A 66,850-nucleotide genomic window follows, 5' to 3' on the forward strand; every position below is an offset into this window, starting at 1 on the left:
CGTTTTTCTCGTCAACCACAGCACCAAATTTGACGAGGTTTGTTAGAGTTAAAAGAAATACTTAAAATCCAGTGACTGTCGGTTTCGGATATTTTATTGAGGTCGTGAATTGTTTAACAAACATTTGACAATACACTGCGACAATATTTCTGGATGTAAAATGTTTGTATAGGTTTTAACACTCTCTGGCAGAAACATATATTAGCGATTGGTTACTTACGTTTTAAGTCTGGGTAAGCGAGTAGTGGAATGGTGCAAGAAAGAATAAACAGCGCAACGAGAGCAGGCCTGTACATAACTGTGGCTGGCAGCAGGAGAACTGTGTCCGTTCAACGGCTCGGTTAGGATGCCTTAAATATCCTAGCGTAAATCACGGAGTCCCGGAAGGCTAAAGCCGATTAGTTTCATTTTTCATTTGGCCAAGAAGATGGCATTCGGAACAAGTTCATGTTCTGGGACGGCATTTTACAAGAACTTCCTGCTGTTAAAACGAAGTTTTAGCTATGATGATAATGACGTCAAAGGCTAGAAAAGTTTGTATGGACACATTTTTTTCTTCAGAATACGGCCTTTCAGTAACAAACTTCACTCTGAAAATGTCGATTCCCAGTGACAGTAGCGTAAACCGCAAACAGAGCAAAGTGCACTACGGAAGGTTTATAGCGTTAAAACACTAATATATGATTCGGTATTGAATACGATATTTGAATCGTTATAGTAGTTTTGGTGACAAGTGCCTCCCAAAATTTTTCGGTGTGGAGAATTGGAGGGTCTAAAAGGACAAAGTGCTTCGACGCTGCTTGGCACTGAAGTTCAGCAGGTTCAAACTTAGATTTATTTGTATAATTTCAAATATATTGTAACCAACAATTACGCCAGCCGTTTCTAAGAAAAATTGGTTTATTCTGGGCGAACCTGTCCCCGTCAATTCAAGAGACTCAACACACAGCAAAACATGAAGAAGGACCTCTAGCTTCAATTCTTCGAACATCGCCCTCTTCTTCTTCACCTCCTGTCGTGCGTCATCCATCCGATTCTCGAGCTCGAGCCGGTGGTATGTCAGCACGTGGTGCGGGCACATGTGGCGCTGCGTTGGCTGGCGGTGCCTTGCTTGACACTTGTGGTGTGGCAGTAACTTGGGACACAGCTAGGATGCGGTAGGCGTGTTCGCGTTCTCCTATGCTGCCGGCATTATTCCCTCTCCGAAAAAAGATCGTGCCGATGCGTATAAGAGGCCTAGAAATACCAAAATCTTTAAAAAGACATTGCTGTGCGTACGGCCGGTGCTATTCTTGGGAACACGTACCAATTCTTTTTTTCAATTCCTTTTGTCGCAAGGTTTCATTCGTACTACGTGTACGAGCACACTTGACCTTGAGGAATAACCTCGTAGTTTAAGGGGCTTAGGCAGCGCAGTACTATATACTGGCCACAATAACGGTGCAGTAGCTTTTCCGAAAGGCCAGGCGTACGTATAGGCATTCATACCCGCACTTTGTCTCCAGGATTGTACTTCACCTCTCTTGGCTTCTCTTCACCGGCTTGCGTCGGCGTATTACTGTTGTACCACTAAAAATTAAATTATGGGGTCCTACGTGCCAAAACCACTTTCTGACTATTAGGCACGCCGTAGTGGTGGACTCCGGAAATTTTGACCCCCTGGGGTTCTTTAATGTGCACCTAAATCTAAGCACACAGGTGTTTTCGCATTTCGCCCCTATCGGAATGCGGCCGCCGTGGCCGGGATTCGATCCCGCGACCTCGTGCTCAGCAGCCCAACACCATAGCCACTGAACAACCATGGTGGGTACTGCTTTACCATCCGGTGTCTTGCGAACTGTCATGCTTCTTCTGCCCTTTCTATGTACTCAATAACGTCTGGGTTCTCTTATCTGCTGCTGTTCACAGGTAACATCGCGTCCAGTGTCGATGTTACGGTCCGACCGTCAACAAGTTCAAATGACGTGAAATGTGTCATCTCTTGCACTGCAATATTACAGGCAAAGGAAGCCTATGGTAGACTACTGTCCCACGTTCGGTGCGTTATGTTTACGTACATCGAGATTACGTCGGCGAGCGTTCTACTGAGCCATTCAGGCAGACCGCTTGTATGCGGATGGTATACAGTGGTTTTTATGCAGTTAGTACGTCGTAGTTTCATAACAGACTGCATCAAATGCGACATAAAAACTGTTTCTTTGTCTGTTATGACAACCTTAGGTGCACAATGTCATAATACTACGAGTGTTACGAAGAACTATACCACTTAAATGGTGGTTGCTTTTGTGATACAAGTGGCTTCGGTACAGCGGGTCGAATAATCCGTTGCTAGCTCAATCCGGGAAAACGAAACGGGAAATGGCCCAAGTAAACCACTCCTCTCTATTCAAATGGTATTGTTGGTGGCTGTATTGGTTGTAGAAGGCCTCCTGGTTTCATTTGCGCCTTTGACAATCTCGGCATGATTTGACATAGTGCTGCACTAAATTCATCAACTTCGACCAGTAATAGTTTGTCAGATTCCCCCAGAGTCCTACTTACGCCTAAGTGTGCAGCTAAAGGCTCATAATGGTAAGCCTCTAAGACCTCAGCTCGCATCGATGATGGTACTAGAAATAGAAACGTCTCACCACTGGGCTCGAAGTTTCGTTTGTAGAGGACATTGTTCTTAACAACGTAAAAACACAATCCACGGGCGAAAACTCGAGGAACTTTCACTTGTCGACCCTCTAGCTGCTGGATGAACAGGAGTAATTCCTGGTCACTACGCTGATGACGAGCCATTTCCGATGTGTTCACAGCCCCAAGGAACGGGAAATCTTGTTCGTATTCAGGAGACGTAGATTCGAACGGCGCGCCTGACAAGCAATCAACAACGTTGTGCTGGAGACCGGACTTGTAGACGACCATGATGTCCTGCTTATGTAGACGCAATCTCCGTCTCTTGAATCTTCCAGAAGGGTCCTAGAGGTTCTGCGCCAGCCAACCTTCCAGCGGATGATGTACACTGTTCTCTCCGGACTCAAATGGCAGTAGTACCTTGTCTACCTTCTTGATGTGGTGGTCTTCTCCACTGCATTGGAACAGCACATGCAGAGACTGAGAGCAGTTCCAATCGCGAGGCGGGATTGACCATAAAACCCAAAAAATGTCACTTTGGTTATCGCGAGCTCCACTTTCTCGGACACATTTTCATAAGATTACGTCTCTCGAAAAGTTTCCTAAGCCAAGACACAAAAAATCTATCATACGTTTCCAGACTAATGTCGCCAGCATAACCAGAACGAAAAGACGCCTGCCGCATACTATCTGTGTCCCAAGTTACCGCCATACCCCAAGTCTGAAGAAAGGCACCGCAGGGCAATGCTGGGCCACATGTGCTCGCATCACGTGCTGAGGGACTGCCGGCTCATGCTCTAGTATCTAGATGCGTCTCAGACTGAGCAAGGTTTGGAGAAGCGCAGCGATTCAATGGATGAGAGCTAAAGTGTTGAACACATGTTCCGGTAACAATGGTATCCAAATGTGTATAGCACACACGTTGTGCTGTCAATCGTGCATATAAAACGTACGTGTAAGCTAGCGGGTACTTCTCGAAATATTTTGAAATCAAGAGATAATGGCAATGTTTAAACGAAGCTAGAAAACCAGCGTCGTAGTTCAGCTACCACTGTCACTCAATGGCAGATGAAGAGATTTGTTTGCCACGCTTGCCACTCGCTGCAGAATTCGTAACTGCCAGCAACACCTAGCAACCCTCTCAAACCAAGAGCGACGGACAGAATCATTAATTTGGGCCCATGCTTAGTGGCACATTATCAGTGTATCAAGTTGTTCTCACCTAGGCAAAAGGACACCTGAAAAGCTGGAGCACAGGGAACGAAAGCTTCACTTTATAAATGCTTCTAAACACAGATAATTTCTTGTTGAACAGTGCATCCCACTCTTATAAAATGTTTCAAAACATGTTAGAACATTTCGGCTGCACAACAGTCAGCCAAGGCGGCGGGAAAACACGACATGGTGCGAACACCATCCGCAGCATCTAAACATTTGAATGCTACAAATTCTCGCATGGGAGCACCTGTGTCCTCAGAGCCAGTGGACATTGGCACAAGAGATGTGTGCGTGCGATCGGGCAATTGTTCTGGCGGACCACATTTCCGTCCCACCATCAGACAAGCATCATTTTCTGTAGGTCAGCTATTCAGCTTGACAGCAGCCATAGTCAGGAAAGCCTAGTGATGCTCTGACATAAGGTTCTTCGCTTTAAAACATTCCAGTGAACCGTCGGTCAGCACTGCCGAATATATGGTTAGTTCCTTTGAATTCCACTTCTATATGGTGGAGTTGCGGCTCCTGCGCACAACTTTTGTTGACCCCCCCCCCCCCCTCTTCACTCCCGGTTCACCAAATTTCTTATTTAGATCCCTCACAGCCCCGTTTCCACCTCGATAATTCCTCTGCATGGCATCGGCGTTGTCTTTCGACACAGTCACTAGAATTTTCCCACTTCGGTTGTGCTGAACCCGACCGAGGAGGCACCCCTTATCCCCTAAAGGAAGGAAATGAAAGCTGTACTTTAATAGACTACTTATGGGATTGAAGGCGTCTGCGTATGTAGTGAGGATCTTTAGGAAAAATCTTTTCACGCGTAGTTAGATCGAGTACACACTCGTTTAGCGGCACATATATAGGGGCACGACAAATGGCCACATTTAATTATGCGCTCTGGCCCGCTACTCAAGAAAGCACAACCCTCTTCTCAACACTTCAGCTCATCGCTTCATTATTTCACCCCACCATCAGCAGACTTTTTTTCGGACTATTCTGGACCAATGCTGCATTTATTTAAGGGTTGGCTTTCATAAAAAAAGGTAATGTTTAATAACGACACAGTTCCTGCAACTCGAGCTCAAGCATTCCATCCAGCTTATACTAACAAAAGCAGGGATGGTTGCAATCGTTCGTCGAGTTGCGTGAAAAGCAAGAAATTATTTAGTGAACAGATTCGTTAGAATTGGTTGTATTGTTTAAAATGGCCGAATCAGCAGAATAATTGCAACATTTATTTCCGTGCATTCTTTAGGGAATTCAGCAGAAGGAGCCTTAGATTATGCCTGCCGTAGTTTCAGAAAAAGACGAAGCGAAGCGTTAGAAAAAGACCAGTGCATTACAATGGTAGCAAGACTGTCAACACCAGACAAGGGAAAGCACAGCACATCTTCGCTCTCAAGTCCACGTTTTATGCTCCCAAGGTTAGCCCCAACATATCCAACAAGATAGCCCTAACCTGCATGTCCGTTTAAGAAAAACACTACTATTACGCAGAAGTTCAAGCAAATCGCCTAATCAAGGACAAAACATGCCGAATACTGCGTGTTACGCATTCTAAAACACGTCAGACGTACGAAGCTTCATCTGAGCATCCTTCCTACAAGACGAGGTGGCCTGCGGGTGTTTAAGTTTTAACGGGGAAAAAACTCCTTTCTTAGCGCAAGCCAGCTTTTCTGGTTAATGTGTACAAACCTTTATCTGATTATACGGTATACCATAGAAGACAACTTCCAATTACTTGACCACCGGTAGTTTGGTAAAGGGCACCCTATGCGCTGTACATGAGTGTGTTTACATTACATTTTATTGCACCGTATTGCCACTGTAGAGACGCGTAATGAATGAGGCATGTGTGCAGCCAGACTGCTTTTTCGCACTGCCTCCCGGGCACGCTGTGTCATGCAGTGGTGCCGCTGCCTAGTCCTGGCGTGCCCGCTTGGGTGATTATACATAAAGACAAGTTTGATTATATATGAGGAGGGTTCTTGTCCCAGCCTGGATCGATTTTAAATTATTTCTTTAGAATTCAAGAGCAGCACATGCTGTGCGCCATATATTACCAAAGTTGGTGTTAAAGGGGTTCGTTGAAGAGCGCCATGTACCCAGCGGCCCAAAACTGGTCGTGGTGGTGTGAGGCAGAGGTAGAACACAAGAAAACGATCATAAGTTCAAATTCTCGTCTAGTTCACCACATTTGTCAGGCTTGTAGTGGTGCCAGACACCGGCAAATATGCAGTCACTGGAGCTATGCTAGTCAAGGTGCAACCAAACTAGGAAGGCCAACAAAAATATCAATTGTGGGTTTTATGAGCCAAAACCGGGAAAGCATCATCATCATCATCGTCGTCGTCGTCATCGTCGTCTTTTATTGTCCTTTAAAGGCCCCTTTCAGGGTATAACATACGGGTAAATGCATCCATAGACACTATTGTCATTATATGAGGCACTACGGCGTGCCTCATATAATTATTCTGAGGCACGCCATAGTGCGGTAAATTTTGAATAATTTGCCCCACCTGGGGTTCTTAAATGAGCACCCAAACCTAAGTAGACGGGTGCTTTAGCATTTACACTGGAGTTGGCCTCCCTGGTGCAGTATTCGGCCACTACCTTCCTCATTACTTTTGCTACTGGAGACAGCGGAGCACCTGACCAAAGCGGCGATCAGAAAATCGCGTTCCGAGCATTTTCATCCTTAAGGCTTCCGTCGCGGCTAGTTGGATTATCATGCTTATACCTATAAAACGGAGCTGCTAAGCTGCAACATACATGGTAACAAAACACTACGCCTAGTCTGTGCTGTTCTTGTCACAGTGCAATGTTTCAGCTTTGCAACGCTGCTTTACAACAATAAGCATTTTAGTGCGTGTAGCATGGTGGGATTGATTTACAGTCAGTCGGCATAAAAGCCCAAAGTTCTAGCAGATAAGGAGCAAACAGACACATAGTTTTCTCATGCCATAGCCAACTGGAAAATTCAGAGGTGAGTGTGCTTGCCACGCCAATATACTCATATGTCTGTAGCGACAATTTTGTCACACATTTCGGGAGTGCCTACCGGTGAGATTGGTTGTGGACTTCAAAGATGTTTTACAGCGCAGCTATTAGGCACCCGTTCTTGTGGTGAACGTTGGCGTCGTACCTCGTAACCGAGCGAACGGGCAGGCGAAGGATGAATGCGAAGGCGGAGCGCAGTGGGCCGATGAGCAATAGCGAGAGCGAAACTGGCGCGAGGAGAGAACCGGAGGAGGAGGGGGCGACGAAACGATGAGGTGGAAAGCGGCGAAGGAAGGTAGGAGGAAAGCGTGAGAAGAAAAGCTTGGTGCCGCGCAAGACAAACTATGGCTACGATGGCTTCGAGGTGGCGCCAGAGTAGCGATCGTTGTGCACTCGCTCACCTCCGCTCCGTTTTCGGAGCAACGCACGTCTGTTCACCAAAGTGCTGCATGAGCGGAGGTCTGTCTGCGGCGGCGGCTGTGAATGTCGCCCACGACTCAGCCACCCGCTGCCTATCACGCTGTCGCTATTAGCAAGGCCACTTCACTCCGTTTGGGAACGCGCCGCACGAGAGAGATTTTCCGTGCCAGCTAACTATCAGGAAATGAAAACACGTATATAGAGCTGCAGTCAAATTTTGCATTCGGGAGTATTGCAATCGTCAGTGAATTTTTCCTGATCTCAAACAAAAATTATTGAAATAAATATTTCTAAATCCCTTGTTGTAAGGTATGTGCATGAAATGAACTATCACGCGTATTTTCATCTGGATGGCCTTAAGGCCTAATTTATCTCTGAATATCATAAGAACGTGACTTCGTGGCAAGTTGAGACGTGTTTTCCTAGACAAGTACTTCATTTCAAGCTCGAACATTATTTTTAGCACAAAGTAAAGCAAGGCGAAAAATAGTACTGTATGGTGTGGCTGAAATGTCAACAATGTTTATAAGAAAAAAAGATAAAAAACGTAGATTTCTTTGCTTTTTTAAGAAAATAAACGCGGACAATTCGTAATTATATGTTGGCCTACGACATCATGAAAAATAAGAGCGTCGGTGCATTATTCTATAATAAGATTTCTGATTCTACCTAATTTCACACTTGAATAACTATATTCACCTCCAGCTAGCTTTTGACTCCTTGCGCGAACTTAACGAAAGCTTACGTCACGAAAACTTCTTTCAGAAAAAATAATTTGTTGAAACACTATTCACACCATCATCAATTAGCGCAATTTCTTGCAAGAGAATCGGCGATGGCCCCTTTTGCGATATCGGACATTAACAAATTAACATTATCGGACATTGCGATATCGGACAAATAACAAATGAGTTATTTAGGTATTTCGTGATCCTTCTTACGTAGCCGAGCGTGTCTATTCCGGCACAGTCCCGGTTCAACTTTCAACACGCGAGACATTCCTCGGAGTTTTAGTGAAGCCTTAACAACAACTCAGCGCCCAGTTTTACTTGCAGATAGCCTGGACACCTCTCGATATAAAAGAATGACTAATAGTCTCCCTCAATAAACAGAATGGTTACCCTTAATTTATACGAAAAATAAATAAATAAAAATTTCGCCTCGTACTTACTTCTGTGAAATTGCGTTCCAGCAATGAATTATTATTTTTAACTTTATCATAACTGTTTGTTATGACCGGAATGGACGTCAATTTAGAAAGAGTCAATCACCACTGTATAATTCTCATTTTTCAATCTCAATTTTATTTCCATATGGAGAAAAGTGTTTAGACGTAATACAGCAGTTTTCGTATTCGCAAACCATGCAATTTCCTAGAAGCAAGGCCACTCACTTTCAGGATAAATACATCTTTCGTGCATTCGGCCATTACATTCAGCAAGCAATAAAGAAACAACATTGTGCACAATAACAGGTTTCGCGCATAAACTTCTTTCCCGAATGTTATATTGAGTGTCTATGCTTATGCTTGTATTTTTGTTAAGAATGAGAAAAATACGCTGCAATGGAAGGTCCTGCTATCAGTTTTCTTTTTTTCATGATTCGCTTCCAAAGCAGTCATTGCTTCTCTATGACTTCAGCGACTAACGTTTCTTTCTGTGCTCAGTTTGAACGTTATGTACGATCGACTCAGAAACCTGCTCTATTCTTAACAGGAAGGAAGCTGGATATGCTTGTAGATTCAGTCACAGCAGACAAAAACGAATACAAAACTGCTTAAGAGACTACGAATGATCGGTGTTTCTTGCACACATAATCCTTGCAGTCAGTTTTTTAGCCTCCACTGCACCACTTCGTTAGTAGCCGACCTTAAATTTGAAACTGGAACTATGTTTGACCATTCACAGAAGATTAATTTCTGACTAGTTCACATTTCGCAAAGGACGAGAGTTTTTGCTATAGATATCGTCAGGAGCCACAGTTGTGAGCTCTACTAAGAGCTAAAGTTTTCCGGAGCAGGCATTCACAGCAAGTTCTGCTGCTTTTGATGACGCATAAGTCACCATTTTGTTGCAACTACTTCGTTTGGCGTGTCTCATAAGGAAATTCGCGCCTCTGAGTATGTGCCACTGGGGACCGGTGTAAAAGACGGTACAGGCTCCACCAGTGAGCTAAGCCTTGTTTCTCGTGTACTTCATCTCGGGGCGAAAGCAGGCTTTGCCTGCTTTCGCCCCTTCTGGAACGCTGAACCACACATTGGTCTACTTTTGAGCGCTGCCCTGCGTAGCAGTACAAAGCATGTGTTTTGTATTTGACTGCGGGCGTTTCTGGTTGCAATTATGTGGTTGTTTCAGCAAACCACACAGTCATATGGTGTAATTTTTAAAATTTGTACCTCAATATAACAGGTCATGCTAAGCAACGAGCTTGTCTTTGTTGTTATTTTGAATAGCACAAAAAGATCTCTTAATACGCAAATTGTAACATATTTAGACTTTTTTTGTCTTATGACCCTGTGTTCCTTGCAATGATATGGGCCTGTTCTCGTCTTTATAACCTTTTATCAAAGCAGCACATTTATGGCTGCTATACGAGACCATATTTTTGCAACTTGCATTTTGGAACAATGCGTTTATTTACGTTCATTTATTTCTGAGGAAGCAATTCTATGCCAATTGGGCACGAGGCTGTTTCACTTGCTCCTCAATGAAACAAATTATAAAAAAACATCTCCACTTACTTGGTAGTCTGTAGGTGTAGTTTCTTCGAGCACCAGGGACTGCAGCAATATAAAAAATAATTAATAAGCAAAATTTTAAAAAGCTTCAAAATTTAGAAAAAAATTTATGCCTTCATTTGTGTGGTACTTGAGAGGAACCTGGTGCATATTGCAAAGGTAGCAATACGCCAATAAAAATACATGAACCAAAAAGTCAAGCAATAAGCAAACTAAATGTTTTATGGAGAACATGCAAATTTATAGAGCAGTACAATAGTAAGCATTTTGATGCTGGGAAATATTCGGTACCTTTTACAATTCAAGAAAGTGTCGACTTTCCAAGATGAAGTTTCTTGCAAAATCACTCTTGCTACTGTTAAGAGGACACTTATTTTTTTTAATAAAAGCTTTTATGGAATTCGCACATTCATTGAGTTTATTCTTCCATTCTGGGATTTCAGTTTAGTTTCCTTATATATCATAAGGTAGGGAAATAGAGCCTCCTCTGGAAGGTTTAGACGTGTAACCTAATCTAGGACAGTGCTAAAAGGTAGTCTGTATTATTCTGTATAAATAAATAAGTGCCAGTATGGTCAATTTTTATTTTCCTTTAGCATAACAACGAAATATTTTTTAACTTTGACCGCAGGTATAAAAATAGCTAGGATTGATCACCAAAAATTACCGTTGGTGCAAGAATACCATAGTGTGGATACTTGCAATTTAAACGTACTTATAGATGCCCTTGCAAACTTTAACTATGGTTGAGTCATACTGAGTAAATGAATCAATTGGCACGAATATTTTAGCAAAACATGAAGCGACAAGAAAAAAGACGACATAGGAACGTTGCAAAAGTGGCTATTACTATTACACATAATCGACTTGCATAAAATGTGGCCAGTAGGCAGACCAATCTTTTTAAGAAGTTTAAAACACTTTAACATATTCCTGCTGTGTAGGTGGTATCCTCAGTATCTTTCTGGTGGTATCCTCAGTATCTTTCTGAGTTCCCTCCATCCAGACTTTCTTCACTGCAATGCAAGGACGAGATTTACCTTCAGCTGTTTGTGTCCCAGAGATTCTGTTGATTATTTTTCCGTGGCGCTTACAAGTCCCAATTTGGAAGGGCTCCCAGCTTCCGGGGAATCTCCTCAAAGCGAATGCCTCTGAATGCCATGGACCTCCCATTCACCATGGAACAGTTTTCAGCGGCTGTTGTTGATACTAACAAAAAGATTTCTACTGGTCTCGATCAAGTTTGGTGCCAAGCCATAGGGCACCTTTCCTGCCACTGCCGTTTCGGATTGCATGATATGTACAGTACTTCGCGGGCAAGTGCTGCAGTGACTGCCGACAGGAAACACACTGAAATTGTACCTGTCCTTAAGCCTGTGGAACAGCCGAGCAAGCTACGCATCTTTGCCGACCTCTGCTCAGCTGTGTTGGGAATTCTATGAACAAAGAGATTCATAAGCGAATAGCATGGTTTCTTGAAATACGATGTATCTATCGCAAAGCAATGAATGACTTTCGGCAGAATAGATCAGCACTGGACAATATAATATTCCTCATTTCATGAGTAGATGAACCCCTACGTTCGAATCGTTATCTTCCTTAACATGAAATCCACCTTGCATTCTGTCTGACATCATTCACTTCTTGAGCCCTTGAAGCTGCAAGACTTGGAAGACGTCTTTATACAAGTCTATGCAACTATGTCGAAGGAGGGCAGCTTCGCATAGCAACTCCAGAAGGTTTCCCATCTTGCAATGCTGCTGTAAATGAAGTTCCACAAGGGGCAGTCGTTAGCACTTTAATATTGAACATCACTCTACGTTTACTTGAGAAAAAAACCTACGAAGGGGGGTACAGATGACGTTGTACGCTGATGACATCTGTATATAGAATACGTCACAACCTCGTCGCGTAACTCGGCAGCGACTACAGCAAGCGCTTTTCAGCTTGTCATCATACCTTACACCGCAGGTGCTGCATCTTTAGTCAGAGAAGAGCGCTGTTATGGCCTTTACTTGCAAGCGCATTGATGGCTAGCCACTGATACTTGGTGGTAGAGCCCTTCTCTACGTCCGGACCCAGCGATCGCTCAGTGTCTTGATCCATCGTAACCACTCCTGGACTCCAGAAGTGAACATCTTACTGGGGAGAATCTCCACCACATCCAAACTTATTATTTTTCTTGCTGGTTCTCGATGGGTTGCCACTTCCGGCCGATGGTGATGCTTCATTATGCTTATGGTGATGGTCTCTTGCGCTATAGCCTTGTTATCATGCAGCGACTGTCCCCGACTAAAACAAAAAGCTTCGCAGCAGCACGTAAAAATAGCCTACGTGTTTGTCTCGGTCTTCTGAAGGGGTCGTCTTGTACAGGGACCGTAGCTGAGGCTCACTGATTAAGTCTGCCTGCTGTGAATCCAGGAAACGAGCCGCCTACATATAAGTTACGGGGTCCGAAACAACAATTATTTCATGAGTATCATCAAAACGCAAAACAATTCCGGATTTGGGCAAGCTATTGACGAAATTCGACTTACTATTCCTAAACAGGCGCCACATATCGTGCCACTACAGTTCCTTTCGTAGATGCTGCCTCCTTTATTCATTCGACAGTGCATCTCTGTCATCGACTCCAAGAAGAACATGCCTCAAGCAGCTACTTCACAGACAGCACTGTCCTTCATGAGCTGTGAAGTACTCCCCTACGAAGTACACATTAATTGACAGCTCATTTGTGCAACACAACTCTGTTCGTGGTATTTGCATTCCTCTAATGTATTCGACATTTTCATAGCATTGAGAGTGAGTAACGTCATTAACTTTGTCTGAGCTGCAGGCAACGAAGCAGGCGCTAAAATACGTATTAAGGCAGCTTCAACAACAATGCACCTTGTTCACAGACTCGTAAGCAGCACTGCAAAGCCTTTGCACGGAAAGTACTAAATCAAGCAATTACAATTTGTTCCAGGGCTTTGGATACTTACATCAGTTGGCGTCTAACCCTAGACATGTGATAGCATTTCAGTGGCTTCCCAGACATTGCGGTGTAATAGGCATTGGACTATTATATTATTATTATTATTATTATTATTATTATTATTATTATTATTATTATTATTATTATTATTATTATTATTATTATTATTATTATTCCCCAATAGTAACATCTGCAAACATCTTCCGTGAACTTGGGCTACCAAACTTCCCTTCATTACTTATAGAAACAGTTGTCGTTAAACATTTCTGGAATTCCGATTTCAAACAAAAACGTGCCGCCGCAAGGGAGCTTAGAAAACGTCTCCGTTATGTTGTTCCACGTTCAGCCACAAGGTATGGCGCGGCCAGACGCTGTGCTTGTGTGCCTGACATATTTAACAAACTACCAGAAGAGTTATTTAACGCGACATCAAAAAGAACGCTCAAACACATCTTAAAACAGCTAGAGTAAAATTACCCTCTTGTACATTGCTTTTTTTTTGCATCGCAATATTTACCTCTTCAATTTTTGTTGTATGTAGATAAACAAATGTTATCTTGTGCTTAATTTTTTGCCTTTCATTTTTTCTTTATTTTTTCTTTTATTCATCTCTCATCAATTTTTGTACATCTTTTGCCTTGTCTATCATATTCATTGGCACGGTCCTACGAGCCAACTAAGGCTTAGACTGGCCTGATTGTGTTGTTTTTTTATATTTTGTGGCAATAAACATTATTATTATTATTATTATTATTATTATTATTATTATTATTATTATTATTATTATTATTATTATTATTATTATTATTATTATTATTATTATTATTATTATTATCATGGCAGCAAAATTACGGGCAACATGCACGATCTGGGTAAGGGTCTGCGTGGCGTCTTGACAGAGCCCCATTTTGATTGTCACCTTGCTATGCTAAGCGTAATGTCTCGCGAGCATGCTAAGGCAGCAGTTAGCTTCTGCAAGACTGACACCAAAATAAAAAAGACAGCTTCGCCAGAAGGTCAAAGTGTGGACAGTAATATCAACGTGTAGCGTTGGGCTTCGTCTCTTTCATTCGGGGTCTTTCTTTCTGAGATATGACCGCCATGATGCTCGCTCCACAGTCGAGGAATCCAATCGAATGGCCTCGTAAATTTGCATTCGTTACATATACCTAAGCTTTTTTATAGCGTTTCAAGTACTCCTTCGCGAAAGATCGCCATCACACTGGTTTCATCCTGTGCTTGTCCGGCGGTGAAGAACAGTCCACTCTTGGTCTGTCAGGTGCGTTTACACCGGGTATACCGGTCATTGTCCTCACTCATCCGCGTGACTCGGGGACGTTCACCGGAAACATTTGCATGGATGTCAAGACTAGCTGGAAGTGTACGAGCGTGTCAGCGACAATATTTGACTGGACGCGGCGCTTATTCTCAACAATGTTGTCTTTCATTTGCGAGGAACAGCTCGCGTATGGTTTGTAAAGAAGTTTCGTGACCTGTTTGGGAAAGGTGTTGCATGTAGGCTAGTCGTACAGAAGAATGTCGCCTCTCGCACTTAGTCGAATTTTATAGAGCCTTCGTCGAGTGGATGGGCTTCACCGGTTGTTTACGGCAGAAAGATAACTGCTGGAGGTTCTGCGTTCTTAACCGTCATATAATGCGGAATACGAAGCATACGAATATTGCCGTTTTCGAATTGATGGCACATTGGACTGTCTCCGCAGCACCAGTTAATTCTATCCCATGGACCTCCATTCTGAGCCCTGGCAAAGCAAATTTTTGTGGACGAAAATGATGCCCCCCAGCGTTTCAATGCTACTGCTACCACTGAACGAACAGTAGACTGTCATCTTCAAGGCTTCAAATGACCCACCTGCTTACATTATCTCAATGCTGCGATTCTTTTATCACCAACTGCAACAGGCCGCAGTGCCTTTCGGCTGCCTTTGTATTTTTCTCGTGTAGTGGTTTTCACTTAAATTCTTCGAAATACACCTTAGACTCTCGTCAGATAAAAATCCTCGGACGTCTTGTCAACTCTAGTGGTGTGCAGCTTGATTCAGATAGAGTGGGCGCTTTCCCATGAATTTCCACGGCAGCCTTCTTCCAGTAACTAAATACTCACGTAACGCGCGAGTGTTTAGTGCTTGTCAGGGCCATAACAAAATTTCTACCTTAGTTATACGGCAAGCATTTCTCGGTAGTTACTGAAAACCACGCGCTCTGCCGGCTGTCCTCGTTGAAAGACCCCGCACGGCTGCAGGAGTGCATGACTACAGCAGCAGATCTTCATCATCTACAAATCTGGCTACTTACATCAAGATCCAGCTTAGTTATCGTGTCATCCAGCATACCTATCGGCCTGCGTCAAAGGTGATATTAATGTATTCGTCTTCTCTATAACGGTCTCTTCCAACATCACCATTCAGCAGGGTCGGAATCCCAGCTTACATTCCATGACTGACCGCCATTCTTCCATCCCACATGATTGTTTGCCACACCTCTTTCCAATGTGTGACGACGTTTTATATCGCTGCAATCTACTGGCTGAAGGCGGCCGTCATCTATTGGTTGTTGCTGAATGCCTCTGCTTTACCGTTCTTGCAGAACTTCACAATGCACCAAGCGCGGGACACTTGGATGTATCTCATGTATGGTTTTTCTGGCCCGGCTTATATCAATCCCTGCGAAGTCTGTTACCTCTTGCGAAGTTTGCCAAGCCAACTTCATAAGAAGCCTTCCTTGTTCCTAGCTGGTCACTACCCGGTCGGGGCTGCTCTTTTGTTTCGAAAGTTGTACACGAACTTCTTTGCTTGCGCTAGACTCGTCACAAATTCGTGGCCTATCCAGCCTAATCCAATGGACTTGCTGAACGTCTAAAGCGCACGTTAACAGACATGATTTCTATGCATATTTCTTATGACCATCTGGATGGCGCACAGCACTACCTTTCATTGCATTCGCATATAACTCTTCACGACATGACACTGCTAGCCTCTCTCTTTTCTAAGTTTTAATTGGACAAGGCAGGCCTTTCTCCCTAGATACGCTACTCATTTCTCATGATGTCTCGACCAATGTGTACACACGTGATTTCCTGACTCATGCTGACATCTCCCAAACAACTGCACGAAATTATTTGTCGCCGTCCCAGGTTGCTGAAAATGCCAGTTACGACCGTCGCCATATGGATGAGCAGTTCAGGCCGAGATCCCTTGTCTTGCTCTGAACATCTTTTCGTCGTGCCGGATTCTCCGAGAAACTTCTTTCGCACTATCAGAACCCATACGGCATGTTGCATCAAATATGCGATATGCATAGGAGGTGTCCTTATGGCCCACGCATCCCCATTTGAGGGACCAACGGCTGAAATTTTTCATGTGTTCCGTATGAAGGTGCACTTCGCCGCTGCTCGCTTATCGCCGTAACAGGCACCGGGACGGTGGTTTTCCGCCAGGCATTCTGTGATGGGAGCTCTGCGCAATAATAAAGATGACAATAGTTTTGGCTGGCGTGCTCTGCTCATGCTGACCTTGGCTTTGGCTATGCCATCTTCCCGAATTTCTGAATTTCTACTAGTAAATATAATCTCGTATCAATATGTTCCCGCTTGATTACAAATGGTTATGAATTGGCCCGCTTGTGAAACCACAAAGTAACACCAGAACTGCGAAATGGGCAGCGGCGTTCAAGCTTAGATCAATTTTGTTTGCTGCACCTATAAAATCCCGGTCAGTCATCTCACTGGATCGGGCAGGTCATGCTAAAGGGTGAATGACATGAGATGTTTCGAGCGCAGTCACTGACTCATGGCTGTCATGGCCACGGCGCGTCACTGCCCTCACCGGCAATCAAAAAAGGGCCATTCCGCACAACACTTCAATGCTTTACTCATCAGGCCACACATGCTTGAGTACGTCTGTCACTCAAAAGCATACAACCTCGCCGATATGACTGACACATGCACCATATAATTATATGACTGACGTGGCCTGTCATGTTTCCTCTAAAAAAGCTGAGAACACATGCGCATTTGCCACCTTCTACTACGTCACAGGCGCAGAAATCGATCACGTCAACGATAGTCAACCTCACCCTGCCTCTCGCATGCTTAATGTTACATCAGAATGAAATGTATATTAAAATCATCTGCAACGCAGTTTCCTCGATACTTTCCTCGCTGCAGCTAGAGTAGTGAAGCGCTACGTTTCACTGCATCCCTCTCGTGATCGCCACACATTCCAGAGTAATTTCATCGTAGTAGCTAGAGTTTTGTAGACTGTACATGACATTGTACCCTATCCGGAATTGGGACATATCTTGTGGGATGCTTTATGTGACTGGCTTGGGAGGGTGCAATTTTGTGTATGTCAACCTCGGAAGCATGTTACGACTTATTCTGAGCGTGTATAAATGTATCTGCCAACTAAAGCACCCTGGCATGGGCGCTGTCGGTTTACTCCGCGGCCGACACCATGGTGACAGGTTGAAGGACGGTCGGTAGATCTCTTTTTAGACACAATCGGCGCGAAAGCTTGTCACACTATGGTGACTCAGTATCGTTCGATTCATAATTACCAGCCTAAGCATGACAGAACTGTGTTTCGGAAACATGGTCCGATCATTGGCGCTGGCGTTCTGTCGATGTCGTAGTGGTGTAGTTTTACCACGCCATAAACGAGTACGGGAATTGCACCATGTGCTGCAGCCCCCAGCAAATCAGAGCCAACGCTTCGAAAAGGCTTAGTCCGCAACATTACCATTAATGACAATTTGCCCCAGTGACGCATGGGCTTTTGAATCGATTTTCTTAGCGTCATTGAAACTCAGTTACTACGCAGTTCACGCTGTAGTTGCAAGAAGGTCCCGTCACTAATCGTTTTACACCTGGAGAGAGAGAGAGAGAAAAAAAATTATTTTGACCATCGAGGTGGTTGCTCTTGAGGTCGAGTGGGTGGTGTCCTCATTCCAGGACTCCACTGCCCATGGCTGCTCGACATACTTGCTGGACGAGAGCTTCTTGTCCCGCCAGGGTATTGCCGGTAAGCTGTACTTCCCACCACTCAAATGACGTGCTAGGCGTCTTTAAGTGTTGAGGTTTGACCCCGCACCTCCCCCCCCCCCCCGAGATGTGAAAGAGTGTAGGACGTGTGTCACCGCACCAAGGGCAGATGGCGCGATATGTATGTGGGAGGATTTTACTGTATCTGTGTGGGTTTAGAAATGTGTTGGTCTGAATAAGTCGGAGCTATGGCATCTTCAGTGCTGAGCTTTCTGTGAGGCGGAGGGTAAATCCTGCGGTTGAGTCGCTGGATCTCGAGTCGGTCGCAGTAATTGGATGGCAGGGGCAAGAAGGTAAAAGGTGCGGATTGATGAGACGATTGGTCTTGCACCGCTCGGTTGATTACCGATCGAGCTAGGGCGTTCGCCCTTTCGTTCCCCTCCAGACCAGCGCGGCCCGGCGTCCACGTGATTTGACGGTATTCTTGCAGCCTCGGGCCTAGAATCTCAGCCACCAGCATCGTTGTTCGTCCATAGGTAAAGTTATGGCAGGCCTGTTGCGAGTCGGTAACGACATGGACTTCCCTGCCTACCCTGTCTTCTTGCTTTATTACCAGCGCCGCGGCTATGATCTCAGCCGCAGCTGGGGTCTCTGCCCTTACGTGGCCGCGAGAGTCAAGGAGTTGTCTCTCCCGTTCACGGCGGCTACCGCGAAGAGGTACGCTATAGGGTACGCCGCCACGTCCACGTACGTTACGTACTAGTCACCCTTGAATTGTCAGCGCTGTCTGTCTACGCGAGCCTTGCGTCTTTTTTCATGGAGTTCATGACTCATGCGCTTCGGTATCGAGTTTGCCTTTATCATGCCTCTGACCTCAGGCGGGAGTGATCGTCGCCCATCGAGGACACGGAGCTCCGTTGTCATTCCGGTCCGGTGGAGGATGGCTCTGCCGCCGCCGTGTTCTGTAGTCTGGCCTTTTGCGAATCCATAACCGCGTCCGACAGCTCAGCGATGGTGTTGTGGATCTGGAGGGCCGCTAACTTCTCGTTTGAGGTGGTGACAGGGAGACCCAGGAGACCTGGAGTTACAGGCACACGCCGCACACGCTAGTGACCTCGCACCAACTTGCAGATATGGGTCGAGTAGCAAAGCGGTATCAGGCATGGTGATTTGCAGCAGAAGGCGTCTGTGCATTTACTAAATCGCTCGAATACTTCTATGGCCTCCGAGATCTGTCAGTGCGGGCAGACCCTTCCAGAAGGTTTCGCATATACGCCATCACACCGTGAAACAGTCGAATTATTTAAACGATCCGGATTAGTCCTCGGCGCGAGAGCAGAATACACAGCGCTCACGAATTCATTTTTAGGGCTCCAGGAAGTACACGATACAGATCAAATTTGTCTATATGAAATGCACTTAGGCTGGCTGGTTTATCAATTATGGAAAGTTTTACGCTTCTATAGCCTCGCAACCGGAAACCCTCAAGAAAAGGGCTGTGTTCGTTAGCACTTGGAGTGCCTTGTACCTGTGAAAATTAAGTCAAATAGCTTCCAGCTTCTCCCACCGTCCCCTGTACGACATATAGTGGCTCCAGTAAACTGACGCACTGTATGTCATTTGTCTTAAGGTTGTCGTGCAGTCCACCTTTCAGCGCTTTACTTCATGCTTTGTTCTTGCACACTGAAGTACAGATATGCCGGCCCCGCAAGGTTCCAACGTTCCACTTCCGACATCATGCGCAATCTGTGTGAACCTTGAGACGGCTATTCAAGAGGCGAAAAACTCGCTTATCTTGCACAGACTGAACAACATTCTTCATTCCGTCCGATAACCTTTCTTAGAAAGTGGGCTAGGGACTCGTAGAAACAGAAAATGAGAGGAAGACTCGTGCTGACCAAGCGCGCACTGATAGGCCACGTGGGTTCACCTGATATAGAATGTATATAGCACACAGGTGCTCGCATAATTGTGTTGTCCTCGTGATGGGTCTTGGTCCTGGCCTGCAATTTTCATATCGTTATTGTCTAAATATATTTGTACGACATGCAACAGACCGTTTTCTCACCAGGTGTCTTGTTCGGGAAGTTGTTTCACCATACGAAATAAATTAACACAGGTTAAGCGGTGACACGTATAGGGTAATGAACAGTACAAATGCTCACTAACAACTGACGTTTTTCAGGAAGAAGTAGGAAGACACCTCGTCATTTTCGCATGCGTAGAAAACAAGAACACTGCGACAAGTATGCTTCTGAAGCGTTTTTCATAAAGCAATGTAGCGTAAGTTTCATTTGGGACACATCTTTGAACTTCGGGAGGGCGAGAATGGGTTGCTGGGAAGGCTGAAGTGAAAAGGTCCTTATTTCTAATAGTGAACATGTTGAGTTTCTTTTTCTGCTTCCTTGATCAACCCTTGCTTGCGTTTGACTTCGCGAACGCACATCCTTGAACTCTCCTTTTGCTTCTTCTCAAAATGCATCAGTTGCCCGAAAATTTTTTGTGCTGCTTTTATTCCATATCATTTTAGCTAAGCGCAGCTTCACATCTGAGAACTGTGCCTTAAGCACGCGAAACTTAAGGCAAACGTGCTAATATGGTATTTGATACGCTGAAGTCAATTTCCCCAGGCGCTTCTTGTCAAGTACAGTAATTAGCGATTCATATTATCATTATTGGTTTCTACTGTGTTCACATTAATTTGCTTGTTTCGTGCAAATATGCTCACCCCGACCTTAAGTAAAGGTGAAAAGTTTCACGTTTTCCTTGATATGATATGACATTTAAGTTTTCTGGGGTTAGACCAACCTTTCACTTTTTAGTGTCCAAGGCTAGTAAAAAGAATGTTTTAAGCGCTGAAATTCAAGGAACCCGAATCCAGGTCGATGCAGTGCAATATATACAGTACAGTGCCCAAAAATCAATTCCTTTGGAAATTATTTATATTATGGGTTTTTTTACCTGGCAAAACCGCAATATAGTTACGAGACACGGTGTAGTGGGGGACGTAGGGCGTCAGATCAAACCCCAGCCATGGTAGCCGCTTTTCGAAGGAGGTGAAATGCAAAAAACACCCGTTTTCCATGCATTAGCTGCAACCTGAAGATACCCAGGTTGTGCAAATTCATCCGGAGTCCCCCCGTAAGGCGTGCCTCATAATGTTAAGGTAGCCTTGACACCTAAAAAAAAACGAACCTTGACAGGTGGCGGGCTCTAGTTAGCTCCGTTTGTGACATCTCGAAGACATACTGCACTGCACTGTGTTCGTGTCTGAACACAGAAGTCAAGCTTGTCTTGAATACGTTAATACGATAGACAATGACAGACATTACATATGACGCTCTTTTCTTCTTTATTATCTTTCTTACGCTTTTCTTCCTTGCTCAATCTCGCCACTAAATGCCGAATTACCTTAAAGCGCACACCAGCGTAGTTCTCATGAACATGTGGAGGGAACAGAGTTATATGCTTGAGGGAGCAAATTGTGTGCTTTGTAATTCGTTATTAAAAAGTAAATGCGCACCATATCACCTGGCTTTCAACTTCAGACACATACTCCTATAAAGGATGCTCAAAGGGGAGACAAGTACAGTAAATGCTAAAAACTCGCTCATTTTTATTGTGTTAGCGCTACGAGTGTCAAAGTTGAAAAACAATGCATGTGTGTGAAGCCTGTCACGTGGTCCGTGGTGAGCTGTCGGCCTCCGTCAGTCGTACTTCGCTCCTCGAAGAGGCAGCACTTATGTGCAGTGAGCTCCTGAACAACATCTTGTAATGGGGTGAATGCGGTTCAAATCATGTATTCAGAACCTAAAAGGGGTGTAGCATTACGCTAACGCACTTCTCTGGCATTTCCCGCTAAATTTCAATTGATATTTTACCCTGATTTCCATAGAAGCAAGGTTCGCCGCTTACATCGAGTTCAACTCGCAAGTTCTGTTCTAAAGGTAGAACTTGAAAATTCGATTTAGACAACGTGAGCGAGTGCCGTTCATTATATCGCTTCTCTGTTTGTTGCGATGGCTGTTGATAACTCAAAGCGATGACTGCTGTTCTTGCCAATTCTTTCGGCATTGATCTCTTTGTTTTGTAAAAACAACCCGCAGTTTCCTGCGAATAGTTAAGTAGTGAAGATTAGAGTGCAAACTACAGTTTTTTGTGTTGCTGAGCTTAACATTAAACATTGTATCTGGCCGTATTTTCTACCTCGCAGCGACCTTCCGTCCCTTCGCCGTGCCTCGCCGTGGCGGGTCATTGCCCCGTGCTCCAGAATTCCAGTTAACCTCACCGTGAGATTCATTGCCCCCTGCCCTTCCCTGAAGGCGACGTAGTTGCCCGACTGGGGTGCCACGACAGACACTTGGCATACCTGCTTTTACTCTTGAATAAAGCCAGTGAACTCTCAGTTCTCAAGCTGTCATAGCGTGTATCCTGTGCCTACGCTAAACGGAGCTTCCAACAACCTTTGAAGCTGCCAATATGTGCGATGATATTGAGAAAGCTTAATCACTAATGGCTATTGGAATCATCGCGTTACCCTTTCGAGCACGTCCTTTACCTGGGGCAGGTCAACAACCGACATTTTACTGCTAGGCGCCAAGAAAGCGTGCGCCAGGGAATATCTGAGTAGACTAACCTTCAACATTATCTCCTTTACTGAACCAGGAGAAGCCGCGCCCATAAGGTAAAGGACGTTAACTTAGAGAAACTCATGTCTCGCCCCGCCTGTAGGCCAGAGACATATCAGAGGATCTCGCCGTCTTCCGATCGCGTAGGGTAAAGGTGCTTCTAACCTGCACTAGACAAAATAACGGAAGAGTTCCTTTGACTTTTGGAGCAAAAGCTTTGCAAACAACATTTACGTCAAAGCGTTTAAAATTTTTTTGAATTCTCCGTCGAGCGTCAATATCTGCCTGCAGTGAAATTTGATATTATAGGCACGCTGATTGCAATGTCAAGTGATGATATTCTGTTTCCTGTAGAAAGTTTCCTGACTTTATATTTATTTCCCTCTTGAAAAATAAAGCATGGACCCTTTCAATGACGTATGTCCGCCTAACCATATAGCGAATAGTGAGCAGCGCATTAGTCTTAAGGCGAACATTGAACAATAGATAATGAAGGAACGCCCATAAACTAGACATTATTTCATAGATGACCACCTGATTTGCTATGCTGTCCATTTCTTTCAATAACACAAATGTGACAATATATTGATGAACCTTCCATTATTAATTTCATCTAATAAAGAACGTGTCGACTAGCTGGTTGATCATCTTGAACTAGGGAACAGCGCAAAAGACGAGCATGTGCACGAGACAACGTGTGGTGCACATGCATAGAAAACAAGAACACCGAGACACGTATGCTTTTGATGCGTTTTTCTACGACTACGACCTCATTTACGACCTCATCTTTCCCGCTGTTCCCTAGTTCAAGAGTAATTACGTGTTCCCTTTCGGCTTGTTCAGCATTGCAGACTGATTCGTCGCACGTGCGCACGCACACACACGGAAACAGACGCACACACGCTTGCATCCATACACATACACTAGTCGCCCACGCATTCAACAGAATCGCATGCATGCACAATTACACAAGTACACACAGACAAAGAGAGCACAATGTACCCGTATGCTGCTGTACCGGTCTGTGAAATGTTCTTTAAGACAAAGCCACAGATATAATTTCAGCAGCTGGAGTTCTCCTGTCATGTCGTAAACACCAGACCTATTATCAATTACACACTTTTCAACACGCATTGTTGTTCTAAACAGGTAGAATTTCGCGCTCTGCATTCCCGGGCAATGCCATTCGCGTGTCAAGCCCTTGTCACACTCCCCAGGTGTCGCCGCCTGGCGCGCCGCCAGTACCACCCGATCCCGCGCTCAGGACGTTGCCATAGCGCCCGTCGATCGGGACACCTGGCGTCACGCCCCACTGCCCGCCGTCCATGCGGTCCTAGATTTTTTGGTTTCCATCGCGGCGTCTCTACACCGGCCGTGCTGCGTTATTCGCTGTTCATCATTGATTGTTTGCGGGGCGCTCGCGCAGCGCGGGCCACGGCCTCGGTAGTCGTCTTCGTGGCAGTTGACGCGCATGCCAATCTCGGAAAATGGCCGGCGGAGCGATGGAAGCTGGCGGCACCGAGGAGGGCTTGGAGCACGGCGCGGAGGACGGACACGTGAAACTCAAGGTGATCTGCCTGGGCGACAGTGCGGTGGGGAAATCAAAGTGAGTCCTTCTACAATGCAAAGTTTGTTCTTGCGTGACTTATGCGGAAATGCGAGCACTTGTCGCGTTGACACGTTAGACGTGTAGACGCCCATGGAACGCAGTGTACGTTTTTGAAGTACGAGGACCTGCTAAAAGCTGGGGCACTTTTCAGCAGAAGATGTGACAAATTGTAGGAGGAAAACATTGGTCACGTGTGCCGAACAACGTGTACTTTGGAAGTGATTCAGCAATGCTGTTCTGAAGAAATTAGCATCTGTCTGTTTTCTTCCTACTAATATGTCTGTTCATTTGTTCGGTTTTGCACTTTTAGCCAAATTTATAGCTACCTCTGGAAATTCGCTTAGTAAAAATGGAAACCGTAATTATTTACATATCTTGTTACTTGGATCAACTTGGCGTCCTCTGCAGATTATACATGTTCATCCCTACTGACCACCCTTTTAATGTATTATGAATCAGCAGCGTGAGGCGCAGCTAGTGCCTGGTTCAAGTGCAAACTGATCGTCATCTACATCTTAGAGAGGCTGTTTTTCAATATTATCTAGAACAATGAAGGGATAGCACAACATCGAAGCTATATTTCTGGATAATAAATAAAAAATGCTTACAAGGAAATGTGCGCTAAATCAACAAAAGGGCCAGAGGGGGACAAGCACACAAACACTAGACATCGAGTGCTAACTGCCCCGTGCTGTGTACCGTGCTTGTGTGCGCGCTCCAGTCTGGTCCTTTTGTTGCTTTGCGCACACACTCGAATGCGTTTACCAACTAGCCCACTGCCAAAATTTTTCTTCAGAAATACTTACTCCCCAAACTATATAATGAAATTGCTAATAGCCTACAAAGAATGAAATTCAGCTAAATAAGGACATCTGCAATTAGATGTGTAATTGTATGTGTAATTTTGTGGTACGAGTATGTTTTGAAAATTTGTGCACTTACGTCGAAGGTTAGCATCAAGATATCTTATAGAATTTTCGAATTATAGAGTCATATTTTAATTTATAAAGATACATTACGTTCTCTTTTACCAATTAGGCAGATACATTCTTCATACCCTTTATGCGGTGGTGAAACAACCTCTTCACCGAGTTTCTAAAACACTCAGGCGGAATATGTGGACTGAAAAGGGGAAACTTACCAAAGATTAACGTATATAGGTAACGAAAAGTAGGTAATAAATATTTGTGATTTTTTTAGGCAAATGAAGCGTTGTCATTTTTGTACCTTTCATTTTGCGAACATGCCTCTCACGCAGAGACATAAAGCGTTTTGATCCGTGCAGCACAGCTTCTCAAAAAGTGGCTCGATCTCGAGTTTCATAGCGATGTTCAATGCATGAAGCCAAATTGACTGTTTTTAACGGTTACATTCTAGTGACTGCGTGAAGTGTAAGCTAGTGCATCAAGGGTTCGGTGACAAAGCGATACTGAAGAGAAAATGATCGTGATCTGCATTACTAAGTTGGATTTTAACAATATTGAAAAAGCCATTCTTAGCGATAGAGGAGGCGTTTTTGTCCATGAAAAGAGGCAAAAATGAGTAACTAGTGGCGACACCACTTCTGGTTGTCCGCACAAGCTAGCCATGATGCCATAGATTTAGACGGCATCTGCTCGCGCCTAAATTTTTTATCGTTTATTATGAAGTAAATCTCCTTCTAAGCAAACCAAAGATTGCACTAAGCAAGCTTCAAGAACTTTACTGAGCCAAAAGGACAAAAATATCAACAAATACTCCGATGTCCATGATCTCACATTGACTTGCTGGCTGAAGCCCTGCGGCAAGAAATTTGAAAATAAAATTGACTTCAACCTTCGGTTTCTTTTCCGATGATGAATGCGCAAGCGTTAACATTTACCTAAATAAAGTTTTCAAAGAAATGTTCATTACTCTATGCTGATTAGGTGTTGGTTTTTAGTGTCTCGTTGGTATAGTTGCTACAGCGCTTTTCAACTTCGTACTGCATACAAATGTTATCCCACTTGATCGATATACTTAGCCAGCACTAGCAACTTCTAAGACGCGTCCTTATAAAATGGACCTGCCCTTGATAACTATATTATACTTTTATTCTCAAAATTATTATGCTAATATTTATAGGTATCGTTTCGGGACTATGCGAAACACGCTGAAATGCCGTGAAATAAGCTAACTACTATAGTTATATGATATGCGGCAAACATATCTAATTTCCTAAAATAGGTGAGGCAGTGAAGGTTTCGAACTCTCTAAGAAACGCAGCCTTATCGTAAATTATGCTGCCCTTTCGTACAGCGCACCTGAAAAATTGTGTTTGCCCAAACAACAACAAAAAAGATCAGTATTCGGTGCCTGAGTATTCTGGTCAATTCCGTAGACGATCAGACAGGTGCCAGACAGGGCTTGCGTGACTCGGCGCCCAAACGTTATTGTTTATTCGCCTCCCCGGAAATTGCGCTCTGTTCCTTTTTCCATAAAGTCGATAATGGCGCGGCGATTGGCTTATTGCCTTCGATCAGGTCGCGTCGTTTCAGCACGTCCTGCAATGTTGGTTGGCGATTTATTGCATTGATTCTTGGGTGCTTTTGCAAATTTATTCATTTATTTAGGTGTTCATTTAAATATACCATTTATTTATTTACTTACTTACTTACTTATTTATTTATTTATTTATTTATTTATTTAATGGGTTATTCATGTTTTGGGAAGCCAACCTCAGCCACAGAAAGTGTTTTTTTTATTACAAGAGATCTTGTTTCATTACTTACTTACTTGAACTGCAAAAGGATTGTTTGTGGCGCGCAGCAGCTGTTAGAACACAGTATTTGCTTTCTTCGCGGCGCCAACAAAGGTCACATCTTACGGTGATACAATAGGTTGTTCTCGTTTGCATGTGCATATAATAAATATTATAATTGCTTATATGTGGGGTGCTATGTTAGATGTTGAAACCTGGCCAGCAGCAGTAATCTGTAAAGATTCTTCTTTCTCTCTCCCCTATCTCCCGCTTTTCTTCATCCGGCGTGTCATGTAGGCTCCTCACACAGTGGCATACAAACCATTAAAAGACTCGGTAGGAATAGAAATCGGGAGTATTGTGGTTTTCGGTACCATATGAGAAAACGAAATTATTGCAGGAGTCATGTCTCACGACCAAGACAATACAAAATATATTAAGTTCAGCCACATTACAGCGTCATAATTCACAATGTATAGGTTGATTGCCACGAGACCTACGAAGTTTAGGACAATTCTATGGCTCCGCAGAGGATACACTGCGCATTGGCGGTAACGCAAGCCTCACGCAAACGCACCATATATATTTTTCTCACTCTAATTGTTGTGCAGGTCTTGCGAATGCGTCGTTAAGTGCACATTCAGTCGTTGCGGTTACTATTCAGTATCACTTTTCATTTCCAGAAGCAAAGGAGAAGTATTACAATTTCGGATAATAACTTTATTGTGACCCATTGAGCTATTTTATTAACAGCAGGACCAAGACGGCAGCACCTTTCTTCCGGTCAAGGCAGTACATTTCTTGGGCAGTGAGATGACGTTTTTTTTTTTTCGAACGCTAGGTTAAAGACGGGTGTGAAGATTAGAACATTCGCCATGCTCACTTACGTACCTTGAGCCGATAAAAGACGCCTGAAAGGTACACATAAACAAGTAAACTAAAAAGCAAATTTATCTCGCGCAGGTTAAGAGATGACGAAGCGAGGAGTACAAAACAAAGCAAAGCTTAACGCGGCGCGTTAAGCTCGGGGCTAAGGCAAGCAAGGCAAACCGACATGAACTTTCTGAGCGCGTGTCATCCCAACACTATAAACATGGCGAGCCGGTGGGTAACAAATTGTTGCTTTCGCTGGTGGGAAACGAAGGCACTGGTTACAATTTTCTTGCGGCTGGGCCGTCAATGGGCCGCCATGTCCAGCGATGCAATTTGATCCGTAACGTCATGCTACCTTGCCGGACGGCCATATAATCTAATGGGGACGCTCACGGGTAAGCTGCGGTGATTTTTATATCATCGCTCTAGTCATGCCGCGCTTGGCAATGGAAATTTCGGTCCAAGAAGCACGATGTAATAAAGCAGAGTGCGCAGACCTGCTGTCTGGGCGGCGCTCGCTTAGCCCAGCGTGGAGTTGTGGAGGGGAAAGAGATAAGAAGAAGGCAGGGAGGTTAACCAGAATCACGTCCGGTTGGCTACCCTACACCGGGGGAATGGGAAAGGGGGAAAACAATGATAACAGGGAGAGAGAGGAGGGAAGGAAAGAAGGAAATTGCAGTCAGTTCGCTGACGTGTGTGCAGATTCTAAACTCATTGCTACCAAAGTTTTTTTTCTTTTCAACGTATTCTGCTTTTATATACATTTTTTTTCTTTATACCGATTACCGAGCCGCCGTTACAAAGGAGGTGAGAGCTTGCGCAGGTATAACAGGCTTCAGAGACCGAGCGTGACGTGGCGTCGCGGCGATGTTCCTCTGCTCCATACAGGCGCGCACGTGGCGTGGCATCGCAGTTAATGAAAAGTTAAGTGCCATTTCAGTTCTACAGACCACCACCGCCGGCTTTTTCACTCAGGACCATTTCATGTCCTGGCTTCAAAAAGAGACGGCACAGCACAACTATTGCTTAGCATCCGCAGACGAAAGGCTTCACAGAACGCTTCAACCATAGGCTTGGCTACATGCTTGCCGGCCACAAAAATTGGGACGCTACTCTGCCCTTCGCAACCTACGCCTACAATAGCGCCCCTCGGAGCACCACTGGCTTTTCACTCTTTTCCTTATTCTACGACCCGCACCCGTCGCACACAATCCACACAATACTTCCGTACAAGCCGCATGCATCTGAGTGTGCACCTGTTTTTTTTTTGTTTTTTTGTCACAGCCAGACATGCCGAAGGGTGTCCCGATCTTGCGTGGGCCTTTACTAAAAAGGACTAAGAGCGCCTGAAGAGCGTTCGCGGTGACACCACTTCGGCGCCCACGTTTCTACCCGGAGCGCTTGTGTGGCTCTCGTTCCCTTCTACTGCATCTGGGCTCTCGTCGAAAGTACGGCTCAAGTTTGAAGGCGCCTACCGCGTCTTCAAACGCACATCGCCGGTCAACTACTGGATCGAGCTCGTTGAACCAACTTCGGACACGCGCCGTCACGGACGAGATATAAAATTAAATTAAATGATGGGGTTTTACGTGCCAAAACCACTTTCTGATTATGAGGCACGCCGTAGTGGAGGACTCCGGAAATTTCGACCACCTGGGGTTCTTTAACGTGCGCCTAAATCTAAGTACACCGGTGTTTTCGTATGTCGCCCCCATTGAAATGCGGCAGCCGTGGCCGAGATTCAATCCCGCGACCTCGTGCTCAGCAGCCCAACACCCTAGCCACAGAGCAACTACGGCGGGTGCGGACGAGGTATAGTCAACATCGACCGCCTCAAGACCTACTATGACCCACACATAATGACAAGCTGTTAGGTCACCGGGTGGCTCCCTTTTCGCTCCAGAGGCTAAGTGTAGAGAAGGATTGGAACGATATAGTGGATCGTCCTCTCCAGCGCTTTTGCTCATAAATGCCGCTCGTGCTGAGAGTGCGTGCCTGCGCTAACGGTTGGTCCCAAACGCTGGTGACTAATTACGCCTTTGGGAAGGAAACATTAGTTGCATACAGATTTGGGTACCCCCAGCGACATGATCAACACATGACGAACAGTTATTTCGAAGCCATATTCAACAACTTTTACAAAGTAATGTGGATTAACAAGGACACTTGGCAGCTTATTTAACATTCATGATTGTATTCGAAAAAGAAGTATATAATTAAGTTAATGTGCAGCCTTATCCAAACACACTAAAATTGTGCTATGTAAAGGTCTTCATCAATGTCAGTTTAGCTGTTGCACGTGTGGTGTAAGAATTTCCAAGGACATTTTTTTTTCTTGTCGAGTGCAAGGGCTCTTTCCAATATTGCAGGCAATATTTGACTTTCTGACGTGATAGTTAGTTGCGTTGGAACTTTCTCACCTCCCTACTCACTACCAGGATGTTGTCTTTAAAATTCTCAAATGTTTAATCGCTGTCCGGTATTTATATAACATTTGTAACACTGAGTGAGAAGAGCAGCTACCTCCAGGACTTACCCGCCCGAACTTCAAGGTGCACTTCAATCTGCAGACAAGGACTCACAACTATGGGCCGTCCAGCAGGCCCGGGGTGCGCTCGAATAGCACAAGCCACCTGACCCACTACAAACGGGCCAAACTGTGCAAGTGCAGAGTAGGATATAACCCCGGGTCGACGCTTGGCCAGTGTCACGACGCGTTAAACCGTCGTTTGCCGGCACTTTATTAAAGTTATCTCTATCCTATCCTAAGCGCTCGACCAGCACCGAAAGTATGGCTCCCATTTATTCCTCTCAACAACTTCTGCCCCTCATGCTTCGCATCATCACATTTAATCATCCGCATGTCGGAGCCAAATTCATGGATCGGAGGTTCTGCCTTGCTGAAAGGACGCGTGTTTTTCGTTTGTCAAGGCGGTTGATGTTTTCAGTGACAGCTCTTTCCTCACGCAATATTCACAGATCATGTACTGTCGTAAATTTTACATATATTCGATCTTTATTCGCGTGCGTGAGACACAAGGAATTGAGTGAAAGGTCAGGCACAAGGGAGTTGTCAAGTTTGAGTTGGCGCTGGCAATCAGCAAGTTGCTTCGCCGCCAAAAGGAAGTAACACGTTCGGTGAACGAGTCTCACTCTGTCGCGCTGCATAACGATCGGCTCTATATCAGGTTGTTCGAGTGGCGTGGCGAAGACAAACGGCTGCGATGATCACGCACTCCTGGACCTGCTTTGCGTGAATCGGTGCGGTGAATCATTGCAACACTCACGCTGCTCGTTTTTTTTTTTCTGTGCCGTCGTCGAGTTAAGCAAGCCTTGCGGAATATCGACCGTAGACACGCTTATTTCGCCAGAGCACGGAATACGAATGGTGTGTGAGTATAAATGGAGTAAACAGGGTCAATCAATCCGGAACTTCAGAACTTCCCTGGCGTTTTTCTTCCTTCAAAACTTACACCTAACATTCTAAAGCAGGCGCACTTCGTTGCAAGTTAACCAGATTGTTTCTGCGATTGGGGGTCTCATCGCGTAATAACTACGAAGCTGCCGTTTCGAAACAGACTAGGAGCATTAATACACTACGTTACAATACGTGAGCCTTCCTGCATCAGAATTCCTTTCGTTGCACGAAATTCAAGGCGATGCGTGATAACTTTTGCAAATATCAAAATAATTGACAAGAATCATGCATAGCTACGAAAGTGCCCATATCCTAAGACCAACTTCTCGCGAAGGCCACCCAGGGTGACAAGAGAACAGCACAACAAGAAAGGAGCTTTGTGATTGCCAACAAGACCGTCTAGCGCAGGCGAAGGGTGCTTTCTTGTGTTCTATACGTTAGAAGAACGGATTACCATCAGCGGAGATTTCCATAATGTGGCGTAGTGATTTTTAGCTTCAACAAGCTTCCATCTTGCCCGTTTTCCAGGACCAATCACTGATATCTTTGTGAAGGTATTACGACGTTTAATTACAAAAATATCCTTGCTTCATAGAAACTATTTTTGACAATGGCTTTATGACTCATTCCTGGCAACGGGTCTGCATTCAGATTTGGCTTTTTGGTATCAGCCAACTCTGACCTAATAATTTTGCGGAAACCAGCAATGTGGAGAGAATTAATTATTAAAGGGAAAATAAAACAGGAACGCAATCGTAGCAATTGCTACGATTGCTACAACTCAAAGCAAAGGCAAAAGTTTGATGTGATAGTTTTGCAGGAGCTCGAAAGATTCCTTAGACTTGTTGATAAGTTCGACTTTGCTGCTCCACCGGCTAACCACATAGTTGGCTCAGATGGGAGAGCGGCTGCCTCAGAAAGGCGGTGGTCCCAGGTGTGAGTATCGGACCAGGGCGAATTTTTCTTCAACCGCGGGGCTTTTCTTACGAGGAACCTGTATGGGTTTTCTTTGTAGCAATTCCTACAATTGGGTGGATCTCTCATTTTCCCTTTATTAATTACGTACCAGCACTGCCAAGCCACCGAATACTAGCGCACCACGCATTGAGCGCTTGAAAATATTTTGAAGTTCTTACAAGGCGTTGACCATGAGTGATGGAATAGGCAAAAAAATAACCTGGAAGCTCATGCAACCAGCACACGTCCTTCATTTTCGTGAGCCCTACAGAATAGCACTGAGCACACTTATTTTGCTGTTCATCAGCGGGGACTTCCTTTTATTGAGATAGCAGTTATGCGGGTGCCTGTGATCATTCGTATCGTTGCAACTACCACGCTGCTCCAAGTGAGACGACTCACGCACAGCCCTACATTGCCGTGCCCACCGAGTCCACTCTGCCCGCGCACCTAGTGTAGGAGGTCACGTGGTCGGCTTTCAGTGCAAGCGCAATCACGCCAAGTTGACGGCGATGGTCAGTTGTCAGGCGAGAAGGCTGGTACTTTGGCGCATGCATGTTCTTGCGCGCGTGCAGCTTCGGCAGTCACGTGATGTTCTCAGTTTCGAAGGTGCAGAGCCGTAAAATGATGAAGAGACTTGCAGCACGCAACGTTCACATCTGTAAAAGCAGGTGGCCTTCCCCGACACTTCTCGTGAAGGAAGTGGGATGACCGTTGATGCTATCGCCTATCGACTGAATGATTCGCTGTTGTGATGAAAAGTCGTATTTCAGGAAGGTTTCCCGGAAGCGTACGTCGAATGATAATAGTAATGCCTCATTCCTTTAGCATAAACATAAATTTATTACACGTAATAACACGTGTTATTAATAATTGATTTTAATATCGTAGTACTAAGGGGTAACTGTGGGTCACGTTCATCCTGATTGCGCTCAAAGATTCGTTATTTTGCCACTACATCTCTCGTTCACGTTAGTAACTTCGCACTCTTACTAATTTCATAATAATCTCAATGATGCTGAGCTGTGTAATCTTCCTTTTTTTTCTGTGCTACGCAGGCTCGTGGAACGGTTTCTACTGGACGCTTAGTATCCTTTTGGGCAAACATTGCCGGAGTCGCAATCATTTCCCCCAGTGTGGCCAATGAACGCAAACATTTCTTTTTTCATCCTTAACCTTGATATCCCAACGCTTGTGTTTTCAGCAAACCTCATCAAGTTTCTACCTACGCATTAACGCTTTTACGGCACAAGACCAAGGTTGATGGTGAACCAGTTATAGTTGGTAAGTGCCGCTATAACTTTTTATAGCGGCATAGCTTTATAGCTTTTTTTAAATTTAAATTGAACATAAGTGCCCTCGAGGCATTGGTTGTATAGCGCACGAAAAACAAAGCGCCATTTAACTTTTCAGTGACATTTAACATATCTAACATACCAGTGACTTATCAGTGACATTCTGTCGCTTCTTCCCAAAGTAGCCCCAGCTGTGTGTTCACGCGTGAGATACGTAATTGTTACGAAAATAGTTGTGTTTAAGGCATACGGGGTGCGTGTTTCAAGACCATTGAACGCAGCTGCACGTACCTTCCTTGTCCTAGCAGGAAATAGTTGGCAGCGCCATCTTTCTGGACAATCGAAACAAAACCCCGCACGCTGTTCCAGATTTCTGGGATACTGCCGGCCAAGAAAGGTTCAAGACGCTTCACCCTTCCTACTACCACCAGGCAGACGCTTGTATTCTGGTAAGGTTGCGTTTGCTTATTTCAGTTGATATCTACACTGAGCATATACGGTGATGCATTTTATAATGCGAAACGTATCCTTGCAGCATACAGAAAACACACTCTCGCATGAGCAGCAGAAATAAAAAAAGGTCTGTGAATGCATTTTAGAATGAACAAAGAGGGTGTTATTTTTCTTGTTTGTCTTAGATATGCGTGAGAACACTCATCAGCCACCACAGCATGCAAATAGACATACGTATAGCAGTACTTTTGATAGGATAAAGGAACGCAGCAGTGATCCTGTCAAGATATTATTTATTTATTTATTTATTTATTTATTTATTTATTTATTTATTTAGTTAGTTAGTTAGTTTTCTACTCTCAATAGCTGAAACGCGTTACAGATAGGAGGGGCAAAAAAGGAATATATCTATTTGTGGCTAAAGTTTAGTTTTGAGGTCAACTGATAGTAACCATGCCGGCAGGGAGGTGGTTACAGCAATTTTCTTGGTGTGAACGAGTTATCGCCGTGCAATATAAGGAAATTAACATTCAGGCGATAATTCATCCGAGCTGACAGGCAAGATGGCTGCAGTGTCCTCCTTGTCGGGCCCCAATAATAACAACATTTGCGTTTTCTTTTTAAATGCCACGTCCGTTTCAGTGCGCCACTCAATTGTCCTTCTGGCGCTATGCTCGGCTTAAAAGCTTAATGAAGAGAGGGCGTCGACAAACTGCCTCTCATGGACCCAAGGCCTGAAGGCCAACCGACTATTTAGCCCGCAAATTCACAAGCCACAGGTCATTACATGGAGCGCAACTAGCTTAATAACTGACAATTATATTTGATTATGATGAATGACGAAACGTGAGTTGAGACATCCGCCTAAGCAGGCACTGATAAAAAAGTGGCTAACTCGTCACCTATGTGTTAAACTTGGTTATTCAAAACACTTATAAATGTCGCCTGCTAATCATGACGGTGTTAGTACGAGTGAATTTCTCGCAGCACTCTTGATAGTACTGGAGGAAAAATGAATATACAGCGCTTTCAAAGGAGAAACGCGATTTTTTTCACAAGCAAAATAAAACCAATACGGTGGCTGGATTGTACCCGACATCAGATAATCTAAATTTTCCTGAAGGAGATAAAAAAGTTAAACTCACTTGTCTAATATAACTGTCTAAGATCTATTTTTTCTCTCAAATGTTTCGGTAGTAGCCCCTCCTCTAAATTATATGCCCTAGTACAATCATTTCGTTCAGGGTTTATGAAAAAATATTGTTACCTGGTAGTGACGGCCAAGGACACAGTAATAAAACTGTGAATCGTGAAACTAATCTTACTGGGCAAACCTCTTCCCAGGAAAACAGGCTACACTCAAAGCACAAAGAAAGAGGCGAACACAGTTGGAAATCGTAGAAAATCTGATCAGCCTGTCAAGCGCGTCGGCTTTTACACTTGAGTCATCCAAGGTTTCCCAGTAATCGCTGGTGCCCGCGTGTTTTCCGGATAGTGCTACACAATTCGCGTCGCGCATACATGCAATCACATGACACATAGTTCAGTGACAGCAGACAGCGGACAGAACCATCGGTAACATTCGGGAAACTTCCGATACATAGAGGCGCGTCCTGCGCTGAGCGTTGAAGTTTAGCATTTATTGGCCGGTGAAAAACGGTCACCGGCGAAAATCAACAAGTACGCGCGTTCAGGCTAGATGTCCCTCTGTTTTAAGCCTGATTCACCCAACCATCATCTCTCCTTTTCCATCAACCTCCCAGTACCAGTTTCTCTCGGGAGAAAAAGTTTTCTCACCTGCTTCTCACCAAGAACACAATGCTAGCTTGGCCAATCTGAACACAACCTTGGCCGATTTTTCAAAGTCGACGGCGTCTCGTTCTTGTGGAAAAAGAGGCGAAAAAATGCTCTCCTTTGGCGGAAACTGGCAGCGTGGTGGTGGCGGTATGGGACAGATCAGGGCTATGTGAATGGCGTTAGCCTCGATTGCATTTCTTCCCTCTCTTCGCTACCAGTGCTACCATTTGCGTGACCTTTTTTTCTAAAGCCAAGAACTGCTCAGCGAAAAGTGGTGAGGCATTAAAGGCGTGCGCATTTTTCCCTTCAGAAACGGGGACGCCATATGTCACCAGATGCAGTGGTCCAAAAAAAAAATCAAAAATGGCTGCGTACGTTCTTTCACACCTTCCTCTTCAACACCCGTGTTCGAATGCGCGGACACTTTTTCGCAAGCCAAGTACGTCTCACAGAAATGTCCCAAGGCTTTCAAATCGCGGCGATTTATTAGCCTGCGTCAAGGTTTACCCTGATTCCGCAGGAGAGCTGCGTATGCCCACATAGGCGGTATTTAAGACAAGATGGCGGCAAGCAGCTCACAAGATGTTTTAACAGTTTATGTCAACATTTGTGGACACACCTTGTGCTCCAATTTTGTTTTTATGTCGGTTCTTTTTTTTATTTTACACTGAAACAGTGTGAAAAAATTCTGTCTAAAGCAGTTGCTGTTTTTCGCCACATTTTTATTCGGCAATGAAGAAGTTATACTATATTAGTCGTGTATATTAAAACACAAATATTAACAGAAATATTGTGCGAAGCCAATGGAAATGATTTTACATGCAAGTGCATTACCGAACGCTTCAAGAGACCTATGCAATTTACCAAAAGAAAAGAGATTGCTCTCGAAGGCGCAAATTCATTGCAATGAGGAGATTGAGGTAGTGCTTATTGTGTCATTGTGTAATTCCATAGAGAACAGAGCCGCTAAGCAGTACATCTGTAGCAGTAGTACAGCTCTGTATACATACAGGTCAATGCGACGTGTATGTGTTGTCTCCAGCGGAGCGAATGCCAGTGTCGAAGGCGACTGCTATTTTCTTTGACCGCAGCCACCACAGGCCAGTTGTAGAAGAGACGGGCTGTGCTTGCTGAGCACCCGAGCGCAATACTCATACATCGGCAATTCTCAAAGCTCTCGGCGACGCGCCACTTCACTCGGTTGAGCGACAGCACGTCCCCTTTACATCGGCACTTTTATATCACAGTCCGACTATTACACAAATTGGGGACAGAGCCAAGAAAGCTATGCGCTATTAATACGTCTATCAATGTACTATAGGTGTAAGGAATGTCAATGATTCGTATTGCGGCTATGCCTAATGAAGATTTGTTAAGGAGCTTTAGCTTATAAGCACGCAAGAAGCTATCGTTGCCCTTGTGTCTCTTTGGTATAGGAAAATTCAAGCAGGCCATAGGGTACTTGGTTACGTAATCTGCTTAAGACCCTTATATACTCCCGTATTAGTCATATATGAGACCCTTATATACTCCCATCTTATATGCTCTAACATATGCGCCCCTCATATTACTCCACAGGTATTCGACGTCACGAGGAAGATCACGTACAAGAACCTCTCCAACTGGCACAAGGAGCTTAGGGAGAACAGGCCAGCAATACCTTGTCTTTGTGTCGCCAACAAAATCGATGGTGAGCACTTCTTCATTGCGTTCTCCACATGAAACCAGACTGGAAAACCCGTTACAGATGATCATCTGTCCAGTCTGGGACCGCAGAATAGTTCAGGCTATTTGACGCATAAGTTTTTCTTGTTAAATGTTCCAGCGGGCATTAAACCGACCTCTGAAATATGATAATTAGCTTTTTTTTGTTAGCCAGGATGAAGTACTTCAGGACGCAGATGAAAATCACTGCCAAAATGACAGATTCGTATAAACACCGGGTACATATTACTTACTAACTACTTAAAATAATCTTGGCTCTTATTTCCAGAGCAGTGCGCAAGTTGAGTTTTTTTTGCTCATTCAAAGTTGGGCGGAGCCTCATATCAACAGCACTCGGCGTTGCACACCTCAAGCAATCGGAGATAACGTGCCGCATTCTCCGATGAACAATTTCGGAAATACGTTTACTCGCGGTGCTGCGTCCAGCATGACACACCTGACTACAGGGGCGGGTGTGGTGCCCATTAGCTCAGTCATTGAGCTTCCACTGATTCCTGATTATGATGCACACCGTAGTGGGGGACTCCGAAAGTTTGGACCACCTGGGGTCCCCATCGAGAGAGAGAGAGAGATAAAACTTTATTGTGTCCTTGATGGGGTTAAGGGGTGGCGGGGGTCGGGAGACTAACCCCCAATCCACCCCTTCCTCAGACGGCGGCCAGTTCTTGCTTTCTGGCGGCGTCTTCGGCCATCCGGACGGCCCAGAGCTGCTCCTCTGGGTCTAAGCTGAGCAGCAATGTCTCCCACTGCTCGGCCGTACTAATGATGCGTGTGTTAGTGCGGGAGGTGTTGGTGGGTGAGGCTTTGGGGCATTGCCAAATAATATGATTGAGGTCGGCGCGGGCTTTGCACGCTTTGCAGAGTGGTGAGTATGCGTCGGGGTACATGCGGTTGTAAAGCACGGGGTTCGGAAAAGTTCGTGTCTGAAGGAGTCGCCAAGTGGTGGATTGAGACTTAGTCAGTGATTTGTGTGCTGGGGGGTAGCGTAACCGCTCTCTGCGGTAGTGCAGTAGAATTTCTCCGAACGTGACCATTCGGTCCCGCGCGTGACCGCGATGCAGAACAGAGGGCTGGTCGGGATCGAAAAGCCATCGTTACAGAATAGAAAGAATAGAAAATAGAAATAGAAGTCAGAGAACAGAAAGAGCCGTCGTCACACATAGGTACCAACCTATTCTCAAGCACAGTTAATAAAAAAACGCAGACAATTTTTATCCGAGTCATTAATGGAGGGCGCATAGTCAGAGACACTGAGAACGAACGTAGGATTTCTGGCCACTGAAGGGGCCACGAAAATGACGGAGCTACGGCAGGTGCACTTCTCATTGCAGAATTGTTTGTTGCGTCCTTTGTAAAATTAAGAACACACTGACTGTTATTCCCATTCTTTCACAAATTATCATTGGCTGTCGATAAGCTTGTGTAAGAGGCACTGCGTTCTTCAGAGACACGAAAATGAGACTGATAGGATAGCCCATTCGTTAATTTATTTATTTTGGGTTCATCACTACGACGGGAAAAACTAAGATTTTATTGTTTACTCAGTAATGCCCTCGGTCCCCGCAACATGCAAATTAGTCGCCGGCTTTCAAAGCAAATCCAAGAGTTAGCCAGTTGGCGCGCGCATCATGAGGCAAGCAAAAATAGTTTCCTCGCTATTATTAAACGCGAAGCGTCAAACATTTCGTCAGCCATGATAAAGAGCCTTCAACAAAGTTATGGGGCGCAAGAATGCGCAGCGCTTAGAAGTGAAATCTAGCCACATAAAGTAAACAGTAAGTTCTGTTTACCCCGATAATTATGTCCATGTTTCTTCTACTTTTTTTGCCTCCACTTGACAGAACTGCAAAAACCTACTCGCGGATTGAAATATTTACACCGTCATTGAAATGGATATACAGATTGATGCCGCGAAGAACTAGTAATGAAATGTCGTATGAACTTTAGCGCATGCAATATTACCTTCCGCGTGAATACCTCTGCAAAGCGCTTTCAAAATGAGCGCCTATTCAAAACTTTTTCAAGCTTTGACAAGGGCTTTAGTCGGCATGATTATTAATTAATACAAATCAAACTAGGTATAAAAAGGCGGTGCTTTTAGAAATCAGCAATAATTGATAGGGAATACTGTCACTTCACTTCATTTTGATCGTCTAATCATGAAGCATACATTCGTATTTAGGTGAAAACGTTGAGGCTTTCTCCGTGCAAGAAGTGAAGCAGTGGCTTGTACAGCACATTGTCGATGACCCAAGGCCACTATCAACCGTCTCTGTGAACTTTCGCTTAATTACACGAGCGGACAGCTATAGTTAACAAATACAAGTGATGAGCGAGGTTTGAACAGTGTATGTCCACCACATGTTTTTATATGAACAATGCCTTCTGGGGACAATGTAAGGCATCTCTAGGACAAGATGCTTTGATAATTTTTTTAATTTTTTTTAATTACCTAACGGCTACATCAGAGCGTGAACTTAGCACAAAGCGCAAATAACGAAATCTGGCAGTCGAGCACGAAAGCCGGACTCAAGTTGTTTTTAATGAGAGAAAACTACAAATTAATAATGTGCGTAATTCAGCCCGGCCAGCCAAACTCTGTACAATTATGCCAATGTATTTTAATATGAAATCAGATAGTGAATATTTAGTGTAATCTTTCACCACGCAACAGTATAAGGCACACTATCATATCCCAATGTTTGTCCCCTTACAGCTGATAGTACTGTGGTGCAAAAGAGTTTCAACTTCGGCAAGAAAAACGGCATGCCTTTCTACTTTGTATCCGCGTCTGATGGCACCAACGTAGTAAAGGTGAGCTCAACACCCTCCGGAAACGTCTAAGTATTATCCAATTTTGTTGCTTTTTACTCATTCGACGCGATCATTATTGCTCATTTGACACGGCGTCTTTAAAAGTCCTCTCAATGGGCCCTATACGAAATTTTCGTTAAACAATAATATATAAGTATTACAGCGCCTTCTGAAGAGCATTTTATGAATAATTCTTCAAAGGTCGTGTCGATAGCGGATGCTTAGTAGAAATACAATTAAATCACCAAGAGAGAGTTAACGCTTTATGCAGGAAGTGATGTGTGGCGAGATTACGACATTAGGAAACTAGCTACCCTCCCCACCCTAGTCGTGCACTACCATTGGTCTTGCACACTCCGCAAGCGACACTCTTTTTTTTCGTTCCCTAAACAGTCCTCACGACGCGTGCTTGCACTGTACGACCAAACCTGATGAAGCCTCATTTAAATACTTTGTCATGTGTCTGACAAGCAGGAAAGCAAGCATAAATAATTTACCAAGAATGCTTTACAAGATATCGTAGTAAAACACAAATCGATCCACCACTGCTCCATATCGCACTGTTTGTAGTGGAGCTTTTTAACTGCGGCCATTTTCTAACACTTAGTTTCTTACGTCCTATGGATGTTCGTTCATCATTTCTATTAGATCCTCCTTCCCTGTTCATGCATTCCAATCGTCAGCCCTATAATAAAGTGCTTATTATTTTTCTCTAGATGTTTCGAGATGCCATCTCGGCAGCCTACAGGTACCGAAAGGACCCGACAGATTTCATCGACCAAGTACTGCAAGAATTGGAGGTATGGGAATCGGAATTCATACTCTCAAAAAATTGGCTGCGGCTTAACTCAATTAACCCTGGATATGCAAGGCAAAAGCTTTGTTTAGCCTGGTGAAGTCTTGGTTTCACTTTGTTAATTTTTTATTTAGCTGTAATTATTACACTTAGGTAACCATCATCATTGAGCCAGGTATGACGGCTGTGCATAGGTCGCTGATTAGACACGACTGTGATTAGGCTTGGGTAGACACGCATCGTTGGACCGTGCGACGCCTGTTGTGCCACAGGGACAGCGCAAGTTAGACCTGCAAAGATACTCCGCGAACATGTGCAGCGTCGAAGCCCAAACGGACCGTGCGCGAACGCGGTCGCTACTTTGATCTCGACGGTGCGACGCATGTTGCATTCCGGACCCTTTCCAGTGAAGCAGTTCGCCGGACGACATCCGCCGTGTGGTCAGATGCCACTAGGCGACGACGGCGCAAAGCCTCCCGCTCCCGCGCAACGCTCAGAGACGACGGCCCGGCCTCCCTCTCAGCCATCGTCAAACTCGCACTGACTAGGCGAGCGCGGCGCTCCTCTAAACAGGCGCGCGGCAAGTCACATGGTCAGGTGGTGACAGCTGCGGAGAGCGCATGCTCCAAGCTTCCAGCAGCGGCGAAGCTCGCCGCGGCGAGTCACGTGATGCGTTGCCGAGGCAACGGCACAGCTGCGTTTAAATGAAGGTCAAAGTGCTGGCGACAGCGAAACTCAGCTCGACGTGGTTAGTGGACCTTTAGCTTTAAAACAGCAAATTAAAACCACATCGATGTCTGGTTATGGGAGGCGTAGTGTATTCCTGCGAAAAAGAAATAACTTAATTGTGTTGTGATGGTGACGAAGCAGAAACTCGGCATGGCATACCGTTTTTTTTTTATTGGGTCAATTGGTAGCCACAGAGCAAAACAACGTTCAAGTGAAGACTATGTTGCACCCTAACAGTCGGCCGTCGTCCAATTTTCTTGCACAGTTCCATTTGGTCGTGTATTTGTAAGTGCGTCGCCTTAAGTTTTAAGATAATCGATCATACTCGCATATAGTTTAGGGAGCGTAGTATAAGACTATTCAAGTCACGCGTGCCAGATAACGAAAGATGGCTGTCGAGCTGTGGACTTTGGGCACCGCTAGCAACCTTTAGGATGCACCAAGGAATTCTTGCACAAGACGGATGCAATTATAAATCAAAGAACCGTCACGAACAAAATTAAAGCTACTCATGCGTAGCAACACCCTGGAGTAGCTTTGACTTAAGTACTTGATGAGAGTTGTCCTTGCTGATATTTTAAGTCTCTAGGATGAAAATGAAGATGTAACTCACGCTTTACTCGTTGATGTTTATTTGTAAGCGTTATTTAAGTAAGATGCTACTTGACGTAAAGATGACCATGCTATACCACAGTGCTTTTGTTATAATGCCATGAAAATATACAAGTGCGATCGGCATTCTCAGTGAAAACGATTGAACTGCGCTACTTTTTTTTCTAGCAGCGTTCGTTTGCTTTAAGGACTACAATAATTGTCTCGGTTTGAGAAGCTTAGTGGGAGTGACAGAAGGTGGCGATTTGAGTAGTGGTATCTTTAGAGAAAGCAGGACTAGGCCGGCTAGGAGCAACATGGCCTTTTCACAGCGGGTACAAGGGGCGGATTAAGCTACTTAAGCATAAACGTTTGAGCTAAGATGACAGAAGTGACGCAAGTTGGTATGCGTTCCTCATGGAAGATTCTTGGCGCGAGAACGACACACGAAAGCAGCGAAATGCAGAGTAAAGGCATCGTTTTGTACACCATTTTCCACTGCTTTCTCACAGGATAACTTCGCTAACAAAATGCTAATCTTTGAAGTCTTGCAGCAAGCCATATAAAAGCCGGTTCAGAAGAAGCTACAGTGCTGTTCACCCTTAAAGGGTACGCAACTGGTGATTCGGTACTAACCAATGTTTAATTTAACACGAATTTTCTAGCAAAAGTTTATTACAGTTAAACGTTTACCTAGAATGTCACATATCCTTCAAATAACAAAAAAGGGTCCTGAAATGTTCGAGTAATCTTTAGTTGTTACCTGTAAGAGTGGCTGATGCTGTATTTCACAACGCTTGAACTCTTGTCGCTGATTATTACAGGGCTTCAGCAGTGAAGGCGAAACTGAGGACATGTCTTCAACTTCTGGCGGGAGCGCATCTGTGAAGCCTGTGTAAGACCAGACTAAGACGACGGTAGAATGAATGCTACGGAGTGTGCTGCCTTTGAGTATGCAATTGGCCGAACACTGTTTGAAACCGGGGTGCTGTGAAATATACACATATATATAACAATTCGCACAGTATTAAAGTGCAATTGTTTTAAAGAAAGTTTTTATAGGGAATGCTTACATGAACTAATATGTGTAAATAAAGCTAAAAAGTGTTAAATTTTCTCTCGTGTTATTGCCGGAAAGAATAAATCAGGAGTACATTTACAGTGCAGCTACACTAAGGCGAAGTGAATCAATTTTCGTACATTGTCTAACTAGGTTGCCTTTTACTACACACTTCCAACATTGCACTCCATTGCGTTAATTCATCGGTGCTAAAATAATTTACAGCGCCGTGGAGCATAACTTAATATCAGAAGAAAATTCGGTTTCGCTTTTTTCCCGTCGACTGCTCGTGAGAAACTGCAATTATCCCATCACCGCGCCAAATGCATGACATTTTTCGGCAAAAGCACAAATATTTGTCACCTCATAGAGGGAACTTGGGACGTAACTCCAAAATATTGAATGAAAAGTTAAAAGTGGTACAAATATAAGTAAAATTATGGAACATCTTTAACACTTCTAATATGTAACAAAACTCATTGTTTAATTATGTAGAGTAAAACTAAAAGGGCGTAGCCCTCAAAAATTTTACCTGTATCATGAGGGACGAAACAGCGGCTTACGCATCAGCATTAAGGAACAAGAAAGAGAGAGAGAGAGAGAGGAGGTAAAGGAAAACAGCGAGATTGAATAGAAGGGAAAATCCGGTTTGCTACCGTATGGCCGTACGCATGAAGCAGGCGAGAAGCGGGCAAAAAGATGAAGTATCGAGCGAGAGAGAAATAGAGCACCGAAAGACGATCACAACCGGCCGCTATCACCGCTTGCTATCACGGCTCAGTTTCACTTGTAGCACAGCGAACCCCACTTCAGGCTACAGCCGCTGGTGCTGTTCTGTTGGCCTTTTAAAGCTGCAACAGTGCCGTCGTCGCCCTCGGCTCCGAAGCTTATCAGGTCTGCATTCTAAAATGATTTGCACTGATCACGGCCTTGACCAAGGCGCACCAGCGCGATTGCGAACGCTCGTCTCTTTAAAGTGTAGGTATGACAGCAACACATATCTTGTAGAGTCACCGCAACCACACTCAACACACGAGGCGTTATCCGCCCATTCGATTCAACCAGTTGAACCAACTGCAGTAGTAATTGTGTAAGTGTTCACGTAGTCCACATGTTCATTTCGGCTACAGCTATATAGAGAGAAGGCAGTAACAGCAACGAAGAGGTATTCCTCCCAGTCTCCTTCTCGCTTTAGTCAATCAGCACCAGCATTATTGAAGTCTACTATGCAGACACTTACAGTACACACACATCCACGTAGATTCTCTCCACCTCCATATCCCAACTCGCTCCACTGGCGCCCAGCTATCCTGCTTTGTCTGATATGGCTAGGAGTGCATTTTGCAGACTTGCTTTTCTGAACAAAAAAGAAATCCCTATACCATACGGTTTTGCCACAAATTTTGTTATGCAAAGGTCACCTAAATAGAAGCAAAATGTGTAACTCTTTTAGCGGATAAGTTAGGAAAATTATGCTTTGAAATTCTTACTGGGCATATAGGCTTGAAAAAACAAAATTTTATGAGAGAAGAAAAGATATCAAACGCATCAGCCTGAATCAACGCTGAACATGTCATATATAGATTTTCGTAACTTCCGAACTTGATGACAAAGTCGGAATCGGTTTGCAGACACGGACGTAATATTATTTGGCCTGAAAAACCCACCTTTGGTGAGGCTGTACAAGTTTCAAGCTTTCTACAGCAGTACGAAGGAAACCGGTTGTTTTTCTCATGTGTCACAATATTACACTTAGCAATGTCAATTTGTAGCAATGTCTTCTGTAGGAGTCAGAACAGTAGCTAAATGCGAAAACACCTGCGTACTTCCCCCCTATGGTCCCCCACTATGGTGTGCCTCATAATTGAGTCGTTGCTTTGGCACGTAAAAGCACATTATTTAAATTTTTCAGGAACCGCAATAGTGCTAACATCAGTCGCTCTGTCGTAGTTACAGTATTTTATGTGGGTCTCGTTAAATTAACAGACTGTGGACAAGAATTTGCTAAGCGCATTATGATGGGCGCGAAGGATACACATGGTTGCCCACACACACAAATGCGGGATCAGCAGTGTCTTTTACCGCGTCTACAGATAATCATTTGCAAGCAAGGCATCTCGTAGTCATCGTACGTTGGTGGAACGTTTGAAGGTCAACTTCGGTGCGCGTGATCAACTTTGAACGTGGCATCTGGGGCAAGGTCCTTGCCAGTAACGTTAAAAGGACATTAAAAATTTAAAAAAGTTAGCCGGGTGGCGTTAGTAAATTACCGTTTTCCAACGTACCGATCTTTTCTCCAGTTATCAATGTTTTCTCATCAAATCGCCTTGGCGCCATGAGTTGTGCTCGCGCCTTGTTAATATTTTTTTGCGTTAAAAATCCGCAGCATTGTATTTTAAAAAGTCCTTTACTGAACATAACAAGTGCGAAAAACATTTATTGAGGCACAATGGACCAACGACGTGACTTGCATTGACCTACCGGAGTTAGGATTTCAGCGCAATATAAAAATTATGCAACAGTTAAGTCTCTCTAGCGATGATCAATCTATCACCAAGAGATTACGGAGAATAGAATTTTTAAATTGTCTTTTAACTGGCTGTACGGATACAGCCCAATATTATACAGCGTCCCTGCACTCAACATTCCACCTGGACTCAAGAAAGGAGATTGCAGTACCACCCCTTGGCAGAAGTGGTGGCGGCACTTCACGGTCATTTCCCACTATTCTTGACACGTGTACGGTCTTCTCCAGTCAAGAGGCTCAATGAAAAGCATCAATTCTAGCATTAGTCGAGATACGAGGGTTTATGTTTCTTTATAACGTCCCTTGAATATTGAAGTTGTAGGTATTTTCATTTGACCCTATACAAGAAAGAAGCATTTCTCAATTGTTAGTATGTAATCTTTGGCGTTGTCAAGATGCGCTTGATTTTAGATTCAGTTATGCTGTCGTTCAATTGCTGTACTGTTTATCAGAAGCTCTATATATTGAACAATAAGCCACCAGAGCGAGTGATCTCTGTGATATCTCAACGCTGTTTTGGCGAAGTACACCCTTCACAAAGAAAGAGACACAGTGATAGCTTCATAGTGAAAGTAGCCACTGTAATCAATCGCTAGACTTAGTCCCGACAAGCTCTCGCGATCAAAAAGGCTGACGTATCTAGCTAGCTACGCATAGCATCAAAATTTGTTTCGGGACCATCTGAGAAGCCGGGAAAAAAATGTCATTTATATGACGCTTAACATAGATGCTTGTGTACTACTCTTCCAGCGGACGCATCAGGCACTTAGTGCGATTCTTAATTATCATTTTTACGCAGGCAGGTGGACGGAATTAGAAACTCAAATGAAGCATTGTATAAGCTAAGGAACGTGTAGCAGTCGTCACCTACTGTAGCAATAAAAAAAGATGAGTGACGAAAAGTCAAGGTGCTGTGTTCGATGAAAGCGTTTCTGCATAGCAGTGCTCTTTCGCAATTTCGAGCCATAGACGGGTCTTATATATCTGATACAGCGAGATATATGAGACAACACAACCATGGCATTTCTTGCTTTTTTTTCAGTGAGTTGGATGACTTTTCTGATCAACCCTCCCTCATTTCCGTCTACGCTCACACCTACTTCTTCAGAGCGTATATTGCCACAGCAGCGACTTTTGCTACTATATACTATAATGCAAAGTCAGTCCTGCCGGTATGCGAAGGCAAGTATCACAGTCAGAAGCGCCGTAGAAAGAAAGCATGGCGGGAGTGCCGTCGATCAGGTTAACAGTCCTTTTCTTTCCACTACATTTTCGACAATAGCCCCCAAGAGGTTTTCCTTGAGGCTGACACGCGGTTCTGCACTCCCTTACAAATAGCTCAAGATAGCCTACGTCTAAGCTTTTAAACAGGGTAGCTCCCGCAATTCATATTGCCCCTTTCCACTGACCTTGTTTTTCGGTTTTTTGACGTGAACCAGCTGGGGGCGCTCATTCTAACTTTTTTATTTCATTTTTGTCTGCTCATTTATCCCACGAATAACGCCTGCTTCATCCCAGCCCCGGGTCGGCCCGGCATTGTACTATGTTCGGCATCTGGAAACGTATGGGTAGTGCTTAACGCTTGCTTCATACCCGCCGCAGGTCGGCCCGGCATTGCACTATGTTCGGCATCGGGACAAGTATGGGTAGTGCTTAACGCCTGCTTCATGACCGCTGATGGTCGGCCTGGCATTTCACTATGTTTAGGATCGGCCCCTGTATCAGTAGTGGTTAACGCCTGCTTGACTCCCTCCGCGGGTCGGCCCGGTATTGCACCATCTTCGGCATCGGCCCACGTATGGGGAGTGCTTAACACCTGCTTCACCTCCGCTGCGGGTGCAGCCGGTATTGCACTATCTCCGGCATCGGCCCACGTATGTGGGAGTTTTTTGCTTATGACAGAAAAATTTGCTTGGGCGGTGGAGGCATACAGCTTCGCTGTAAAATGAGCACGGGTTTGTCAGAGCCGTTCCGTCACAGAAGCCCATTGCCAGTGAAGAAGCTTTATGCTTTGCTGGCACCACATGTGCATGAAAAAAAAGCACCTGTATTCGTAAAAAAAGGTCCCAAAAGTGCCACCTAAAACTGTTTCACCACATATTGCTTGCAAATTTGCGTGCTCGACGCATAATGCCCGCAAGCGGCTGGTAGGACGCAAGCAGCACCCCTGAATGAAAACGTGTTTGGCCTAAAATTCGCACCTTCTTTTTTAGGATAGACTACGCCTGTCTCTTGATGCAGTGCACAGCACCAATACACTTTGCACGCATACGAAAAAGGAAATGCAGTCACGTTCTCGCTCGTTGAATTGGGTGCTGTGGGGGCCACTGGACCTATGTCAACAATCTCAACGACCCAACATTGCCGCCTTCATCGCTTGTTAATCCTGCTATTCTCTTCCAAGACCCCTGTCTATTCCTGGCGCAAACGTAAGGGACCATACTTTTGTGGCGTGAGCAGTTTAGATGCGAACTTCCAGCTCGAGGCAACGCTGCCTTCTTTACAGTGTTTCTCAAAACTACCAGCCGCAGCCAGCGAAGCAACCCGGTTTTACTTGGCTAGTACCATGAAAGGAACCTAAGTGCGCTGAGTATCAGTTGTTTTCTCACCAGAATGAAATACGGGCCCGATATCAGTGAAATTGATCGACTGTGCAGGACGACTTGCTGCTTTGCACACACGTGACCTTGACGTGTAGATTGTTACAGACAGCGCAAAAAGTCTGGCTGTCCAAATCAGCATGCGTGACGCCGATAGAACCTACAGCGCAATCTCAGTGACACTCAACTGCTGACAAAATTTGGCCTTCTATTCCAAGCAACATCAGCTGCATTCCAATGGGGGAGAATTGCCGAGACAATTGCGTGCGTTAATTAAGGTGCACAATAAGAAGCCCAGGTGTTTGAAGGCATATTCAGAGACCCGCATAACCATCTCTGTAGTTTTGCGAGAAATTCATTGATGTGTAGGGATCGTTTAGGGCAAACTCATCCAGGACAGGAAAAACACATTTGTGTTCTTAAGATGCCAACATTACATCGTAGTGAACTGCTGCTTTAATTGTCAATCTTAACTCGATAGAATATCTTTCTTCTGATAGTCGCGATTTTCATAGTTATCAAGAGATTTGGGCTGACTTGGAACCGACGTGTGCGGAATATTTAGCCATAAACCCGACACCGCGACGAAATCTGTCGGTGACACAATGCCAACGTGAAACAGTGATAAAACCCTCACACACAAAAGAATAGGCCTTGGTTGTGTAATAAAAAATTAAATGTTTTTATTAATGCTACTTTGCGTTAGTACAACGCTGCAAGGCAGGATAGCCCATCAGACAAGATTCCGGGTGAAAGTACGCAAGCAAACGCTAGCGCTTATAAAAATCGCAACGAAATTACGTTTATTGCGTCATGTCTACAACATGGATAGACTTCGTAACGCGATGCCAATGTACAGAGCTTAAAAGAATGCACGATTTGTGCTTGCTAAAAAAGTTGCAATTCGTCCTTTTAGAGTCCTTTTTAGGTCCGTTGGGCCCTCTCCATATCTTCGGTCGTTTCGGCACCAGGTGTAGGCGGGGTCACTAAAAACAATGCCGTCATCAATGCACTGGTTCTCCTACGAATGGGGGTAGGATGCAAGTACGGCCGCGAGGGTCTGCACCACGTACGAGATGATGCGGAATGGCACCGTCAGCGCAAGATAGCAGAGGCGCATGGGCATGGTCATCCAATCTGTGGAAAGAAACGGGTACATTGATACATCAGGACCAAGGCTTGGCCTCCCGAGAAGTTTTCTCCAGATAAAGCACACTGGAAATAAGCACATAGTTTTGTTCTATGTCGCGACAGGATTCACAAGAATGATGGCTGTGATACGGTAGTAACATGCCACGGGAACTTGGCGACGTGGTAATGCGCGATCAACCGACACGATACTCGACTTTGGCTGCCTTCGTTCACCATACAATCATTATTGCCCTTGTTTTGACAACGGCCCAACCGAGAAATAGATTTGGGTAGGTCTTACAATGCGTATAAAACTGGATACCGTACATCACAATGGAAAGTTTTAGTTTAGCGTTTGCAACTGAACGTAAAAGCATTATGTACGTAAAAAATAGCACCCTTCTCACTGCACATGCTCGGAACGCTATAATAACGCACGTTATTTCGCGAGTTTAACGTCCGTAATGTTTACGGACCCTAAGAAATAGCGTTGCAGAACGTGGCGGCACCCATAGCTCCCGCTTCAGCCGGAACTCTCGTGATCGCTACACCCTGAAGCAAAATTACACCCTTTTGCCACGCAACAATAATTGTAATCTGTCTTGTCCGCATTTGCTTTCGTTACCGCGGCGAGCTTGGCACTTCTTTGTAATGAACGGTATGCGCGTTGTCAGAATGACAGCGTCCCGGACAGGAAAGTGGCGGCCGCGGCGTTTACAAGAAAGGAAACGCAAGCAATGCAGATTACGATTATTGTGTGGCAGATATACACCATAAAGGGCGTACTTTTGTTTAAGAGTACGCTCATACTCGCGTTGATCATGAGTAACTATTTTAATGAGCGTTCGCATGCTTTAAACTCACCTGTTAATACGAGCGCATTAGTTCGCCCATTTTCTGAGACCGTTCCCCGATTCTGGCGCCCGTATATGTAACGATACGGGTCCACATAGCAACAGCAGGATGATGGCTAATGGATCGTCTTGGCTTGAATACGATTGGCACTAAGCACCAGACGGCGTCCTGTTTGATAACGTTTTCTTTACGCTTCTGTTTCCGTGAGGTAAACTACAAAACTTGAAAGAGCGCGCACCGTGACGTCCCAAAAAGGTGTTTACGTTTAACGTACGTAAGGCGACAGGTGATGTTCTAAAACTGTCTAATAAAGCTTGACAACCGAACGTATGATGCCGGGTAACTTAAAAGACGGAATTCAGCGCTGTTTGTTGGAGCGGCGCCTATCTGGCGCAGGAAGCACTTCTGATAACCGACTGCCCGCAGCGCTTGCAGTCATCTATGTATTTCACAGAGACCATAGTATACGTGCGGTATCGGTATCAGAGCCACAACGTCGTTGACGTAGCACAGCGCGCTCCATAAAGGTTGGCATATTGAAATCCCAATGACACGATATAGTTTGTGTCCTAATGGAGCAAGCGTATAAGCAGATACGTAGACTGGTCATCATTCCCAGGTTAATATAACGGTCACAATAACAACTCACAAGCGCCTTCAAAAAATTCCTACAAGCAGTTTTTGCGAAAAAAAGTCATTAAAGGGGCTTATAAGCCAGTGGTATTACTACAGGGAATCCGGTAAAGGGCTCCGATTGTCTCCCTAACTTCACTCTGAGCAAGCGACCCATCTGTCGAACACCGACAGCACCGTTATGACAAGAAGTCGCATACGCTTTCGAAAGCGCCGGGTACGTAAGCGTCCTTCTGTTTCAGGCTAAGCGGTTCTGAGCCAATGCATGCCCCGTCTCTAACAGTTTATAGCTGAACAAACCAAATGTACTACAAAGAGACAGCGCAGCAAAGTAAGGTAAGCAACAGCATTAAGCGGCGCGACACAAGACACGGCAAAGCAACCAAAGGACAAAGCGTTGTTCTATGTCACGCTGTGTGAAGCTCTTGCTTGCAAGGTGCGCCCACCCGTCCAAAAAAAAAAAACACTGTGAAAGTAGAAGGTAACAAGAAAAACATCGATGACACCGTAGTTCTGCCGTAGACAGCTATTTAAGTAAAACTGCCCTACCCAAGAACTAGTTCCATCACGGCCGATGGCATTCGCACTCTTCGCTCCGTTATAGTATTACGCGAAAGAGAGTAAACTTACAAAGCAATGAAGCGCAGTGCGCCACCCAGCTTGCAGTCGTGGATCTGGAGGGCCTTGCACGTCTCGGCTGGGCTGCCCGCCGCTCCGCTCTTCTCTGAGCCTTGCGGTACGCTCGGTCAGTAAGGCTCTTGGCTTTTATTCGCTGCATGATGTACGAACTGCGCAGCTTACGAGAGCGAACAGCCTAGCTCATCCGAGCGTGCGGCTCTTATAACCAGAAGGCCGAGCATGCTCAGATGGCATATACCTGGCTCGGCTCTGTGAGGCTCCTGGCGACGGGTAGTGTAAAGCAAACCCCGCCTAATTATGAGGGCGAGGAGAGTACCGTCGAGCGCCTGGGGGCCACGGTACTGCGCATGCGCAGTGCCGTACCCCTACTATAAACAGCTATGTTGTCCCACGTCTTCTACTCACAACGAAGCAAAATCGAATTCATTTGAACAAAGAGAAAACTGCGTAGTAAGTGGCTGTGTGACGTCCCTAAGGCGTCCGTGCACATATTTCTATAGTTCTGCGTATGAGATATGGGCGACCGTGATTAGATGTACTGAACGCATACAGCGCTGTAGCGTTTTGTCTGTGCAAGCCAGCTTTCTCGTGTTTTGGGGTATCGCAGTAAGTAACCTCGGGTAATATTTATTTTTAACACGTAAGCATTCCTAAGCCACTCACCCAGGAAATCTGTACGTCCGTTTGTCTATGCGTCCGTAACGCGTAACATGGCGCACTCTATAAAAAAATTAAAGAAATTGGAAAGGAAAGATGGTGGTGGTGGTGAGTTCCGAAACTACGAGCCCAAACTTACAAGTCCAGTGTCTTACTAACTAGGCTAAATGACTACCATTATTTTTGCATGGTATTTATTACAGTGAATCGAAGCTATATCTGGAGGAACTATTTGCAATATTGCGAGCACCAGGTGGTCCTAACGAATGGCAGCTGAACAAGCATTAGGTACAAAGAAAACACTACACAAAGCAATGTAATCCATCACAAAAACAGTCAATATTGTATACCAACGTGGTTCAAATTCATTTGGATCGTAAATGTCCTTTATGTGCGTAATCATTTCAGAGAAATGTAATCTTCAGGAAATTGTTCTTACTGCATTTCGGTCTTGTATACGAGTTGTCCGCAGGATATGCAAGACTATTATTAAAAACACATCGAATGGTACACCATCACACGGAACAAGATATCGGATACTACCAGAATTTAGATCTACATATTACTGCAGATGTCTATGGAAGACATCCCAGACTAAAATGGATTCTTTACAATCAATAAAGCAGTGTTCAATAGGTTGAGCCGCCTTACAAAATTGGAATTTATTTGATGAAATGAAAATATTTTTTTACTGATGCAGTTTTCAAACTGGGAAGGTTACCATTTGTAAAAATGTTTTGTAGAACGTGAAACTGGCATTTCAAACACCCTTCTAAGTACATAATCTCTGACATCAATCTGACAAATATTGCTCGATAATACAGTTGCGGGAACAACATTCAACAACTCATATAAGTTGACGAACTTTTTTTTTCCTGCGCACACAAGTGTTGATTGAACTTGTGACCACTTCCGCAGTGTCGCTTTGACTCTACGGCCCACTTTAATGCGTCTCTCATTCTGCTCTTCCTGCGTAAGTTGTCGCTTGACAAGTTTACATGGTGCTTATTTTTCATAAATAGCGGAAACGTACCGTACCGTCACGTGGACAACGTGAACTTAAATTTATCCTGTTTCCCTGAACCGCAGTCGTGTCTAGAGTAGTAGTGTTTTCTTCCCTTCTCACGTCACCTTTTCCCTATCCTACCCCTACCCGTATGCGAACTGCGAGCGAAGAGTGGCGAGGCTGTTATTCACTCGTTTCGTGACTCCGTTAGTTCTGCCCATTATCTGCCGCCTCTCCCCCCTCCTTTCTACAATAAATATATGCAACTTCTCCTTGGACTTGCACGTTAGTAGATTGTTGAGCACGGCCTTATTTGTAACGCTTCTGCGGCGGGTCACGGACAATTACAGCTCTCAAGAGGCTGGTGTGGCGATGCCCAGAGAGCTCCAGAGGGCATTGTGCACATTGAACCCGGTGCACTAGCCCAAACGAGCACAGGGCCACAGGGGCACACGGGTCCACTTTCCACTATTCCCCACCCCTGCCATGGCCCTGACCAACACCCTCCACAGAACATGCCCTGACGCGGTGTGCTAGACAGCAGCAGCAGTGGGAAAGTCGAAGGAAGAAGCAAAGAAAGCTCGACTTTAAAACAATAGAAATGGCACCTTGGTATTTTAAAGGGAAGCTGAAAGGTTTTCAAGAAAAAATGAGTGAACATCTGTAAATAATGGTTTTCAACCCTCCGAATTCGAATGTCGTATCGAATTTGAGCGAAAGAAAGCGCAAACATATTTTATTTCGACGAAAAGTGCAGCAGCGGACACGCCCAGCTCGCGCGTCTCGTTTCCGTCTGTGATTGGTCGGGCGCCTCATGACGTCAACTCTAGCGACCGACCGCTGCCGCTACACATGAAGCGCGGTGCCAGGTAGTTTGGTGCTGTTTTTCTGAGGCGGTAATGGAAAATATAGAGACTGCATTTTTCTGAGGAGTTCAGCGTCACTCCCTACATGTACGAGCCGACTGCGAAGAGCCGGCCTCTCGAAGAAGCAAATGATGTTGGTGCGAGCAGTGCTTTCGACGCGAACGAAAGCAGTCTTGGGATCTCCTCGTGTTGGAAATGCTCTTTGGTGAGTATGGTTTTTGCAAAGCGATCTAGTGATCTCGGCGATCTAGTGAGCTCGTTTCCGGTCAAACAACTGCAGTGTTGTGTTCCTGCATGCCTCCTCGTGGAACGTAAGCGGGGATGCGATCGTCGGCATCTGTGCGCTGTCCAAAGCTGTCGGCAATCTACAAAGACGGTTGAAACGTGTGAAAAGCTTCCCGGTTCATGCAGTACGTGTAGTGACCTTCATCTGTTGACTACCACTCACACTGATTGCCACTCACGTTGACTACCACGCACGTTGACTACCACTCTACATACGCGCAGACGCACCAACAAAGGAATGCAGGGTCGATCGAAGCAAATTACTATGGCACGCACGCAGAAACAAGCGCGGTCAGGCACGGTCGCGGACGCTGCGAAGGAACGAAACATTAGAGTTGACGTCACAACACCGCGGTTTCCGGTCTCCGCTCGCATCGTGAGCGTCAGCAGCAGCGTGCGGTATTCGACGGGGGGCGGAGCTACAGCGCAATTTCAACCGACGATTACGTCGCTCCTAATTGAAAAAAAAAACCAAATTTACCTACATGGTTTATAAGGTTCCCGCATCCGTATATGAGCGTCTTATTAAATTCGACAGACTCTTCAGCTTCCCTTTAAGTTAATGCGGAGGCTATCACAACCAACTTAGCAGTTTTGCGAGTGAAACGTTGGTGTATAGGGGGTGAAAGCGGCAACCACACGTACGCGATATTCAAGCGACAGCGACAACCAGAGCGTTTCACGTCGGGGGCCGACAACACTGACACGTCACCAAATAAAGTAGCAGTAAGTTTACGTTGCTGTTCGAATCAAAGCAATTGTACGCGTGTAAAACAATTTTAAACATACCACGAGGCCACTGTTTAAACCAAGGGGCATTAGATCTAGTATATTCTGTCATCACCAGTGCAAACCCGTTTTAAATGGCTAGCGTGAAATGGCGTCACGCCATCTGGTGAGCAAAGCTCAAAACACTTTTGCAGCTCTCGGTGCCGTCGCAGGCCTAACAGTGTCGAAACGAAGAACCGATCTTCACAATAACGACAAGACAGCGCCGAAACTTCGGCCTCATTTTGAGATTAGATTAAGCGATAGACGATTCTACTGTTTGCTTCTTTCCTGCCACGGGATAATTTATGTGGCAAGAGCGAATTCAGGCCGAAGTGAGCGGATCAGCGCGCACTAGTTGCTCTGATGTTGTTGCGCACTTATGCTATCCCTAGCAAAGTCGCCACATGGAATTCCGGGCGACAAGGGAAATCTTTTGGCTGGTGAAAAACCGGCGGAGCAGCATGCGACAGTGATGGATCGCCATCCGCGACGGCAGAACTTGTCACCGTCCCTCGGAAATCGAGTGCCTGTGGAGCAACAAATACTTTTGAAAATGTATCATAGAAGTCTGTCTCACATTTATGTCTTTAGGACGTGAAAATTAGCCGAAACGCAAGTGTTAAGTTATGTGGCAATGGACTGAATAAACTTTTTCTTGAACTATTCAGTTCGCAAATAGAAGTGTTTTCCTTGTAGCATGTGTGCACACATGGAAGAAATTTGTGCGAAATGCTAAGGCATGAAGCAACCTGTGATAATGCGTTGGTGCGCGACGCACTGCTGAGCAGCCTATTAATTTTACAGTAGTCGGATTCTTGGTTCGAAAGTACCAATCGATACCTGTATCTTTTTTTTTCTCTATACAGCCTCGAAGCCAGATAGCCAGGCAGATCAAAGAACGTGGGCACGCAAGGAATGCAATCAAATATAAACTTCCCATGAAATGACTTTATTGTCTAATGTGGTCTGAAATAGAGCTCGAGTGGGTGACGTACGTGATGCCAATGTAGGGTGAGGTTAAAAACAATCATGACTTGGTCCGGCTAAAATCAGCTCCATTTCGTCCTTTTCAATGTTTCAGGTCTGCGATATCTCTTGAATGTCGTCGGCATTTTGGCTCGGAGTCCATTTCACAGGAAGAAGCGGCGTCTTGAAGGACGGCGCTGGGTGGAGGCTACCTACATAGTCACCCATGAAAGGAGCCTGGCTGGCAGAAAGGCCGCGACAATCCGCAGTGCAAGCAGAATGATGCGGATAGGTAGCTGCAGCAGCACCACGAAGAAGCGCACCAGCACGCGGGGCATATCTGTGGGGGAAAAAAAAAGCCAAATTAGAGGCATCAGCACCAATACTTGCATGATAAGAACTGTTGCCGGTAGCCAGTAGAATAGCCACTGAGTGCGGCGCATCGACATAGCAGCTGTGGGCACAGAGGTTCGTAGAAGTACTAAAAGGAACTGAGGAGCCAGTGTCTATGGGAGCTGAAAGCAGGGTGGTGCAGCTAGCATTGTAATGATAGTACATGCATTTGTCGTAATCTGGTCTATCTTTCATTACAAACTTTTGTGAACTGACGTTTTTCAAGAAAAAACAGCTTGATGAACAATTGAAGCAACATTAAAATTCCATGATGGCAGGTTTCGAGGACGTCACCTCCAGACCAGAAGCTCGATGAGCATGCCATGAAACGACAGGCACACGGAGAAGCGGAACCGCTGCTATCAACAGTGGTTATGTGCTTCCGGAGTCTTATTGCCTTTTGTATTCGGAAGTGTAGATGAACGCAGATATGAAGCGCAATATACGAAACCAAATGAACGTATGAACATACAAGCACGAAGATCAGACGAATCCTTAAACTAACCATCTCCCACGACAGCTGAATGATGGCAGCACCGATGTTCGCCGTAGTAATAATTGTAAGAAACTATTTTGTATGCCCCAATGAAACAGCTTTCAGAGAACTGTCATTGCGCTCGTAAATCCGGCAAACCTACGTTGACCATAAGATCGAAAGCTTTCAAAAGCTAGGAATAGTTTGCGTAAAGTTTAGCTGTCGAGCCACGTCAGTAGTGCTGGAAGCGTTCAAGGAGTGTTCCAAGGCCGTATACGCCACGTGGCCACAGTGGGTCGATACGTTGAAAGGGAATTCAGGCAATATTGCGCACCAATAAACGAAGAGTGGCATATATGGCCTATGATCAGATGCTGCGAAATGGTTTGAAGATGAATAGCAAAGAGACTGACTGCATGCCGCGGATATTAATGTAGTGATGAAAACTTAGTGATAAGCTAATGATCAAAGAACAAGAACACACTTAATGCTCGGCTTTGATAGGATGCTCACCGGAGTGCTAATAGAGTGAGCGCAGGCTACCGATTTCCCAGCCGAGTATAAATGAAAAGTAGATTTGGCGCGGCATCGGATTGATGCGCGATACGCGAGATGTGCGTTTGCTTCAAGAATATGACACAAGCGAACCAATGACGCAAGGGCGAGCGCAAAAACCAGATCATGGTTTGCACAGTAATAGCACAAAATACTGTCTGAAGGAAGGGAACCTAGCTGGCGGAAATGGCACTTCTGCTACGACACTACACGCCCACTGCGCTGCCCAACTTCACTGTCATGGAGGCCATAGCGTGCACGCTACGTGAGTACCACTACTCCTGAGTGACCATAACCACTAGAACGACCGGGCGCACCGCGTTTTGAAAAAGTCAGCCTATATGACGCTTGCGCAGAATTGTAGATTGCAATGCGTTTTGTCTTTGTGCCTAGAGCTAGGCTGCTGCTTTCGCTCGTAGGAAATCGGCACTGTGCCGCCACTTAAATCATGCGCACAATGGCAAAGTGCTCTCGAACGCCGTGCTTCGAGGTACACGGACACCTTGTACTTATAACACGTGCTTCCATACGGAATGCATTTGAGCATGCGCAGCCACACGGAATTCTTTCGCGCCTTACCAGTTACACAGCTATACGATAACCTGCGATTGCCGGTGATGACGCCGGAGTATCGGTGAGCAAAAGCGAAGATAACACGCATCGTAACTTTCAAGGGAGCGCTCTTCAAGACGTTTTCTGTCCTTTACATCAGCCGACCGGGCCGCCTACGCCGGTGATCGCAACTGTTAAAGCTTCGGTAACCGGCAAGACAAATAATTTGGGCAGTTTCATCAGCGAAACGGGGCATTCTCAGATGCAGGCTATGAGGAACCAAGCACCATCGCTACATGACCCTAATGCAGGCTAAATCACATTCTAGCGCGCTGCGATAGTCTACTGACGAAGGTGCCATATCAAGGATGATGGTCCCGCCACTGTGTTCACTGCGTGCACCGAACACAGAAGGTAGAGCACGCGCCATACTGTTCATAGGCATCAAATCTTCAGAAAAAAGAAATTACAAGAAATTCTAGTTCATCAATTGAGCTAGCGTGAGAAGTTGTTAGTACGTAAACTCTCCTGACGGTCGTGCTTGCGGCTTCAAACATTCCCACTTTGAAGTCTGCAAGTACTTCTATTTTTCTAAATATTGTGAATGAAACGTCTGCTTGTATGTGTTATCATTGCAAATGGCTGGATTTATATAAAGGTGCTCTTAAATACAACAAGCGTATAAAGGCGCAAAGGCGTTTGAAGCTTCCACAAAGGCGTATACAGCTCATAGTTCGCATGCAAGTCGAACGGCCATACTACGGCCTTATAATCACTGGCGCCAGAGTTTTCTTAAGTCATTTTTGAATGAAGCTGTCTGCAGGGAGCTCAGCAGTAAGCCACAGCGCTAAGGGAAGTTTTCCTAGCATTTTTTTTCTTGCCTTTCAATCAAGCAAAGCTCTAACATTAACTTGAAAACTTAAGATTAGGCAGCCCATTTGGCGACCACTGGCGTCACTTGCAAGACAAATGACGGTGCAGCACGGTTCCGTAGCTTTAGGATGCCAACATGTCCCACTGCTGCTTTAGACACAGGCTTAGTCGTGCGGATCGAACGCTCTGCCACAATATATTTGGGCGCCATCCAAACCAAACTAACTTCCAGGAGAGAAAACGAAACAAATAGAACGCAACAAGCGCATTCTTCAATGCCCGGTCGCCTGCGCCGTAGTCACTAAATCTTGAAATAAAGCTGTCGAACCAACAAGTTTAACTACGCCCTACCACATCGACACGCTTACGGCGCTGCAGCGCTAGCATACAGGAAGTAAAATTATACCGAACAGGAGACGTGGCCCTACCTGCAAAGGCAGAAGTGGCCCTCCGACGTTCAGCCAGGACCACCCGCCGGGTTTTCTTTTTCACGAACTTGGACTTGGCCGAGTAACCCACGAGCGGCATGATGATGTGATGGGAGCGGTCAGCGAGAAGCAAGTAGCCATGCGCTTCCCCGGCGAGGGGTTCTTATGTACTGAAGTGCGAGCATGCGCAGTGAGCCCATCTCGGGCTTGGCTCAGTGAAGCCTCGAGCAATGACTAGTAAAGAAAATCCTGCTGGACGGTGCAGCATACCGTACGATTGCCCAGACAAGATAAGGAGCAAGCTGGAAAATTTATGCGGATGCTGCGCACTGCAGGAATCGATGTAAGCGAAACTTCCTGTGCCCTTCGCTTTGACTGACAATAATCAGCGGTGATGTTCGCGGTGAATATTTGATTTCTTCAACGCTTTGTCAAGTGCGAGAGTGGCGAGTTGATGTTTGAGGCTACCCTGCACGCACCACTGCTGTTTTCTGCGTAGTACACAGGATGCATGGTTAAACGTGTTTTCTTGAGGCTTTGCTGTGCGCCAGTGCTCATACCCTCTAGAGGGTAAGCATTGTCATTGTCTCTCGTGGCACATCACACTGTGGAAGAAATGTTAACCCTTAATCAAATTGTGGCACTCTTCGTGCGAAAACCACAATCGGTATGTGAGGCATGCCGTAGTGGCGTGCTCGGAACTAATTTGGATACCCTTGTGTGCTTTAACCTGAACCTTAATCTAAGTGCACTTGAATTTTTTCTATTTCACTCCCGTCTAACTGTGACAGCAGCGGTCGGTATGGGGAACACGTGACCTGGAGCAATGCCATAGCCGCAAAGCTGCCTCGGCGGGCGCAGAAGTGTTGATTTGACGTGTGACCGCTTCCGTAGTGTTACTTGGACCCGAGGGTGCTTTAAGGTGGCTTTCAATCCGAGCGTTCTGCGTCAGTTGTCCGCTTGACAGACTTGTGTGGTGTTTCTTCTTTTAGGAATGGCAGAAACGTACCACACCGTATACCTTCAGTGCGCCCGCTACCACTGTCGTGTCTATGGTAGTAGCCGTTTCCTTGCCTTCTCACGTCACATTTTTCATCTAGTGCCCTCTTGCCCTGTTTGGAAACTGCGAGTGGAGAGTGGCAAGGCTGTTATTCACTCATTTCACGACTCCGTCTAATCTATCAACATATTCTATAAATAAAATAACAGGACTTGAGTGTCCCCACCGCGAGAGAATCATTTCTTACAGCCAAAATTAGGATAATAGATGATGAGAATGAGCAGAATGCGATTTTTCATTGATCGGAGAAAATTTGTTTTTCAGAGGTTTTGCTCAGTTCATTTAATACAACGCATTACAAGTTTCTTTGACAACAAATACGCAGCTTTCAGAGAGCAAAAAACAGTGCCCTTCCACTCAATGAACAAGGATGACCAGCGAAGCTGTGTCATTGGGCCCCTTATTGGTGATCTGCAGCTGCGCCGCGCGTCGGGCCATTATTTCCCTATCTTCGGGATCGCCTCACGTGCGGGGAGTGTTTAACGCCTGCTTCACTTCCGCCGCGGCTCGGCTCGGTATCGTACTATCTTCGAGTCGGCCCAGGTATGGGAGTGCTTAGCGCCTGCGTCACCTCCACTGTGGATAGGCCCGGCATCGCGCTATCTTCGAGATTTTCTTCTACACAAAGAGATGATAGTAGGGAAAGTAGCCCTTCATAGCTTCGCTGCAAAAGAAAAAAAGAAATGAAGAAAAGAAAAAGACAAGCACAAAATATGCAACAGGGTGCAACTATGGAAATGAGTTTCCCAAACAACTATTTCAAAATAAACCCATTTATCAAATGAACTGATAATAGCAAAACACAGAAGAAATACTGTTCATACAACAAAGTGCATACATTCAAATATATTTTTCGGAACTTCGTGCATAATAGATAACATAAAAAATTGATCTGCCGCCGTCATAGAAGACATCAATCCAAAAATTTTGAAAACACTAACCTAGCCTGTTCTAGTATTTTCTTTTTATTGTTTTCACAATCACTCTCCGAAGGAACCATTCCAGATGACTAAAAAATGAGGAAGGTCGTTCCCGTGCACAAAACAGGTAATACTGATTCACCTCTTAACTATAGGCCCATTTCATTAACAAGTATACCGTGCAAAATGATGGAACATGTCATTTACACCCAAATCATGCAATTCTTAGATTCCAATGACTTCTTCCATTCGTCACAGCATGGTTTTCGTAAGGGTTTTTCTTGTGAGACTCAACTAACCATTTTTCTTCATGACATTCACGCCAACCTTGATAATAACCTACAAACTGACGCCATCTTCGTAGACTTCGCTAAGGCGTTCGATAAAGTACCTCACAAACGCTTGTTTCTTAAAATTTCCCAGTTGAACCTACGTCAAAACATCATCGCGTGGATTAATGAATTCCTCACGCATCGCTCTCAGTCTGCATTAATAACCAGTCCTCCAACACGCTCCCAGTCACCTCCGGCGTCCCGCAGGGTTCCGTCCTTGGTTCCTTGTTATTCCTCATTTACATTAACGACTTACCCCAGCGCGCATCTTGTCATATCAGCTTGTTCGGTGATGATTGCGTTATTTATCGTTAGGTAACTAACCCGTCTGAACAAGAATCTCTTCAGGCAAACCTACTCGCATCGGCGCCTGGATCCCCATTCAACCCGCTAGACTCGGAGCGCTTCCATGGAATGGGCTGGCAACCTGGATCTTGTACCGCTATCATCGCAGCGCACGAGAGGGGATATAAGCAGCGTCCGGTCACGGCTCGCTTTGGGCACGACACCTACGCCGAAATGGGGCACTTACCGCTGCTGTATTTACAGGTCAGTTACCGCCCTGGCGCTTCATGTATTAAGACTGATAATTATTGCCTCATTGCGGTGTCGTGCCCCGAAGTGCTTTCTGATAAATTGTGCCTGGTGTCATTACTCTTGTCGAGCGTATGTCCTTCCATAGGTAGCTGGTTGATTTTACTTTCTGGGGATGTTGAACAAAACCCGGGCCCTGACACAAAAGCCATCGCTCAAACGCTTGCTTCCGTTCTTGAGACTGTGCGCAGACTTGAAGCGGGACAGTCAGCCATTCTAAATGAGCTTAAAGGTGTCAGGGAACGGCAAGAAGCCACAGATGCCAGAGTAGATTGCTTAGCTGGAAGGATAGATGCACTCGAAAACACGGTTGCATCTCTCGATAGTGTTCAAATCTCGAAGCCAAATAACGAGTTACGCAGTTTATGTGACCAACTTCACTCTCTCACTTCAAGATGTGATGATACAGAAAACAGAATGCGACGATGTAATGTACTGTTTTTTGGTATTGATGATGAGCAAGGGGAAAACTGGGCTGCGTCTGAACAAAAAATAATACAGTTTTGCTCTGAACAGCTTGGCCTTACTATGGTGAACGCACAGTTTGAGCGCGTGCATAGATTAGGGCGTTTTTCTTCTGAGAAACGTCGGCCCATCATAGCACGATTAGCCCTTTTTAAGGACAAGCAGAATATCCTCGCACTTGCGCACAAGCTAAAAGGTACTGAGTATTCCATACGTGAAGATTTTTCTTTGTCCACAAGGCAAGCAAGGAAAAAATTAATTGAATTTGCCAAAACAAGAAAACAGCCTTTCAAACTTACAATAGATAAGGTTCGTATTAATGACACCACCTATGTTTATGACCGCGCTACCGACACAGTTGTGCCGTCAATCCTGTAGCTAAAGAAAGCAACATTTGCTGGTGTAGCTAAGAAATCGCAATCTTCCTTAACGTCAATGCTGTCGTTATCTTACACGAACATTCGCAGCCTACTAAACAAGCGCGATGCATTGAGTGCTTATATGGAAGATGGCGATCCCGATATCGTAGCATTAACTGAGACTTGGTTGCACACAGACATCACTAACGAAGAACTTCTTTCCAACAGTAACAAATACAACATTTACAGGCATGACCGTAGTGGGAAGAGGGGTGGTGGTGTCCTGATTGCTATAAAAACCTGCATTTCTTCCTTTCGCGTAGACACCAATTCCCCAGCTGAAATAGTTTGGGTCGCGTGCGCAACAGCCTCTGCCCGCGTCCTAGTGGGCACATGTTATCGGCCGCCCGACGCTGACCACTCGTTTCTCGATGTACTGCGTGAAAGCATTACACGTGCTACTCAACAATGTTCCACGGCTCTTGTTTATCTCCTGGGAGACTTTAATTTCTCACTTATTGATTGGCCAAATCTGTCATCATCATGCCGCGCCTCTGCTGAATTTATTAACTTAACACTAGATTACAACCTAACCCAGACAGTCGATCAACACACCCGTGGTCCCAACATCCTAGATTTAGTATTAACTTCCGCACCTGATACCACCGGGCCTATTGCTTACATTGATGGCTTGAGCGATCACAAAATTCTTCAATTTGACATTAATATTCCACAAACTTTCTATCAAGTCCAGACTAAAAGTATTAGAGATTACAATAGGGCCGACTATAAAAATATTAATGCTGAATTGGCTATCTTTCTTAGTGAAGTGTTTCTGCCATTCTTTAATTCAAGATCGGTAAACGACAGCTGGGAACTTTTTAAGAAAAAATTAACAGATCTTGTAGAAACTTACGTGCCAAAAATCGTTATAGCGAATGACAGATCTAATCCTTGGTTTACAAAGCACCTTCGAACACTAAGAAACAAGAAGAAGCGTCTGTATCGGGCGGCCAGAAGAGACAATCAAGCCTCATCTTGGGCAACATACAGTGATTTTCTAACATTTTACTGCAAAGAGCTATGCGCAGCCAAAGACAAATATTTCTCACGTGACCTGCCATCTCTTTTAATCAACAATCCCAGAAAATTCTGGCAAGTCATATCACCAGCTAACACTGTCCGCAATATTGTGCTACATGATGATGCTGAAAGCCCTCTGTCTGACGCTGATTGTCCGGTAGCGTTTAACAATTTTTTCACATCTGTTTTTACACAGGAAGACTGTTCCACTGTTCCCATAGTTCCCGACTTTGATTATCCTTTTATGGAACCAATAGATATTACAGCAGATGGCATTTCGTCTTTAATAAATAATCTGAAATTATCCACATCTTCCGGTATAGACAATATCAACTCCAAAATACTAAAAAATACCGTTACAATTTCAAGCCAAATTTTGTGTCATATTTTTAGGAAATCCTTAGCAAATGGCGAACTACCCCTCGACTGGAAAATCGCAAAGGTTATCCCTGTATTCAAGGGGGATAACAAGTACTCTCCGCGAAATTACCGTCCCATCTCATTAACATGCATCTGCTGTAAACTACTGGAACATATCATAGCATCGCATATCTACCGCCATTTAGAATCAAATAACTTTTTTTATTTTAACCAGCATGGATTCAGAAAAGGCTTATCTTGTGAAACTCAGTTGCTTGAATTTACAACAGAATTACATTCCAGCATGAATAACAAACAGCAGACTGACTGTGTATTCTTAGATTTTTCCAAAGCATTTGATCGTGTCGCTCATTGTCGCCTCATCTCAAAAATATCCGCGCTCCGGCTGGATTCATTAACTTTATCTTGGCTCCGAAACTTTCTCTCCTTGCGGCAACAGTTCACTGCTGTTAATAACCACTCATCGCTTACTTCTGACGTTACATCTGGCGTACCGCAAGGCAGTGTCCTTGGTCCTCTTCTTTTCTTAATTTTCATTAATGACCTTCCACAAAACATATCATCGCAGATAAGGCTTTTCGCCGACGATTGCATTTTATACCGTGCAATAAAAACATCTGATGACCATTTAGCATTGCAGAACGACCTTAACCGTGTCAGTTTCTGGTGCAGTACGTGGCAGATGACCCTGAACTCAGACAAATGTAAAGTTATGTCCTTCTCGCGTAAACATTCAAACTCTCACTTTTCCTAAGTCCTAAACAACACCGCCGTACCTCCGACATTGTCCTACAAGTACCTTGGCATTGAACTCACAACTCATCTTTCCTGGAGTACACATATAACGGCTATCTGCGCAAAAGCTTCGAAAACTCTGGGTTATCTTCGACGGAACTTGCGTAAATCCCCTGCTACAGTTCTTAAATTAGCATATCAGACTTTCGTTCGCCCACAGTTAGAATTTGCGTCACCAGTATGGTCACCACATCAAAATTATTTAGTTGATATGCTAGAAAAAATTCAGAACAGGGCATCGCGCTTCATCACAAGTAACTACGAGAGAACTTGCAGCGTGACCAAGATCAAAGCAGATATTTCGCTCCAGCCACTTGAAACTCGTCGCACGATAAGTCTTCTTTGCCTTTTCCATAGATACGTCCATGGTAAACGAGTTCATGTGTTGCCGCTTGAAGTACCAGCGCGCACGTCACGTCGCCTTAACAATAGCCATAGTTTCATGCGCATATTCGGTAATACACTGTCATTTAACGCATCAGCACTGCCACGTGTCATAACCGTATGGAACAGCCTTCCTGATAACATTGTGAGCATAAGAGATCGTGACGCTTTTCGCGAAGAATTGCTGAATTTCGTGTAGAAATATTGTATAAGAATGTTATTGACCTGCTTTCCTTCACTGTTTTTCACACTTGTATTTTTATATTTTTGTGAGCATGAGTATATTACTGTGTTTACGCTCTCTAAAGCTTAGCCTAGACAAACATTTATTGAACTTCGCTTTACTTATCTTGTGAATGCATGTATAGATATTTGTATTCTCTACTCCTGTACTGCTTTACTTATCTTGTGAAAGCCTGTATTGATGTTTATATTATTTACTCCTGTTGAAACACTTACTTTGTGTCCCCCCTTACCCAATGCCCTTAAATGGGCCTGTAAGGTATTTTAAATAAATAAATAAACCACGTGCTAAGCTGCATGGTGTTCGCCGTGGATGATGACACTCAACCGTAACAAATGTAAGTACATGTCTTTTCACCACCGTCGCAACACTTTTGTTTTTTAATATACCGTTTCTAACTCCCTTGTTGACCTCGTCCAGTCTTATAAATACTTAGGTATCACAATTTCTGATGACTTATCTTGGCGACTGCACGTGACTAACCTAATATCATTAGCTAATAAAACATTAGGTTTCTTAAAACGTCACCTGCGGGAAGCCCCTCAACACGTCCGACTACAAGCATACATCGCCCTTATCAGAACTAAACT

At 44.8% G+C, this 66,850-nt stretch overlaps 1 protein-coding gene and 2 long non-coding RNA genes across 3 annotated transcripts; 1 reads left to right on the plus strand and 2 right to left on the minus strand.

Annotated features, from left to right (window-relative positions):
• Positions 1–23,850: 23,850 nt before the first annotated feature.
• LOC135907400 (rab-like protein 2A) lies at positions 23,851–43,444 on the plus strand. Its single transcript, XM_065439089.1, has 8 exons — positions 23,851–24,201; positions 33,230–33,259; positions 33,376–33,455; positions 33,836–33,915; positions 37,295–37,406; positions 40,158–40,255; positions 40,972–41,055; positions 43,196–43,444. The coding sequence occupies exons 1-8, from the start codon at positions 24,083–24,085 to the stop codon at positions 43,268–43,270; spliced, it is 678 nt and encodes a 225-aa protein (XP_065295161.1). The 5' UTR covers positions 23,851–24,082; the 3' UTR covers positions 43,271–43,444.
• Positions 43,445–49,216: 5,772 nt separating this feature from the next.
• On the minus strand, positions 49,217–52,202 carry LOC135907401 (uncharacterized). Its single transcript, XR_010565994.1, has 2 exons — positions 51,808–52,202; positions 49,217–49,695 (listed from the first exon to the last, which is right to left on the minus strand). It is a non-coding gene; the product is annotated as an uncharacterized lncRNA (long non-coding RNA).
• A 4,127-nt stretch (positions 52,203–56,329) lies between these two features.
• Positions 56,330–60,400, minus strand: LOC135907353 (uncharacterized). The gene is made up of 2 exons (XR_010565979.1): positions 59,644–60,400; positions 56,330–56,707 (listed from the first exon to the last, which is right to left on the minus strand). It is a non-coding gene; the product is annotated as an uncharacterized lncRNA (long non-coding RNA).
• Positions 60,401–66,850: the final 6,450 nt, after the last annotated feature.

This window comes from Dermacentor albipictus, chromosome 10 (genome assembly GCF_038994185.2).
Source record: "Dermacentor albipictus isolate Rhodes 1998 colony chromosome 10, USDA_Dalb.pri_finalv2, whole genome shotgun sequence".
NCBI lineage: Eukaryota > Metazoa > Arthropoda > Arachnida > Ixodida > Ixodidae > Dermacentor > Dermacentor albipictus.

Excerpts from the sequence above, each read along its gene's own strand:
- LOC135907400 (XM_065439089.1), top strand. The coding sequence starts at position 24,083 with ATGGCCGGCGGAGCGATGGAAGCTGGCGGCACCGAGGAGGGCTTGGAG. Across the intron at positions 33,456-33,835 it reads TGGTGAACCAGTTATAGTTG|ATTTCTGGGATACTGCCGGC; the intron begins GTAAGTGCCGCT and ends ACGCTGTTCCAG. Across the intron at positions 33,916-37,294 it reads AGGCAGACGCTTGTATTCTG|GTATTCGACGTCACGAGGAA; the intron begins GTAAGGTTGCGT and ends ATTACTCCACAG.